General features: G+C 36.3%; 3 protein-coding genes and 3 pseudogenes across 7 annotated transcripts; 1 reads left to right on the top strand and 5 right to left on the bottom strand.

Moving 5' to 3' along the window:
* Positions 1-28,263: 28,263 nt before the first annotated feature.
* Positions 28,264-30,176, bottom strand: LOC126627926 (protein DETOXIFICATION 49-like). Its single transcript, XM_050297492.1, has one exon. It carries the CDS (start codon positions 30,041-30,043, stop codon positions 28,373-28,375), a length of 1,671 nt encoding a protein of 556 aa, XP_050153449.1. The 5' UTR covers positions 30,044-30,176; the 3' UTR covers positions 28,264-28,372.
* A 9,344-nt stretch (positions 30,177-39,520) lies between these two features.
* On the bottom strand, positions 39,521-44,342 carry LOC126629216 (serine/arginine-rich splicing factor RS41-like). 5 transcript variants are annotated; one of them, XM_050299171.1, is made up of 6 exons: positions 44,208-44,342; positions 42,737-42,845; positions 41,063-41,184; positions 40,731-40,966; positions 39,889-40,626; positions 39,521-39,792 (listed from the first exon to the last, which is right to left on the bottom strand). In XM_050299171.1, exons 2-6 carry the CDS (start codon positions 42,840-42,842, stop codon positions 39,765-39,767), a joined length of 1,230 nt encoding a protein of 409 aa, XP_050155128.1. In that variant the 5' UTR covers positions 42,843-42,845; positions 44,208-44,342; the 3' UTR covers positions 39,521-39,764. The 5 variants fall into 5 exon arrangements, with proteins under 5 accessions (XP_050155128.1, XP_050155129.1, XP_050155131.1 ...); XM_050299172.1 differs by having other exon boundaries at positions 41,072-41,184; XM_050299174.1 differs by lacking the exon at positions 44,208-44,342 and adding an exon at positions 41,401-41,728 and having other exon boundaries at positions 42,737-42,847.
* Positions 44,343-45,983: 1,641 nt separating this feature from the next.
* Positions 45,984-47,073, top strand: LOC126630296 (protein DETOXIFICATION 49-like; annotated as a pseudogene).
* A 572-nt stretch (positions 47,074-47,645) lies between these two features.
* LOC126630295 (protein DETOXIFICATION 49-like) lies at positions 47,646-48,885 on the bottom strand (annotated as a pseudogene).
* A 3,367-nt stretch (positions 48,886-52,252) lies between these two features.
* LOC126630294 (two-component response regulator ARR2-like) lies at positions 52,253-56,859 on the bottom strand. The gene is made up of 9 exons (XM_050300384.1): positions 56,712-56,859; positions 55,367-55,519; positions 54,866-55,264; positions 54,684-54,760; positions 53,116-54,249; positions 52,800-53,030; positions 52,614-52,685; positions 52,408-52,509; positions 52,253-52,300 (listed from the first exon to the last, which is right to left on the bottom strand). Exons 1-9 carry the CDS (start codon positions 56,857-56,859, stop codon positions 52,253-52,255), a joined length of 2,364 nt encoding a protein of 787 aa, XP_050156341.1.
* A 2,420-nt stretch (positions 56,860-59,279) lies between these two features.
* On the bottom strand, positions 59,280-61,075 carry LOC126630293 (uncharacterized; annotated as a pseudogene).
* Between the last annotated feature and the right edge of the window lie 3,048 nt (positions 61,076-64,123).

Genomic DNA, 64,123 nt, shown 5'->3' with positions numbered 1-64,123 from the left:
CCAAACCAGCTTTTTTTTCAAAGTTTCAGATGAAAAAAAGCTAAAAAGTGGAAGCTGCAAAAAGTGGCTTAAAAAAGTGGCTTATTTTCAAAGTTTCTCCTAATTCCTCACACTTTCAGGAGGAAGAACAACGCCACCACGTCCCGGCAACCCAGCTCTAATCCGTTGATTAAGAATTGCAAATCGACGACCCGATCATCCATTTCTTCATCGCCACCTTTCTCTTCCCCTTCATTGCTTTCTCCGTTGCCATCTCTGCCTCTAGCTCTGTCATCAGAAATGGTGTTTCTCAGCCTTGAACGTGAGGCTGACGCGCACAATTTCAGAAACCCTAGTCCTGTAAGTTCCATTAAACCCTAATTTAAAGGTGGAGTGAGATGAGGAGGAGAAAATGAGGATTGGGGCGATCCGATTGGGGCCGAAGAGGGAGCGAGCGTCGTCGTCATTGCCGGAGAAGAAATCGTCGTCTAAGGTTCCGACGTGGGTGAGGTGAAGGAATAGGCGGTGTCGGTGGCGAAGAGAGAACGGAGAAGGGGACTTGGCTGGACATCTGAGAGAGCGGTGGTTGGTATTGCCGACGCCAACTAGGTCGAGGCATGAGAGGAAGGATTTGAGAAAAAGGTCGCGGTCAACGAAGGAGGTGAGAAGGTGGGTCCCATTTTCAACGACCATGTGGAAGGAGAAGATGAGGAGGGAGAGGAAGATGAAGGTGAAAAGGTTGCCAGCGAACGACGTCGTGGCTTGTCATAGCATATCTAGTATTATACCATTTTGGTCATTTCACACAGTCACAACTGTTTTACATAAAAATTTACCAAACACTATCATATTGTTTTTTTTCTTTTCCAAAAGCACTTTTACAAAAAAGTTTACCAAACACTCTGCTATTTTATTTAACAGCTGCTTATTCTCACAGCACAGCAGAAGCAGTTTTTTTTCAAAACACAGCAATACCAAACCAACCCGAAGAAAAAACAAAAAAAACCCAACCCTTGTTGGGTGTCCCTTTTTGGACTTGGAAATGCACAGAGACCGTGTTGAGAGAGAGAGAGAGAGAGAGAGAGAGAGAGAGAGAGAGAGAGAGAGAGAGAGAGGATATTTTAGTTGGTGGGTGTCCATTTTTGGACTTAAGCGTGCATGAAGCTAACTTTAACTCACAGTCAAATTAATATATTTTTTTTAATATTTTAAAATCAACCTCGTGAACATTGTTAGCATAGCTAATTAACTGTAGTTTTGTCTATTTTAAAATTAAATTAACATGATCGTGATAGAATCTGATAGATCCATGCACTATCTCTTCGGTTTAAGATGGTGGTTTTGTCAGTAGCTGGGAACAATGACGTTTGGATAAGGTATACATGTATGTCTGCGCGGTTGATCTAGTAAAATTTAACGGAAAGTGAATGAACTTATCTTACTCAACGCAAACATATGTTGACACTTGTATGTCCCCAAATCTCCATGCAAATCCAGTTTCTCCCTCTCTTTTGTACAACTTATACATGAGTGTGACAATTAAATGGTTCGACCTTTTGTCTTTAAAATAATGAATAAAACTAAATTAGGGTTTGGTCCTTACATGTACATAACACAATACATTTATTGTACTGATTAATTGAAAAGAATTGTTATTGTCACCAATGGCGAAGTCATGATTTGCCAAGGGAAGGAACGAAATTCAAAAGAGTGCAATGTCCAATCAAAGCGGTTGCTTTCACATTGGAAAGTGCAAAGTTTTGAGTCATTATTCATAACAGAAAACAATCTCTTCACCAAAGCGGTTGTAAGCGGTAATATCAAAGTCATGTAAGAAGTTTAAATTGGTTAGGATTAGATTCTAAAAAACATTAGGCGCTAGTCAAGCAGCGGATTGAGGCCTAGCAGCTAGGCACCTAGGCGAGATTAGGCAGGAGCCTATATGGATTTAAATAATTTTTTTATTGTAAAATAAGCATTAAACAATATTTACATTATTTTTTAAAAATTAATACAATTTTTATAGATAATGTGATAGTTTAAGATAAATACGCTAGGGGTCTTAAAAAGAGGGAAAAATACACACAAGAATAATAATAAGAAATAAAAAAGAAGAAAATGAAATGAACCACAAAAAAAGGTGGGGTCAGAAGAGAAAAAAAAAAGGATGGGAAAGGACCATACTTGGGTACTCCCAATTTACTCACTTTATTATGTGGCCCAATAAGATTGTAACATTTGTCCATTTATACTTTCTCATATCAATGTAACCAAATACAAATTTTCCTTTAAACATGTGACCAAACATAACCTTTCTTCTTCCTCCCTTCCTCCCTTCCTGCCAACGCCAGAGATCTCAACCCCTAGTCCCTTTCTCCTTCGTCAAGCACACACACTCCTTCCTCCAACGTTTCCATCGATTATAGTCCAAATCGAATATGACCTTATCACCACCAGCTTATCTATGCGGCAAATCTCAATGCCCTAGTATTTTCTAGACTTATCCTATGTGACTCAATATCCAAATTCAATTGAAGATATTGTTTAATCGAGAGTGGATGGGCTGAACTAGCGCTCCTAGGCATGTTTTCCGGTGAAGGGAGGGGCGGCCGCCACTACTCGCCCTCATGTAGCTTCACCACTGATTGTCACCCCAAAAATCTCATTTCGCACTCCAAACTTTTTATAATTAGAAAGAAAAATACACATGTGAAGATGGTATGATGAAATTTTGGAATGCTAATAACAATTCTCTTAATTAAATTGACATATTGATTAGGCCAACATATGATTCTTGTAATTTGCGCAAAGTTCCATTTTAGTTATGTAGTCTATTGTAATTTAACTCATTCTTTTTAGTAATGTTTTCGTTTTACTATTTAGTTTTTGTGATAAAAAAAATGGTTCATTCCTTCACAAAAGAATTGAACAAATACAGGGCGACACATGAGTACATATTCTCTAGTAACCAATTTTTTGACCAGAAGCACACACAACACCACCGCTAAAAGCAAGGCCGCATCAAACCACCATTGAAACAAAAAAGCCACAACAAACTCATTGGAGTGACACAACCCCATTACAAAGCAGCATAACACAACACAACACAACACAAAATAAAATACAACCTAAAACAAAAAAATTACCTAATTCGAGGAAGGACTACCAATCAACTTCATCTTCATCTTGAAGACTATACTACCAGAAAGATCCATAACCTCCGCCAGAAATAAAATATTGCTCTAAAAACTAAATACCTAGGGCGACAAAATCAATTGATCCAGTCGCCTAAGGCGGCCAAAACGCCAGTTCTCATTGCTTATGGCACGCATCTGTCAGATCCAGTCACCTAAGACAGTCATCCACCAAATATGGAGCCACATAGTAGCAGAGCAACTATTCGTGGCTAGAATTTCCGTCGGGGATATCTCCTAGCCGACGAGCACACAGCTCCCCGAGAGGTTGGCGCCGGTTGATGTTTTCTGTCGGGCTTCTGCTTCACTGGCAGGCTTATCGGGCAAGGCTTGTCGGGCAAAGCTGAAAGAGAAGGACAAAGTTAACTTTGAAATGTGCCTTCGTGGGGCCTTAGGTGTAAGCCTTGAGGCTCACAATCAAGATTAACTTTTAAGTGCTCAGGCGTGCCACTGCCATCTTCAGCATGGCAGATGTAAAACGGATGTTGAGTTTTAATTGTATATATACCCGAGAGACTATGTTAGTTATGACAGGTGCCTTTGTGGGGCCTTAGGTGTAGGCCTTGAGGCTTCCAGTCAATAACTAACTCAGTACTCGAACATATAACGTTCGTTTCATTGATTGTATGCGTCTTATAACCATTATACTTCTGATTACCTGAGCCCGAAGAACAGAATGAATCCAAATAGGTGCCTTTGTAGGGCCTTAGATATAGGCCTTGAGGCTTCCCATAAGAATTCCTTCTATACTCAAACGTTCTAGCCCGAGGAATAGAATGAATCCAAATAGGTACCTTTGTAGGGCCTTAGGTGTAGACCTTGAGGCTTCCTATCAGAATTCATTCCATACTCAAACGTTCTATGGTAATCATAATATAATAGAAATAAAACTAAGGGATAGGTCGATTATTTGCGCCTCAAGTAACTTCGGACTTCTTGTTATCAAAGCTTGTCGTGGATGGGTTAAGTCCACATAAGGTTCTTTTTTATGCCTTGAGGCCAAGGACTTTTAAGTGATCAAATCTTACATGCCCGAGGGCTTAGAACTTAGATCTGGTTTGAACTGTGAAGACATATTCAAATCGGATTCAAGCACTGAAAGAGTCTTTTAATAGTCATCTTACTAGAAATAACTTGAATACAACTTGAAGTATACAACATATTGCTAGGTTAATGAATGAAAAGACAGAAACAAAGAGGGTCGGGCAAGGTTTAACCTTGTCAGGCAAGGCTGATCGTCTTGCAACTTCCTATCTTTGTGGTTTATCAAGAGGGTTGAGAGCTTTAGAAAAGGGGTAGGGAGATGAGTTTACAGAAAGAAATCGATACTACAGCAGGTTCTTGACAAGGTAGCAGAGCTATTACAAAGGGTTTATCCCGAGAGGGATGAAGGCTTGGGCTGAATACAACTTCGTTTTGAAGGCAAATCTGGCTTTGAGCAGAGTTTGTACTTGTATTTGTTTGTTTGATTGAGTGTGGTTAACTCTGATTTCTCTTTCTTCTTTTATAGACACTTTGGCTTGGCATTCTGTAGCAGTAATCTTGCCCGAATGCAGTTTGAAGGATAGTGACTCATCAGTTATTTACTTGTACTGCCACTGTAAAGTACTTTTGGGCTGATTAGCTGACTGGTCTATACCACTTGATCTTTGGGTAGGTGAGCAAGTGGTACAAATGATCTGCACAAATGCCTTTTCTGCCTTTTGGGCTTGGGCTGGACTTCAGGCTTCTCTCCTCTTTTTGGGCCAACTCCCTTTTGAGCCCAAAGTTTAAGTTTTAACCCAAACAGCAACCATGTCAGAACTCATAATGCGGTGGATTTAACCAATGTCGTTGCCCATGACAGCGTGAACCCCATATCCCAATGCTCGGGACAGCGTGGCTATCAAATTTGATCCCTAATACGGCTTTGATTGTCAGATCTTGGCCATACGAAGCGGTGCAAGTGGTAGATCCTTTACTTGGGTTTCCATGACCATCGAAATTCGTCTAGAGGTATCCCATCTGATCTAGCTGCAACAAGGAAGCTGCCGCAATGTTGAACCAACATGTCGATTCGACCCAGTAATATCTATTGAAGTCGCTCACAAAACAGTGGGGAGAAAAGAAGAAATTGGAGAAGGGTCAGGCTGGAACATTGAAGAAAAGTTGAACTGAAAAGAAAAGGAAGAGATTGGGGCAGAAGGTGGAGTGGATAGGACATCGAGGGGAACAGAGAAACACATAAGTGATGGGTGGGAAGAGGACAAAGAGGTGGAAGAAGGGAAGAAAGAAACAGAGGTATGGGGAAGTAGGAGAGATGGCAGAAGGAGAGAAAGAGGGAAGAAGCAGAGAGAGAAGCAGAGAGAGATGATCGGGTGAAAGGGCGAATGAAAGTAGGCAGAGAGGTCTGCCACCAGTCCCATCTTAGAGCAAGGGGTCGGTGGCTGAATGGAACCTAGATCTATTGTTTTTTGGCAAAAAGTTTTTTGCTCGGAATTATACAAGTATTAAGTATAGAGTTTTACATTTCCAAAGATCCCCACTAATGAAAATATACCATTAGATCTTCTAAGATTTCTTTAGGTGTTCTAACGGTATAGTTTCACTATTGGAGATCTTTACATGTCAATCCTTTTTTCTTTAGTGATTAATTTCTATCTATTACGATGGAGATAAGATTCACATTGTAATACTTAAATTAGATTTTCTTATTTTAATGTCATCTGTTGAATTCTTATCTACAATTTTATTCTTTTATCTATAAATCCAACATTTAAAAGTATAGGGATCAAAACGGAACTTCATATAATTCAAACCTTTTAAGTCTAGTCTAAGAAGAGAGTCAGGAAGCCCTAGTTCCAACTCCAATGCAAGTTGCGAGGGAATGATGGGCCGTGAGAGCTGAATTTGCCTGGGATTACATGAATGGCGACAGAGCCTCAGCCTGGATCTCGGAGCCTTGGGATCGAGTTGCTTCGCTTGCTGAGCCTACGGGATCGTTCCGTACGGTGTTCAATTGTCTCCATGAAGGGTGCCACGACCTTGTTGTCATATCACCGTAATTAAGTATAATATTCTTTTCTTTATCTTTTTTGGTGTCTCGTCTTCTCGGCACTTTATCATTTAGTCCACTCTCTGACGTCGTCAGTGATAGCTAGTGACAATTATCTTTGATTCTCTATTACTGCTCTTTTCCCCGAGCAAATCTTAAGCTCTGTACGTGCTTTACAATTCACTCCTCCATCTTTTTCCCTGTGATTATCAATCAAACATCGATAAAGATAAAGGATAAAGATGCAGGATTTGGGTTGATCTTTGTGTCTTTTGGGAGAAAGAATTCGGCTCCCAATTGTTCTCCTTAGTGGAAGCAAATCATGTGACAGATTCCTAGATTTGATGCCAACTGATCGAGAGAGAACTGATCCGTCATCTTAAAAATTTGGAGACATTAATGTTTTAATTAATTTCCCAATTCCCATGATAATGATCACCCTCATTAGTGTGTATAGAGTATATACACTCTGTGCTTCGTATGCATAGACCATAGTTGTGATTTTATGCTTGAATTGAATAGCCTCATATTTACAAACCCTAATTATTTTCAGTCTCTATTTACAAACGGATAATTCCATGAAGACTAAATTTGTAAATAAAATTTGTAAATTAAAGAACATGAAAGTTGTGATTGGATTATTACTTAAGAGTTGATAAATGTGCTCATGATCTATTACTGACATATCATTTGGTTTGCAAATTTTGTCTGCAAATTTAATCTCCCTAACATTATCCTTTACAAACCCTAGTTGTTGTAAGCATTGCAAAAGATATGTTGGAATTCTTATATATATTAATATTATTATTTTGAATATAAATTAAAGATTTATACAACAGGACACCTCATCTTCTAGTAATAATATATATATTTATTTATTTATTTATCGATCAATTAAACCCATACCAACTGCATGGAAGTAGTAATGGTAAATAATATATAATCTAAGCTAGCAGGTAGCAATGCACTTGGGTTAAAGCACTGCATGAAACCTGATAAGCTAATCCTTGGTTATTATAAATATATTGATGAACAAATCCAAATTCTGTCGTACACATCTGTCTAATTAGAAAAGCCGATGAGTGTTGCTGTTGCTAAGGTGTAAAATTAACACTAGTTATGTATTAAACAATTAAACCCATCATCTTTTTTACCTCAATCTATAAAGTAAATCATTTGTCACCTTTTCATAATTATTAATTTGATCACGAAATAAAAAATTAAGCACTGTAGCTAGCTGCTTTCTACCTTTATTAGTCATTTGTCTCAATATATGCTTTGGAGTTTCAAAGGTCCAAAGTAATTATTAAATTAGTCTTGATTAGTATGTTAATCAATTATCTCCCCAGGTTCTCCTGCGTGCTGATGTAAGTTAGTGTGTCAGCAGCTGGGTTTGCTTCACTTTACAATTTAAAATCATTCGATACGAGATATATGTTTTACTTTGTTTGATTAACATATAGGATTAGGGGACATTGAGTTGTTCATCACTACTTCATCTAACTGAGGGTCCTTTCGCTCGTAGAAAAGGATACATATAGACTTATAGATCGTATATTTTATGAGATCAATGAAGACTTTGACAACAATATTTTCGATGATACAATTTTAAAAAATATTAAAAGGTGATACAAGTCAAATTGCAATCGATATTTCTTTTCATGCACAATTGTTTTAATTAATTTATTTCTTAGTGTAAATTAAGTACATGAGGATTAATAGTGCCATACGAGTCACCATTTGATATATAATACATTTTAAACATTTTAAAAATGACATTTGGCATCAGGCAGTAACACACCCCAGTTTCCACATTTGATATTAGCCCTTGAAACTATATTTTCCTCTACTAAAACCCATCTTTTTTTGTTTTTTTGAATAAAGCCCATTGACTAGCCTCAAACTAAAGAAATTCTTTAATTAAGTTTGACTTTTTAAATTGTGTATTTTTTGAATGCCTAAACTACCCCTATTAATACTTGGATGGGGTTTTTGGATCAGTTACTTGTTTTATCTATTTAATTAATTTTATATATTTTACAAAATAATTCATGCCATTCATTGTATATTCAATGTATTAACTTTCAAATTGTTATAACGTGCCAATTGAAAAATAATAATACTAATTTCATAATTTTGTGCATTAAATATATAAGTTAATTTACCTACCAACACACGAATAAACCTAAAACAGCTTCGGCTAATACTCCAATCCCTAATACACAAAACAAAAGCGATATGTTCCGCGCAATTTTTACCTACAAAATAGTCTAATTTACCTATTCCATCAAGCCAAAATTTAAAGGGTCTAATTTACTTCCAAAATGGTCTAATGTAGGTTAATTAGTATAATATTTTATAAGTAGGTAAATTAATTTAAATGTAGGTAAATTAGTATAATATTTGTATGCAGGTAATTACATGATTCAAAATGCAAGTAAATTAGTATAATATTTTATAAGTAGGTAAATTAATTTAAATGTAGGTAAATTAGTATAATATTTGTATGTAGGTAATTACATGATTCAAAATGCAGGTAAATTAGTATAATATTTTATAAGTAGCTAAATTAATTTGTATGTAGGTAATTACATGATTAAAACAATATTATTTTTTCCGTACAAGATATGTCTTTTCTTTTTTAATTTGGTAAATTAATTTATATATGTTGCTAATATTTTTTATACAAGAAAGGTAAAATATCCATATGGATTTAATTGCTCATCATAATTAGGATGAGTAATAACATTTATTGACCAAATTAGGATTTTGTGGCATAAGTTGTAAATGTATTGTAATAGTTGGTCATATATTTATCTACATGGTAGGCTATTTGAAATTTGAATTTTATTTGAATGTTTAAATTTAGGTGGGTTTTTATTTAAAAAATAGAAATTTCAAGGGCCTTTATCTAAAGAACCCTATTTATAATTAAAATATGCATCTTTGTGAAGCCATTTAATTTGCTAGCTCCTCCACTTTCTCCTCCAAATTAGAAAACCCCATAATAGAAAAAAAGGTGGCAGAACCCACTAACTTATGATATTTATATAATTTATAAATGATTATAATGTGCACAGCTTTTCTAATACACTAAATAAAGAAAGATTTTCCAAAAAAAAAAAGAGTAGGGAATCTAAAATTAGTCTAAAGAGGGAGGGAGAAGATTTGAAGATGGCCTTTGCCTTTTCATGGCCTCCAAGAGAGCTCCAAGTTGAAGTTGACACGGACTGTGCCCATTCAGATTTATCAAGAAATACTTATACACTAAATATTTATAATTAAGATACACCATGGGACGTTAATTAATCAAGGTGAATACTCTTTCCAGGGAGCCATGCCTATATATTACCTGAAACCCGGGTTTAACTGTCGATTCCCGAAACCTTACAAGTTTGAGCTGTGCTCCGACTTCTCTGCTCTGGAGGGTGCCACCACCTTCTCTTCTGATCCCATGCATCTTCCACTCCACTCGGTCGCGTGACAACATTGACTCCTTCAAAACTGTTACATCGTTTACTTTTATTCGGAAGCTATTTTAAAGTAATCTAAAATACAGAGAATGAGTTTAGAACATGATGCAGAAGGGTCACCTTCTCATTCATTAATTTCGTCTTAGTAGTGATTGAAGTGACAAAACTTTTAGTTGTTTAGACATTAATTTAGAGCAGTTTGATAGTCATTTCTTTTTTAATTTTTAGTTTCTTTGAAAATTGAAAATTAAAAGTCAAATTTTGAAAAGTCAAGAAAGTAGTTTTCACTTTTTAAATTTAATTATGTCTCATTTGTTTGAAAACTAAGAACAAGAAGTAGTGACCAAATGAGTTTCTAGTTTAAAAAATATATGAATTACAAACGAAATGGTTATTAAAAGGTCTGACGTGACTCGAGGCTTGATCTGCCCCTTTGATTATGAAGATAGATAGAGTCATCATGAAGATAGATAGAGTCATCGTTACATGGAAATGGGCAATGTTCATATTATACAATAATAATTGGAGGAAATAATGAAGTAAGCAGTTGATTCCACAACATGCCCACAATGACCTTACAGTAGGACGTTGGGACAACTTGGCGTGGATAGATACTAAATATGGAATCCATTAAACTTTAAGCTTTATGCTAATCGCTATAGCATGCATGGTTTTTATATGTAAAATATGTCAGCTGATTAAAGATCGATAGGACTTTAGTAGTGAGAGTCTCAATCGATCTTAAAAGTTGAATATATGACATAAACTTTGAGCTTAATCAGTTAATTAATATCCCTTCGTAATGGACATCTCACATACATTATCCCTCACAAATTCACAATGGATATATATATTATCCCTTCGTAATGGACATCTTATCCCTCACAATGGAGTATTAATCAGTGATTATTACGTCAAATGAAGCCAGCTAAACTATATATATGTATATATTCAAGCTAACTGTTCACGGGATGGGATTAGCACATGCAAGTATATATGCAACTACAAGTGGTTGCATCAAGTAAAGGATTCCACGTACAACAATTCTCTTATTTTTAGTGTCATTCTAAATTGGTCTCAATTTTTTTAAGCATTTCAAACAAGCACTCAACCCATTAAAGATGTCACATCCATTAAGTCCCAATTAATTTTTCAAACGTAGATTATATTCAAAATCCACCAACTGGGTACATCATGAACAATATTAATATTAGGTGCCTCAAAAATTAAATTTTAAACATAGATTATATAATATGAACCCAATGATCAAACATATATTGAACTGAATCGAAAATGGACCAATTACATCAAGAGGACAATCTCTTAACAAAGAAGAGGGTTAAGAATTCAAATACGGTTTCAATGAGTTTGTTTCTGCTCATGTGATCTCCTCATTCACCAATTCTCGGCTCGTACAGTTTCCAGTTCTTCTTTGTGGGCGGTGAAGATGGTGGTAGCCGCATTATGGCAATCCATACCATTTTAACAACTGACCTTCTTCTCGATGTTCACAGCTTGAGTTGTAGGGTGGAGTTGGTGGTTTTGCGTTGAGTTTAGAAGTGATGGCATGATGAGGGTGATGGTAACCGTTAGTTGGTGGAAGCTATGCTTCCATGACCTTCTATTGATTTTGGAGACAAAGTAAACCTAGTTAATTAAACAGATTTTTAACTGAGGCTTAACGAATGTGACATTTTCAATAGATTGGGTGCTTGTTTGGAATACTTAAAAAGGTTGAGACCAATTTGGAATGACATTGGAGTTTTAGGTACCATCCTACTTTTTATTTTTTGGTTAAAAATGGTTTCTCTCATAAACGTCAGCTTTTATTGTTTTTATTTAAATTTCGATGATAATCTCACTGATAGGGTAAATTCAGTTCATTTGGATTTTTTTTTTTTTTTTGTAGTTGCTTTCTTATTTGCTCGATTTTCTACCAATATAACTATATATGTTGATGAGTGTACGATTGCACAATCTTAGCTTTAGAATTTGAATATTACAGAGTATTCTCTGATAATAAATCGGGAATTAATGTGGAGAATGACATGGAATTCAATTCTGAAATTTACAAGCTTTTGAGTCACACATATGATCACACTCACGATAGCTTTTTTCTACTTCGATTTGTTCATTATGGTGTATTAATTGTTAACTCAATTACTCAATAATGTGTTTATTTTAGTGTATGATTACATTTTTTTTTTTAATTAGTGGCTAAAATGAGTGTAATTTTCCATTCAGCAAAAACCTAGTCATAGTTTTCCAATCACATCACAGGCTATTAAAGCCCAAAACTGGTCAAAACCTGGTCAAAGAATTCAATTTTTACGTAGTATTTTTTTAAAGATAAAATAACAATGTCAGTTTCACTCCACCTTTGCTATGATAAAAAAAGACATTATTGTGAAAATATTGAAGAAGAAAAAAAAATGCAATAAGTTAGAGGGGACATGAAGCCATATCCTAACAAAAATTGGAAAACAATAAGAAACAAAAATCAATTAAGGCAACTCCTAATAGAAACAAAAATTTGAAAGCCCCAAAAGATTATGAGCAAAAGCCACAAGTGCACACGGCGGAAAAATCCCACCAATGAACCCCAACATGATCAACACCATAGTTTGCCAAACAATCTACAACTTGATTTCCTTCACGATAAATGTGAGAAAATCGAATATTCATGGAAGAGAGAATGGTACTACAATTTGCTCAATCACCTAAGAAGATCCATTAGAAAGGAAAAGCATTGCCAAAGAAGAATCACACTCAATCCAAAGAGAATGCCAATCCCACTCCAAAGCCGTATAAAATAGCATGAATAATAGCTTTAAGTTCCGACTTCAAGACAATAGCAATGCCAAAAGATCCTACAAAGCATCTAGGACAATGACCCAAGTGGTCACGGAAAATACCACCAAAACAAGTTATGCCTAGAGAAAAACGAGCTGCACCTTGAGTGTTAACTTTAACTTGAAAAGCACAACGAGAAAGCCAAGGATCGAACCTCATGAATTCTAGGCACTCTTGAAGGCATTCGATGCACTCCAAGCGCTCTGAGAATGCAAAGTTCATCAACTGAGTTTAACATAGAACCCATACCCAAAGATTTCACTCACAAACTTGCAAACGAATGCCACTAACCAACTTATCAATTGTAAACATTTTTCCTTCAAAATAAATTAAATTTCAAGCTTGCCAAAGTAAGTAAAAACTGCACCAATCACACCCCATCATAGTAATTGAAATTGATTACCAAAACCACGCCTCAAATGATAGAAAAAAAGGAGAAGATGTGACATCAGAGACTAAAGTAGAAACTTGAATATAAGGCTAAAATTCTACGCCAAACTGCCATAGAAAATGAGCTCTACAAAAATAAATGATGAGCAGATTCAATAGCCTTACAATACAAAGCACATCAATGCAAAAGAGAACTCCTGGTAAAGTAATAAATCATTAGTTAAAAGCTTATCATGAAGAAAACTTCATAATAAAATAGAATTACGTGATCAATATAATAGTGCACTAATTCGGCAATGCATGTAGATCTAGCAAGATGCGTGGTGATATTATACAGCATGATTAAGTAGCTAGCCAGCTTGTTTGCATTGAGTTGGGCCAGCTTGTCAGCATCATTATTCTTCATGTTTTTTTTCGAAAATAAACCTTAAACATTAGCACATGCATGCATGCATGGTCATGTACTACTCCGTTCTTGAATCATGCATGACACATGTGAGAATTATACGTAAGGAGTGAGCGGTCAACCAACTGATCATTGAGATACTGATGAATATAATCTGTTGGCATTTCTCGTACTTTATGATAAATATAATCTGTTTACTAATAATAACAGGCCAAGTGATGTCAGGATCGACGTCAGGAATTATATACGAGGTCTCTTACTATATATATATATATACACTCGACACGAATCTAGTCCTTCATCCAAACCAAACTCACATTAATAGACTAGGATTCTCTCACATTCTCTTTTCATCCTCTTCTCTCATATCTTCTTACATTCTCTATTTTGTCGTTATCTTTCTATATAAAATTAATAAAAGATGTTGACGTGGCTTAACCGTGACCGTTCAAATAGGAGGGGAGGGAAGGGGAGCGATGGCAGAGAAATGATTTCTTATGAGGAGGGGCCACACACAAGTATAGAAGGAGAAAAAACGAATATTAGTTATAAAATTATTAACGCAAAACATCATAATATGTATCCAAATAATTAAGTATTCAAATTTAACATATGCATAGATAATTTTATCTATTCATAGTAATCATAAGTATTCTCGACGAATTTTATATTTTAAAACAGTTGCATGATGTCATCTATACTATTGAAAGAATTATTAAACTCAATAGAGAGAGTTACAAAAGAATTTGCAAACCCTAAAACTCAAGTGACAGGTGGGATAGAATAGAAACAAATGTTTTATATTGAATAATAGAGTATTACAAACCTTTTTGTTCTTTATTCAATAAACTTGGGATTTGGATTGGCTAAATATATGAAATTCAATAAGAATAGGGGATAACTTTGCCCCTTCATAAGTGAAATACGATTTTTGTAATCAAAAGTAAATAACAACAACAACAACAACAATAAAGCCTTTTCCCACTAAGTGGGGTCGGCTATATGAATCCTAGAACGCCATTGCGCTCGGTTTTGTGTCATGTCCTCCGTTAGATCCAAATACTCTAAGTCTTTTCTTAGGGTCTCTTCCAAAGTTTTCCTAGGTCTTCCTCTACCCCTTCGGCCTTGAACCTCTGTCCCATAGTCACATATTCGAACCGGAGCGTCAGTAGGCCTTCTTTGCACATGTCCAAACCATAATCAAAAGTAAATGATGGGTTTTAATTTAAATGTTATTGATTTGTGATAAGGTGGTGTTATCTACAAACTTCTTTTCACCTTCCGCACAATCCTCTCAATTTTCGGTCGTCAAATCGAATGAATTAAAAAAAAATCAAATAACATAAATTAACAGGGGGTGTGTGGAAAGTAAAAAAATGGTATTGGATAGCACCACCCTTTGTGATAAATGACCATTTAAAATATATACTTAATTTTTTTTATAGGAGCTGTTGGTTGAAAAATAGATAATGATTGAATTTCTTTTAGTTGTTGAGGAGGGTTGCAAAGCAATAGAAATATGTGTAATACTAATCTTATTTTTTTATGTTAAGATAGGCCTAGGACTATTGTAGTCCTTACCTGCCTCTGCCATTGAAGAGAAGGAAAAAAAAAGAGATGAGTGAATCCTACTCTCAGGTCAATATAGAAGGAGCTGCGTGCTTGTTGCATGTCAAATTAAAAATTTAGTAATAATTATCAGGAGATCGCATGTTTGGACAGTCATAACTGTTAAGTGTAAATAATGTAAGGCTGTGACTAAAACGTCTGTCAACAGATTAGAGGAAGTGATCGTGACCTCTGTTATAACAGCTACAGTGGCTTAAATTTTAAGAAACGATTATGTTACAAGCATTCCTATATAGTTGCAGAGATCAATTGTAACAATATCTCCGTGTTTCCTCCATGAGGAATTCATTCATCTCCAACTTATAATTAACGTATTTTTATTGTGCAAATATTAAAATTCGGATTTATTCTTTTTATTTTTTTATGATTATCTAAAGATTATATATGCAGAAAAATCTTCAATTTAGATATTTTTTTTAATCATTCGTATGTATTCAACAAATGGACAATTCATCATGATGGTACTACTTGTTATCAAATTCATTGATTGGTGTGACAAGCAAGCATGGCCAAAGATGTCCAAATGAATTTTTGCATACATGTCTTTAAATGATAAGAAGAATGAACAAATCCGATTATAATATTTGTACGGTGAAAATAAGTTAATCATAAATGAAGGGCAAGTAGGTTCCCCAATGGAATGGTTACAACATAATCGTTTATTAAAAACAAATAGACACTTTAAAAAAAATAGCTAGCTAGATGCCATAGACCAGGGCGGCAGCCCGTAGCCAGTAAGCTCTCAATTTATCATTTCGGCAGGCATATATTCGTTTGGTCAATTTTATATTCTCTTAATTTTTAAATTTTTTCTTCTTCAACTATTTAAATAATAAATATCTAGAATTTTCTGTAAAATATGTGCATGTATTCACTAAGCTTCAGCCACGAGGAAATAAAAATGCCAATTAGTTTTAGTTTTTATCATCTTCTTTGGACTCAAATATTGAATCGTAGGGTTTGTTTTCCATGCATTCAACGCAGCAAAGAATGCCGGCCTTAACTAAATTGTTCGTTACAGAGTGGGAAAAGGGAAGGTATGATTGTTTAGTATAAATCCCCATGCCCCATGAAAATATATTCCGAGGTCTAACAAACCATGCAGATCATGTGCAATCATGCATTAATCTTAAATTATAGGACACTTGTTGCATTGCACGCCTTTACCAACAGGATCCTCTCCGGATCCTTTTGCTGAGGATTCTGAGGATTCATAAATCATGTCTGTTCATCGTATATCGTGCGATCAATTTTTGTCAAGTACTGTTTGTGTTTAATTTAAATAAAAATATTTAAAATGATTTTTGACCGCATGATGTACAATGAACGAACACGATTCACTGATCATCAGGATCCTCACAAAGTGGATTCGGCGAGGATCCGGATTCACGCCTTTATACACGAGGACAAATGTCCTTCGTGCCTTTTAAGAGTTGCTCCCAAGTTTGAAACTCTTTTCGCATATAAGTTCTAATCATTTTAATAATTTAAATAAGGGGTATTTTAATTTTAATTCTTCAAGAATATTGAAATTTAAATTAAACCTGGTGTTAGATTACATATTGATTATAGTCTCTTGATGTGTTCTTAATTCAAAATAATTAATGTGTATTTTATTTAATTACACACCCCGACCCGGAATGCCCACTTGGACTCCGAATCGAGTTGTGTTGGCCGACACCTGAAAGGTGACGAAGTTATAAAGTGTAGTGTAGTGGAAAAATGTGAATAAATTTAAACCTAAAAGTGTCTAATTTGAAGAGTGCACTGTGAGCGGGAATGAACCCATTTCACACGTGATGACATAGCATAAATAAAGTACAGTAAAGTGGAATGAGAATTATACCATCGAAGGTAACCACGTATACCAATATTTGCCAAGAATCATCGTTGATACGAAATCTCAGCTACTAAAACCTCGAGGGGCTAAAAACAAGGGTGAGTGGGCCTGAAAATAAATTTTTATAAAAACCTTTCTAAAAACATTGTAACCCCTCGCCGTAAAACAAATATAATTTCCAAAAAATCATACTACATATAAGTATGAAATCAAATGCATGCCAATAGTAAATCCAAAAATATGCAACATCACAATATCTCAATGGCAATATCAATATAATCATGTGCACGTAAGTCGGAGTCACCTAATGTGACCTGTACAACTGCACCTATTGCTAATCAATCTATTCTAGCACACGAGTCGAAGTCACCTAATGTGACCTATACGACAGGGCTAGATGTAATAATAGACGCTCTATTGCTATAATCACGTGAAGGCTAGCGCTATTCGTTGTCACATACGAGTTGGAATTTCCTAATGCAATTTGTACAACACGGCTAGCACCTACTTGGATCCAAGGCGAGCATGCGGTGTTGATGTGAACGACACGTGAAAGACTAGCCTGGCCTAGGCCGAGCATTAACACCTGGGTGTAGCAATGATGAGCCACTATATGAATATGAGCATGCCATAATGATGCAATAATTCCAATCAACATAATAAACTTACCTGAACTTACCTGCGCATCCCGTAGGATCATCTTGGTATTTCACAGCAATGCAACATTTCTTATAACATAATTTAATCATGGCATGAAGTTCATAAATCAATTCAAAAGCATTTGTGGAAACCATCAATCACACAAACACACACACACACACACACACACACACACTACAAAAAGGAAAAGACCTACACACACACACACACATACACTACAAAAATGAAAAGACCTACTCACCTGAGGTCTGCGTTACAACTCCATAGCACGAATATCGAGACATCACGAACTATCGGCGCCTAGAACAATTATCAAATCACGTCTCAGAATTCTTATCGATAAAACACGTAACTTACATTAAACACATCCCCAAGGACGCTCTAAAATGATTTGAAACCCATTGACCAAAAGTCAACCGTCGGTCAAAAGTCGACGGTAGGGTCCACAACCCTACGTAACTCCCCAAAAGTTTCACTAAGCTCCTAGAACAACATCCTAAAGTTTTGGAACGATCCAACAGTCGGATCTCCACCAATCACAATTTAAGTGGCGATCCACGTTTATTTTATGAACTTACAAATCCAATTCGGGAAGATCCGTAGGTCAGATTCCCGATCCGTAAGTTCCTATGGTCCTTAAATATTACGTACTATAATGTAGTAAAGTTTAGTGACGATCAAACGGTCGGATCATCAATTGCTATAATATTCGAGTGGCGGACCTTAACGAAATTATACTCAAACAATGGAATTCCATCAATCAGGTGTCAAATATTGAATCAAGGCATCCAAACTAACCTAAGATGGGCAAGTCGGGTCTCGACCCATGCGCCACTACACGTGGCGGTTTTCGGCGACCAGAAACTCATTTTTTCGACTAACTCCAAATTCTACCAAAATTTACAGGAAGATAGAGCTTAACAAGAGCAACAAGTTTTATACCTGCCACGAAATCCAAAGTGGACGGAAGATGGCCAATTTCGCCGACAAAGTCAGCGGATGCCTAAAGCTTCCCGGAGTCGATTCGTCGCCTACGATGGTCCAACGGGATCAAGGTTAGTCGGGATTTACTCCTGGGATGATGGGCTACAAAACCCAAGTGGTGGTGTCAGCCATCGCCTTTGCCGATTCACCGGAAAAATGAAATGGGTGGCCGGAGCACCATTGGTTTTGATTGGGTTTTGTGGCCTTGCACCACCATGTATAGAGGTTAATCAATGTGGTTCTTGGTTGGGTTTTGTAGAGGGGAGTGGAGCTTCAAGAGGGTGGTGGTGGCATCGAAAAATTCCACCAGAGTTGGCTAGAATCAACGACGAAAAATGGGAGGTCGCGAGAATAGGTAGACGGGAAGAATAAGGGTACACTTTCTCTTCTCCTGATTGGGTTTCTCTCTCTCCTTCTATTTTCTGATTGGTCCTCCCTTTCTTTAACTGATTGGTCCCTTATTTTCTTGCTTAAATCTGATTGGTTTTTTTCCCACAAGATGGGAGTTCAATTTATTTATAATTAAACTTTAAATAACCAATTTCAAACATCTGTAACTATACCGTTATAATCCGGACTCGCAAATGGCTTTTGCCTATGCGTTAATATCATCTAGTACTACACAAATACACTAAAATAATCATTTGTACGTCTCACTACACACTAGTCAATGAAAGTCAACGTCCTCCCTCTAAAGGCATTTTTGTCCATTCACTCTTTTTAAAAGTATTAAAATCGTAAAATTGATGACAGGTTGTTACATTTAATGTCTCCCATTAAATATTTAAATTTATTAATATACACATTTTAATTTATTTTTTGACCAAAAAATGTTTAATTTTTTAATTTTTTAATATTATTTAAACATTCTTCATACTTGAAAGACTCAATTAATGTATCTAAATGTTAGTACCAAAATGTATTATATTGAACTAATGTATTTAAATGTTAGAATCGAAATATATGTAATGAAATATATGCACCGAAATGTATTATATTAAATTAATGTACCTAAATGTGTGTACTGAAATGTATGCACCGAAATGTGTGTACCTAAATGTATGCATTGAAATGTATTATAATGAATTTAATGTACCTAAATGAAGAAGACAAAGTACATTGAAATATATTGTATAACAAAAATTAGTTTATCTAAATGTTTACAACAAAATATATTACAACAAATGAAATGAAATTTATAATTATAATGAAATAAAATTAATACATTAAAATTAGGAAGAAAAAGAGAAATAATTAAAAAATCAAAATGTAATTAATAAATAAGGTTATTAATGTATCAAGAGACTAAAATTGTATTTTGATCTTACTCATGGTTTTTGACACACCCCAACCCAGAATGTCCATCATGACTCTGAATTGAGCTGTGCTGGCCGACACCTAAAAGGTGACGAAACCAATAAGTGTAGTGATGTGGAAAATGTGAATAAATTTAAACCTAAAAGTGCCTAAATATGAGAATGCGCCATGAGCGGGAATGAACCCATTTCACACGTGATGTCAGAGCATAAGTAAAGTACAGTAGAGGGGATTGAAAAAAAAGCTCCGCTAATAAAACATGGGGGGTGAAAACAAAACAAAGGTGAGTGGCCCTGAAAATAAAATTTTAATAAAAACCTTCTAAACGTTATAACTCCTCGCTGTAACACCTGTTTAGCTTCCAGAAAATCATACTACGTATAAGTACGAAATCAACTGTATACTAACAGTAAATCCAGAAGTATACCACGACACAGTGTCTCATCAGCAATATAAATAATCAGGTGCTTAATAATCTATACTAGCACGCAAGTCGGAGTCACCTAATGTGACATGTATTACTACACCCATATCTCATCAATCAATGCTAGCACATAAGTCGGAGTCACCTATAGTGACCTGTACGACTCACCCACATCTCATCAATCGATGCTAGCACATAAGTCGGAGTCGTCTATAGTGACTTGTACGACTCATCCATAACTCATCACATATCTCTGCACATAAGTCGGAACCACTCTAGTGGTCTGTACGATAGGCTGAGTGTAAATGATTATGCTCAAGTGCTACGATCACGTGAAGGCTGTGTGAAGTACCGTAAGTCACCTACAAGTCGGAATCACCTAATGTGGTCTGTACGACAGGCTGGCACCTACCTTGAATCCAAGGTGAGCTTGTGGTGCGAGAGGTGAACGATCACGTGAAGTCTAGGCCCTATCCTCGGGCGAAAGCACTAACACCGGGGTGCAGGTTTATGAGCTCTAAATGCATCTAATATAGCATGTACGACTTATAGGCCACATGTACGACAATGTCGGAGTTGCATCTATTGCAACCTATATGACAGTGTCAGAGTTGCTTAAAACATAAATATAGTCATGCCATCACTCAATCGTTCCAAATAAAATGTAATCATAACCATGCATCCCACATTTCACAACATATACTCACTTGAACTTATCTGTGCATCCTGCATTCACCTTCGTACTTTAAATCATTCACAATAATTATGCGCAATAATATACTTATGGACATGCCCTGATGCAATCCAAAACTTAACCATATCGTAGTGCTTCCAAATATATATATATATATATATATATATATATATATATATATATATATATATAGATAATGTGGCGTAAAATGCATAAACTATAACGCCCTACTCGTGAACTATTTATTTTCGGGAAATAATTATCGGTGATAAGCTCAACTAAACACTAGTTTAACTAACTATCAATACTTACGATTCTTTGCTTCAATTTCTCGATCTTTCACACAATGATTTATGATCAACATCCAATCACTAAATCATAAGGTTAAATCTCATATTTTCACCAATTTCCTTCACATTACTCAATTTCCCAAACAAAGCTTTTGTCTCAAATATTGTATGGCTGCATCTAACGTCTTGTTAGACTGCCTACATACCCTAAACAGGGATCAAGCCATTCGTAGTTCACATTTCCAAAGTTCAAACCAAATTCAAATTGATTCATTTAATCCAACATATACTACAATCGTACTAATACTCAAACCACAACAATTAGGTCTCAAAAGCATAATTAGAATAACGAATTTCATAAAATAAAACCATGTCGGCTCACTGGCCGTGCGCTGCCGCACCAATCGCTGCGGGTGGCGGTCGGCCGCCCTAACTCGCCGGAAAACTCAACTATTTCTAAAAATTCTCAAAAATTACAGAAATGAAGATCTCAAAGAGTAGAATAAACTTTATACCTGCGGCCAAGACCAATTTAGCCGGAAAACACCTCAAACTAGCCACGAACCGGCGGAAACCCTAGAAAATGGTGCTTCAATTCGACCTTCATACTCACTCCGACGCCTCGACCATTGCTTGGGGCTTTGCTCCTGAGGTTGAAGGGAGCCTATGGGTGGTGGTAATTGGTTAGGTTAGCTTCAATATTTATGGATTTTCGCCATACACCCACATGGACCACCGTTGGTTTTTCCTCCAAAATACCACCAAATTCTTCTAATTTTGGATGGAAATGGAAGAGAGAGGGTTAGGGTGGTATTTCTAGGTAGTGGTTCAATACAATTCACTGGAAATTGGCCGGAAAATGCACGGATTTGGCCTTGATACTCGACCGGGTCACACGGGTCAAGGAGGAGACCCGATTTTCCCCTCCTTTTCACCTTCCCTCATTTCCCTCCTTTCTCTTATCTCTGGTTGGTCAGTTTCCTCTCTTCCTCTCCTTCGATCGGGTAGCAGCCCCCTTCTCTATTTTTTCCTTGTTTCCTTTCCTTTTTTTTTTCTTCTTGTTTTTCCTTTCCCCCCGCCACACACACACACACACACACACACACACCCATGGCATATAAATCATTTAATAATAATAAAAAAAACATAGTGTAAAATAATCAAAATAGTATTTCATTCCTAATACCTTCGGGTTCGTAACTCAATAAAACTTTAATCGTAACTCCAAAATCACTTTTACATGCGGCTACGCATCCGTAAGATCGAGCTCTATCCGAATATGTCAAGAAACATGACGAAATATACGAGAATCACATACGTCCTCGAAAATCACGCTTTGCCCACATGGCATTTCCGTAAATTCATGTATTAAAAATGATAAAAACCATAATTTTTAGGGATGGGCTGTCACAGTTTTAGTCTAAAAATCATATTTGTCAAGGATTAGTGCCACATCCCAAACCGACTCCGCCGTAACACGATATTGTCCACTTTGGGCCCTGGCCGCACCATCACGGTTTTGTTTCTGGGAACTCATATGAGAACTTCTCAATAGGTCACCCATCCTGGGAATGCTCTCGCCGGAACTCTCTTAACTTCGGAGTTCCAATGGAACCCGAAGCCAGTGAATTTCCAAAAGGCCTCGTGCTATAGGGAGTGAAGCATGTATATATAAGGCATATCATCCCCTCTCCGTTGGTCGATGTGGGATGTTACATTTAGAATGAAGTTTTCTATTTAAATAATCAGGTAAAATAGATTTGTCTTTGTTAACATATTAAAAAAATAAAAATAAAAAAACCTGCCCTGCCCTTGGTTTGCACTTCATGATTATTATATAGGTTTATCTCTGAGATAAAGTCTTCCGTGAGTAATGGTAGCGAGGCCACAATACTACATTGATGTAACATTGTTCAATGTGCATGCCCGCTCTCTTAGGAGAGACATCATAGATTCATAGGGATTATAGAGAAAATGGCTTAGGTAACATTAATCATTCTTCAATAAAAGAGAATCATAGTCTTTTAATTTTCTGATATATATTCATTTTAAATATGGAACCAATAAATAGGGATTTACATAGAGTGATATACAAAGAATTCAAATTACAATATATGGGAACTAAACCCTAATTACAATAGGACTACAAAAGCTTATAGTAAAAATAATTTCCTAAAACCATTCAACCAGATGTGAAACACTAAGACCTTGCAATGAGGCTGACCGATGTAGACTCGAGCAATTATTTTTTAAGGGAAGAAATTTTGTTAAAAATAAAAAATTGTATACGATAAACATAAATGTGCCTCTTAAAACAACTAAAGAGACTAAACATGTCAAGAGAATATCACAAACCTACATGAATTACAATCACATCAAAACTCAATACTATTGTTCAATCATGGATGACCCTTAGTCCTAAATACTAAATCCTAGTAACAATGACTTAAACATTGCAACCCCGAGAACTATCGTAGAGGCTCCACATGGAAAAGACTACACCAACTTATGATTTTGCAAATGTTAGTAAAGAAGATAGCCCTGTTATGAGCCCCCTCCAACAAACGTCGAGTTCTCTTCTCATAGTCCTTTGCAAGTGCACAAACCACAAACACCGCCACCTTAATTTTGAACAACAATTGCCACCCTAGAATCCGAGATTGAACAAACCACGACCATGACCACAACCACAAAATTTCTTCTCGACAAAGTAAAAGAAGTGTGCCGGGAACATAGCTTGGTACACCAGTGTTTAATACAATTGGTTAATTTTTTTTACAAATTTCTATCTAATTGTATTATTATACATAACGTACTGGACCGTGTTTTTGATACATTATAAACCTTCCACAAAAACGCACTAAAGGCTTTCCTCAACAGAGAGAGACAACGACTGCGACTAGAAACAAAGAGGGAACCAAAGAAGAATTGCCGTCAATCTCAACGCCAAAGATAGAGGTCGGAGGCTAGGGTTTTTTCTTACTTTTTTCTGGCCGCGACTCGAACAATCTTGAAACGAGTACAAATGTCACAATATCAATGAACGGAAGATTCTATCGTATAAAAATATCAAGTATCGTTACTCAAGTAGGTGTTTAGGTACAATATATAATCCTAGCCTTTGTGTTTATCTTCTCTATAGAAAGTTACATAATAACAATAATAATGTAGAATAAAGAAATTAAAACAAGGTCAACCATCTTGGTGTCTTATGCATTTGGTTGCATCTTCCAAGCACAATTATCTGCATGGAGATCTCTATTATTCTATGACCAACCTGCAGGCACTAAAATATTTGGCGGACTCAATTAACCTCAAGAATTAGTTCAACACTTCAGTCAACTACGTATTTCCAGCAGTTTTGTCCTTGTTACTTTAATTAATTTCCGGAAGTAAAGGGTACTCCAGTAATTCAAATTTCTAAGTGAAAAATTGTTTAAGCGCTGAATTACTATATGTCTCTAGTAAGGTAAGTAGCTTGTTAGGTACATGCCGGCATGGTACCTAACTACGTACCTATCTCGAAGCGAAATTGCATTCCATCTGCAACTAGGGCAAGAAATATTCATCATCTAATTTGATGCATGCATCCTAATTCCTACATTATATATGTGTGTGTGTGTGTGTGTGTGTGTATTACATTATATTTAATATAGTATGATGCTTGAAAATATTTTAAAAAATCAAAATCACAATAATACGTGTTCTCAACTAATTATATATTATATTTAATATCATATGATGCCGTTGTAGTTTTTTTTTTGTGGTTTCTGTCAATGGATTGGTCATCACAACTCTTTTTTTGTAGAATTATTTGCAATTATTATTGGTGTAAAGTTTGCATGTCAGTCGGGTTGACATTATCTTTGGTTGGAAAGTGACATTTCTAGTGTTATTTTTGCTTTTCAATTATCTGATTTTGATCATCTTTGGCCTTTTTGTACACAATGGTCTATTTGTTGGGACCGCATTCAGAAAATGACTTTCTACGCATCTCACAAATATTGCGAAGGAAATTTTGTTGTAGACAATTTTGCTAACATGGGTTTGACTTCTCCAACTTTAACTTGGCTTGATTCTCCTCCGCCGACAGCTCGTGCTGCTTTGTTTTTAAACTATGTTGGCTTGCCCGACTACTGCTTCTCAAATTAATGTGTATCTCGACATCCAGAACCTCCATCTAGATTTGAGGTTGGAACGCCAGCAATTGGTGAAGCAACTGGGTTAGGAGCAGCTATTGATTATTTGTCAGGACTTGGTATGCAAAGGATACATGATTATATGTTTCTTGCTAAATATATATACGAGAGCCTTCAATCTGTCCCCAATGTTCGTATTTATGGTCCATCCCCCTCAGAGCAAGTCTTTCGGGCGGCTCCTTTATTCTATATTCAAGTTATTTCTTATGTGATATGCCATTTTGTAAACCAATGTAAAGTCAAACTTAGTTGTCGTTATTTGCTCTTCTCCATATAGAATAAGTTCTTCTGTTGTGGGCTTACGTATAGAATAACTTGAATATGTACCTAAATAAATTTATTAAAAAAAAAAAGAAGGCAAGAATAAAAAGTCCTATGATAATTTTTTGTGAGGTGTGTGGGGGATTGGAGGTAATTAATTTAAAAAACATTAACCTTTGCTTGTTACTCATTCCTTAGCATGTGACAAAGTAATCGCGGATATATTAAGCTAATTAATGTATAAGGAATAATGGCATATGATTCCCTGCAGTTCCTAAATTCAGTTCCTCCAATATTCTGAAAAGTGATTATTTGTGATTAAAAAGGGAGAGATTTTTTTTTTTAATTTATCAAGAACACGAAGCAGTACGTCATATGTTATTATACAAGTGGAAGAATTTTTTTTTCAAGTGTTCATTCATTTGTATTATGACGTATGATTATGTGTTCGTATTATGGTCACACTGAAAAATTTCGCCAAATAAGAGGCACCAACGTGCAGTTGGAAAAGAAATTATTAGGTCACGTTAGACTCTGTGTCTTGAAATTGATTCTGAAATGAGTGGTGGTCAAATAAATTAATGATTGTGATTTAGGAGAAGGTCTTGGGTGTGACACCCGTAGATGGTGGGCAATGGGAGTGGTCTAATGGGAGTGGCGTCATTACATGAGGTAGTGGTGGGTCTCATGCAGGAGGTGGTGTGCCATGAGGAGGAGAACAAATCATCTCCCGATCTTTGCCTCCGGACCCATTAATCATGTCCTGACCATTAAATTTAATCGTGCGACCATGAAGCTAGAGGGGAAAGGGTGCAGCAGACTATGGGAGAGGAAGGAGGAGGGGATGAGGGTGGGATGACAGCATTCATGGCAGTGGGTGACTGGTGAGTGGTAAGTTTGCTATAATATAGAGTTTTTTTGGTGAGTAAAAGGTTGAGGAAGAGCCCAGCTTGGCCTTCAAACTCCTTATCCTTGTGTACTTGGTCAGTGGTGGCAATTTGCTAGAAACCACCTCAGGCGAGAATGGGAGAGAATTCGGGGATGTGTGAAAGAATGGTTAGCGTCTTTGTCTTACGTGAAAAGTAGAGAAATTTCATGTTTGTAAGATCTATTCTCAAACGACTACAGTTTGATGATCCCTAGGATCCAGATGGAATTGGTCTGGAGAGGATCCTCTTCCGTATTGGGGAGGACCGGGGGGGGGGGGGGTTTATTTGTGTCTAGGGTCCGTACCAAGACGTGATCCAGATGCAGGACCCCAGAAGTTCTCTTGATTTAGGGATCAGTTTTGCAAGTTGAGATGCCAGTTGTAGTTTTTATGTGGTTGAGCATATGCCTATATATAAAGTCATTTTTTTCTTCGTAATTATCACTAACTCAACAGGATTAGTAAGATGCTCAAAACTGCATGTTATAATTGCATGTGATTAACTCACAAATCAAATTATTAACACATCATCAAATTACGTGTGCGTGGGATTAGAAGGACCAGGTCTTGCATTTGCAGTCGGCTAACTAGTAATTTTGAGTCCAGCCAAATCAATTCACTCATTGAAATTTCTACTCCCATATACATTTGGTAAGATCATGACAAAATTGCAGCACTTTCAGTATTGATTGAGAATCTGAGACTGATAATCTGAATCAGATTCACTCGCCCCTTTTGTTAATTACTACTTTTTAATATAATCAAATGTCTCTTTAAATTTTTCTGGTTCTCAGAAATGTAGACTGCCGTGACGAGCTCATTAGCTGGTCCTTTAAAAAAAATTCTTTTTAAATATAATTGTTATTATTTGGTTTGGTATCCTTAAAGGTTAATACGTAACATGGATCTTTGAAACAATATTTAAATAGCCAACATTACCACAGATTAGTAGAATAAGGTTATTAGCGATTCTCTAGCAATTTAAACTAGAGAATATTTTTTGTTGTTAATTGTCAACATATACTTTATTGGGAGTAGTAGCTTACACTTTCGAAAAATTATTATGCACTTTTTTAACGTAAAAGATAAAGAAAGGGATGATTGTAGATGACTTTTTGTACTAATAATAATTTTTTATACTTTTAATGGTGCAATATGTAAATGTATAAAACCCCCCCTTCTCCCAACTAAGGCGTTCATGCAATCTAAAAATACATCTCAAGCTGAGACACTCCCCTTAATTCGTCGAGTAAAGTAAATAGGGAGGATATAGGTTTGCTATAAATGACTCTGTATCGAGTACAAGTAATAATATCAGCAAAAAATTGTTCTCCCGTGCTTTCAATATAAAAAGGTATAAGAAATTGTATTATGCAGTGTTTCAGCTCAGAATGTATAAGTAGGTCGTCATAGTAACACTTCTGTTTTGAATCAAACAATGAAAAATATGGATCTCTGGTAGAATAAATCTTCTTTCAATTACTTTGTATCCGATTACAAAATACAGAAATGGTCGGAAAATATTTAAAAGGGTGGGATGTTTGTTCCTGACCCTGCATTTTGCTACTTCCTATGAAATTCAGCATCAGTTGTACATGTAAAATAGTACAGTTGAATTTCAGTGGGAGTGCAAAAAAAACACTCCTGGAGATAGTCCTCCTGCTAATAGAAATATTCTCAAAAAAGAAAAAAAAAATTTTAAACGCCATGAAATCTTGTGAACCCACTACTATACAGCTAAATTAGGTGACAAAAAATAATAAAAATGTAAAAAAAAAAACGAAAAGAAAAAAAAAGGGGGATTAAACTAAACTAACCTAAACATGTGAGCTATTATTATCATTATTATTTTCGTAATTTAACTCGCCTAATAAATTTAGACAATCTTCCTTGATTTCAGCTTTGCTTGGCTTGTCCTCCTCAACACCTTCGCTGTCACCAACTGCCACCTTAGCAGCAGCAGCACCGGTCAGCTCTTTGGCTTTCCGAGCTTCAAGCTCCCAATCAGTACGACCCAAAACCGCCAACATGGTCAAAGCGCAGCTGCCCTCCGCCGCCAAGAGGCCGAACCACAGCCCCTGAAAATCAAACCCAAGAAAGAATCCCAACCCCACGGCCACCGGCATTCCGACAAGATAAAAGCACCCCAAGTTTATATTTGCTCCAACTTTCGGCCTCGCAGTGCCTCTCAGAACTCCGCACCCCGTCGTCTGCGGGCAGTTTCCGAGCTCGCAGAGCCCGATTATCGGCAATACCATCGATGTCAACGCTATAATCTCTTTATCTTGTGTGAACATGCTTGCCCAAATGTTCCTCACCATCGTTGCAAACACCAGAGCTGAAAGGCCTAGCACAAAGCTGCAGCAGAGCCCTACAATGGCTGCTAGTTTCGCCTTTTTCGGGTTGTTGGCGCCGATTTCATTGCCGACTCTCGTGGACACACTGAAGCTTAAGGAAGAAGGAAATATGTAGATTAAGGCGGTCGTTTGAATTAAAACTCCCATTGAAGCAACGGTGGCTCTCGGATTTATTAACAATCCACAGAGCAAGATCATGATCTCATACCACCACCATTCTAAACAAACAGAAATGCAGCTGGGCACTGCTAAATTTAGAAGAGTCCTCCATTCTTTGAAACACTCCATTGATATCCCTCCCCAGGTTTTTTTGTAGACCCCATAGACGATGATGTATACGATCAGGGAAGCTACGAGGTTGAAGTTAGTCCAAACCCCACTAAGAGCAACACCTTTGATTCCCAAATCGAGGTGCGAAACGAGAAAATAGTTTATGGGAATGTGGAGGATGATCGCCAGAGTTGCACACAATGAGAGAGGCAGAGTGATGGACTGACTTCTGAGGTAAATTCTCAGAGGGTGGAGAAAAGATTGAGCGAGAAGATCAGGGAGAGAACAGAGGAGGTACAACTGAGCTTCGGCAGCGATCGCTTCGTCCTGGCCACAGATGAGGAGGATTTTTTTCATGTTCAGCCAGAGAAGAGAAATGGGTAAGGATGTAAATAGTAAGAGGAGGACCGTCCTCTGCAAAGAGAGGCCGAGCAGAGCGTGTTTTCTGGCGCCAAAAGCTTGGCCGCAGATGGGTTCCATTCCCATGGCGAGGCCGGAGAGTATGGAGTAACCGGTGATGTTGGCGAAGCCCACGGCAAGGGACCCGCCCGCTAAGGCAAGCTCGCCAAGGCGGCCGAGGAAGAGCATGGAGATGATTGACCTTGAGTAAAGCAACAGGCCAGTAAGTATCATTGGGAAAGCTATGACAGCTATGGAATTGGCTTCTTTTAAAGCCAAAGAAAAATGGGATTCTTTGTGGGGATTGAACTGTAACTTCGGTACTTGTTCTGGTTGGGATGTTGTGGTTTTGGAGATCAATGGGGAAGTTAGGATTTTGGGGTCCTCCGAGTCTTTGATGGAGACAAGGTAATGGTGGTCTGAGTTGCCATTGCAGCAGAGAGTAGACGTCACTTTGCACATTGCTACTATATGTTCCTACAGGATCAACTTTGTAAGTTATTTTCTAGAGAGAGAGAGAGAGAGATGGAGGGAGAGAGGAGAGAGAGGGAGAGAGCGAGAGAGTTGAGAGAGATTGTTGGGGATTTTGAGAGGGGGAGGTGCAGGGGTTTTTATAGGGGTTTAGAAGCTTAGAATTTAGTGGGGCACTCTGTTTTTTTTTTGGGAGGGACTAGAGTGTCTTTGTGATGACCGGCCAGAAAAAACATAGTGAGCGATGGGTGTAAATCCACTTTCAAATTCTCAAGAACTAAGATTTGACATACATATTCTATTATATGTTTAAAATTTTGGTTACAAGGGGCTCAAAGCCGGAGCAAAACGCTAAACAAAGAAGTTGTCGGTATACCGTTGGTTAACTATCACAGGGTGGCCAGTGATTCAGACGAATTCTATATTTGTATTTCACATAGCATGTTCTGGTTTCAATTCTTAGCACTGACACAATAATGGTCAAAAAGTGACATAGCAAAACCACCAGCTTGTCCTTTATTTAAATGAAAGAAAAGGAAAAAAAAAATTGTTGGTTTGTTTCTTTTTCTGTATTTATCTTCAAACCTTGAATTAAAACTTTTTTGAAGGTTACGAAAGGGGTCAAAAAACAGAGACGGAGTTTTGCATATATAATTAGATAAAGATTAACAGTTGGATTAATATAATAAGAGTCAAAGTTCCTGAAGTTTTTTTTTCTTTCGGTTAAGAGGCCATTAGAGACACAGAGGTGGACAAAATTTGCTGTTGGATAGTCTCGGCCAGTTATACAGTGGATTTAATTTTTACTATAATTCCAAAAAGCCCATCAGTATGGGCCACCTTCCTATCCTGTCTTCTTTGATACAAGGAAATTGCAGAAGATTAATGGCATTAATCCAGATACTAATACCATTTGCCAGCCTAAAAATGGTTTGCTTCATAGATATTACATAAACGGCTCAAACCTTGCACTTCTGGGTTTTAACTCTTTTGTTGTTAAATCTTATCTATAGGTCCAAAGAAGCCTTTGCAACAACAAATGGAGAAACAAACTTACTTATGTTTGGAATGTTGTGCAGAAACCGTTCAAATTAATCATGGACTGTCATGTACTTTTATTGTTTTTATATGACAATGCGTGATTAATTAGAGATACCGTCTTTGTGTCATTCCGATTGCATGGAAGTCATTCCGCAACATGAATTGTGAGCAATGAGCATGCATTAGTTTATTCAAGGATGTTTCAACTGCAGGCATGCACATTAGAATACCAGAGTGGTCTCCATACGGAGCCTTTTGATTCAACAGTTCCATATTTAGGGCATTTTTTTCGAAGGCATGAGACAATTGTTGTGTTTTCAACTTCAAGCATGCACTGCACCCCATTTGGTTCAACTCCATCATAGGTCGCAACCCAGTGGGAAAAGTCAGCTATCGTTGAGATTTTATTCTTTGAATGTCGTTTTTTTTAACTGTGCTTCTCTTCTGGTAAGCCGTTGAAAGTACTTTTGCTAGAAGTCACTCAATGAAACTGAAGCTGCCAAGTGGATTGAGTCATGGTTCCACGCGCTTGGCTTAGTGGGTTGGTCTATCCTCTCTCTCTTACTGTTTTACAAAATATTCAAGAGGTTCGAATCGAGTCTTTAGGAAAAGGGCAGAATCATGAAGCCCATTGTAAGCAGAAATTTTATAAATATCTAAAAATAAGTCAATTAATATACTATTTTATGTATTATAATAAAAATCAAAAAATTACGTGTAAAGTCTAAGGACCCTTTCTGTTTCGTCGGTCAAATTATATATAGACAATTTGTTTCATGGGTCCAATTATATAGACAACGACAGACAAAAGGGTTTTAGTCATAAAAACGTGTAGAAAATTCCACACACAAACAAAAAGTAGTCTGCATGCTTTGATATTGGTTCGCTTCACAAATTATGTACTTTGACTCGATAAACCGAGTTCTTCTTTCTGTCTTTTGGACAATTCGTCTTTTTAACCTAACCAAATTGCTCATGTCCGACCTCCTTTGTGGTTATTAGGGTTTAGAATGGTTTTTTTTCTGTCATTTTCAGAGTCCAAATTTGGAGAAGGAAAATAAAGAAGACATACATGCCGACTAGATAATATATACATATGCCAAAAAAGAGTCACAATCATAGTAACCGCGTGAATACATATATGCCAAAAGAAGGAAAACACCATGTGTCCCTTTGCACTCTTAACATCTGTAAGAAAAACAATACTTTAAATAAAGGGGTTTAAGGGGTATATATCATTAATAAATAAATAAAAGTATGATATTCTACATTATGTTTGAAGATTTTCGACGTTTTCTTTTAACGTCTAAATTATTAGATAAAAAATTACACTATAATCGTCAAAGTTTACAATTCAATATTAGATAATATGTAAAGCTTGTAGCTAGTAACACGATGACGTTATTATGTAATAAGGTAGGTGTATACATAGTGAATGTTTAATAACTGTCAAGTTAGGCTGTAAAGCGGGAAGATAATCCACATTACTATTAAGCGTGAACTAGATCACATTATAAAATCATCAATTAAACCCTTTTAAGCAAAACTAACATACTTATTGACATACACACTAATAAAGATTATTTCCCGGAGTCCAACTAGAATTATTCAAAGTGTTTGTCTACTTTTTATTTATTTTTAGTTTTGTTGTCATACCATTCAGAAAAACATTTGAAAGACTGCTTTGTTCTTGACTGCAAATTAACCTACACGTGTTTTCTGTTTGAGCTTACCCTACACGAATGATCCGGATCCTCTTTTCGAAGATTCTGGAGATTTTCTAATCACGTCAGTTCATCGTATACCGTACAGTTAATTTTTGTCAAATATTGTTTATATTGAATTTTAAATTAAAAAATTATAATATTTCTAACCGCACGATGTACAATAAACAAACATGATTAAAAGATCTTCAAAATCTTTACAAAAAGGATCTGAAAAGAATCCTCATTCACTCTACGCGCATACATGCCTCCACGGTGGAACTCAATGAATCCAATTCATCAAAGCAAACTGTACGCCGTAATGATGACAGTGCATGACTGGTTAACTAAGTCCACAACCGACTAAATATCTTTGAGCTGAAAAATTGGATGCAAAGTTCTAGAACACAATGAACAAAAGTCATGAATGCCAAAATTTATTCGGCTTTGCAAAAGGAACTTGGACTATATGGTTAACATCAACATTTCTCATGAATAACAACAAAATGGAGAGTTCGATGAATGAGAAAGTTTTGTAGGTTCTTTTTAAATTGAGGCTCTTTATAAAAATTTTGTCATCTCGTATTTTTAACATAATATTTTATAGGGAATTTTAACGAAAAGCACCCGGTACTGTTCACTTTAACGAAAAACCACATTTTTACACTAAAAAGTCAATCCTAGTACTATTCACTTTACCCTTTATTTTGTCCTTATCATTAAAACTCAAAGTTTTCAAGTCTTTTTCATTAGTTTTCCTTATTTTATAATGTTGATAAGTGAATTGACATTAAATTGTGAGGTGAGGGATCTATAAAAAGTCTCACCTCTCACTTTGAGAGTGTCTTTTTAGCATTTCTCTCAATCAATCGTCACAAAATTTCTAATTAGCTCCTCTATAATTTTGTTATGACTGTGGAGCGACGATTTTTTATTTTTTGTTTTGTTTATATAGACGAATTAAGCGCATGCGTAAACACACACACACACACACACACATATATATATATATGCGCAAAAATATACATATCAATCTATGTATCTACATATATGGGTAAACTGTCATTTGACCACTTGAACTATTACTCCAATTAAAATTGACCTCCTGAACTATTTGAAATCAGTCAATTGAACCCTTGTCATCATCCACTATGTGGTCAAATTCAAAGAAAAATTAGTACTCTTTCCTTCATCAATTTTTATTTGTTAACTATAACCAACAATGAACTTATGACATTTGAAAATAAAATAACGTGTAATGACGATGTGAGATGGTCTGTTATGTAAATGTTTGGTTTTTTTAATGTTTTCTCATTATGCTATATGTTTTTTAATTATTATGTGTTCATGTATCAAAATTTTATTGGTGGTTATAGCTGATAAGTAACAATTGATGATGAAATAACTAATTTGCCCTTGAATTTGATCGAATTGATTCCGCAATATGATAGCAAGAGGTTAATTGACTGATTTTAAATAGTTCAAGATGCTAATTTACCAAAAAAAAATAATTTAGGAGGTCAATTTCAACTAGAATGATAATCATAATTTACAATATATATCAACTGAGTCGTATTTCTTTTACTTTTTTTACCATTAATTGTACCTCCAAATAGCTGCTAAGGTATCAATCAGAATCAAACAATTCGAAGACAATAATACGGATCCGTTATTGCGGAAAATAAAATTTGACAGCAACATGAAACCACCAACTTACAGAAGGCTGTAGCTCAGACCTTGATACTAATGAGTCAATGACCGACTTTGACACTAAAGAAAGCTGTAATAGTGAACTCATTCCTATGCAATCTACCGTCAATCTTCTTGAGGAATGATAGCATCTTATTTCGGCCTTCTCGACTCTTCTAACTTTTTTTTACGTTGCATAATAATTTAAACTGTTTATTTTCTAGATTAATTTTTAATAACCATTTATGCAGATTAATTTATAAAATTATTAAGTCATCTAACGGTTATTCAATAAATAAACGAATCATGTTTATAACTTTAACACTAAATTGAGACAAAATTAATTGAACAATTTTAACGATTTTCCGGTTTTGTTGGTTTTGCTTTTTTTGTTTAGATTGAACTTAAATGGTAGTGTAGAGAGTAGATGGTTATGATTATCAAGCAACATTACAGGATAAAAAGAAAAATCAAGAAGGTTGTTGCATCCCTGTCTTGTTTCTTGTAATTTCTTTTCAAAAAGGAAAAACAACTACAAAACATATTCAAACAAAAAAGGGAAAAACAACTACAAAACAAAGGAGAAGAAAGTTAAAGAAATTAACCTAGTTAATTTGGCTATTTTGGACCAATAGTATGATGACAAATAAGCTCTCGTGTAAACCGCTGGCTTAACCAAAATGTCTTAGTCGAAAGGGATAAATATATGTCTTAGTCGATCCAAAATAGATGATAAGCTTAATGAGGGGCCATGAGTCGTATCATCACAATCCAAACATACGTTCATATTCTAGCAAAGTAATTAAGGATCCAAATCCTATGAGTTTTGTACACATCGAGATTTGATTAGGATCTAATTTTATGTGTTAGCATTGATTGGTCAATGAATTAGGGATGTTGTCTAGATATAAGTTTCTTAAAGTTTCAGTCTCAAATGTTCCCTATTCCCATCAGTTCAAACTAATCAACCTCTATAATATTTGGTTTGAACTAAGAAAAAGCACTTTGAAGAGAAGCATCTTAAAATTCCTTTTTTGACTTTGGCTTCTCCCTAAAATCCATTTTTGATGCCACTTTGTTGCATATTGTCTGTTTCACCGAAAGCAATTTTCCCATTTGGTTGGTAATGTGGGAAGAGACAGAGAATAGGGTGTGAAATATTGAGTCAGTGAGGGATTAATTTGCTTGATTGGTGTTCACACATAATATGCAAAGTGTTTAGAGTGGAAATTAATTTATACGTGTCAGCACTCCATGTATAAAATATTTTAACTTATCCGAATGTTTTCCGCGTCAGAAAACGGGAGAGTCATTTGCTTCGACGTGTTTGACTGATTGATTCGATGATTTGGACAAATCTTTATCTACAAGGATGAGAACAAATTTAACAAGATATGTAAGAATAAAACTAGAAAGTTAACTAATGAGATTCCAATTCCATTTCTCATTGTGATACAAGAATTGATTTTATGTTTTTTTAAGAACTTCGGAAATCAAATGAAGTTTGTGACTCGTGATGATGCGGATCCCACTTGAGCAACAATCGTTGTTCTAAAAATTTTCGCTAGCGTTGCCTAGATGTTAAGTGGATGACTATCGCTCCGATTATCTTTAGATGTTTGAAGCTTAGACCTGCTTAAATACCCACTTAGCCAATCTAGGTGCTCTCCTATACTTGCCTTAGTTGCCTAGGCACCCATTTAAGTCGCGACTCTCACTTAGACATAAAAAAATAAATAACTTTCATTTTGCATTTTTTTATAACTTGTAAGAGACTTGTTGAATGCTTGGATGAACACTCATTATATTTTGGTTCCCCATGCTTTCTATATGTTATAATACTTTCTAATCTATATGTCATTCTATTTTTCAATTTTTGTATCCTGATGTAATTATGTATTTTTAAGTATAAATACACTTATTTGTACGTTATATAATAAGTTTACTTACATATGCCTAGTCCGCCGTTCGACTAGTGCCTAGCGATTTTTAGAACCTTGGCAGCAATGGCACAAGTATGTTAAGATTGTGAATCCTATATTTGGCTAAATGGGGAATCTTGCATGTGCTTATAAGTACTTGAGTTACTTCTCGTATTGCTAATTATTTTATAGAACCCCAATCTTCTTCATGGTATCAGATCATGTTGTCTCTCGTGTAAAGCTCAACGACCACACGTGCTCCACATCACCCAATTTGTGTTGTCCATAAGCTAGACTTGGAAATTTTTCGCACGTAGGGGGTGCTAGTCTTGTGCATGTGGTACCCATCTAGGGGTTTTACTTCTTGTTTGTTCGTACAAATTCACTCCAGATCAATTTCTTGGTCATTGGAGCTATGAACCGGATTTGCACCTATGTATTTGTTTGTGATGATAAAGAAAATACCACTCTATTGTTTCTGGTAAAAAAAAAAAGAAAACTTTTGCGACAAAAAACATTACAAGACATTTTCAAGCAATCTTACCATTTATTGCGTCCTGTAGTTATTTTTTAATTGAATTTTTAAGCTGAAAAGTAGGAAAGTACATGAAAAAAATACTAATGGAGTTAAAAACATAGTTATGCCCTCTCCGGTTAGATTTTTTGTATTGACAACAAAACTTAGTTAGAAATTAGAATAGAGTTCTACCGGCCGGAACATTTTTGGATCATCCTGCATTGCTTTTAAGAAGCCTATGGTGCTATAATAGGAAAAATTTAGGCCCGAAGCATTTTAGAGACGGAGTTTTATTGACACTAAAAAAAATCATCATGCACATCTCATCTTATGGTTCAAAGAAATATAAGGAGTGAATGATGACGTTCTTTTAAGTGTTAATTACTATCCCTTGTGTTGAAAAAAAAGAAGATTAAAGACATCCACGTCCAGTCTCCCAATAACTAACAAGTCTGATACGGCGTTTATGCATGGAGGCCTAATTTAGGTTTTTTTATTTTTGTTTTAAAACAACCGATAGCGCGTGGATGAAATTGTTAAATGTTAACGGAAAGGAGATAGGTGAAAACAAATCCCCACCAAAGTGAGTAAACATTGATGCTTTATGTCACTGTAGTAAAGTGTCATCTGTACCTAATTTTGATTTGGAAAAATATACACACTTGTATAATTGGTTAAATATAATATTAAATCACTTAGACTTATCCATGAATGAAATTAATATTCATATCTTCTTATATATAAAGCCAACACAAAAGGTGAATAGTGCTTTTGGTGTCACCAAACTTCAACAAAAATATTTGGATAAAAATGCCCCCAAGACCAAAACTTCAAAGGCATCTCAAAATAATGCATCAAATAAGGCATGGGAATTTTCGTCATTTTAACAGTGCATTTTTTAATAATTAATTTTTTTGCGCTTTTTGTTTTTGTTTTAAATTAGTACCTCACAATAGGCTAACAATAATGTGATTCAATTTTTCTATTTTTAAACACATTCAAAACATCTTACGAGGCGTGTAATGCCGGTTATAAAAAATGTCTTTCGCACGCAGATAATAATGTGATTAAATTAGTTGTCAAATGATTATTTTTTTTAACAAACAATATTATCTACACTAAGAGAGAGGGGGTGGGCTTAGCCTCACAATGAGCTAACAATAATATGATTCAATCAGTTGTTTATTAAATATTATTTTCTCTATTTTTAAACACGTTAAAAACATCTTAAGTGGCGTGTAATGCCGGTTATAAAAAAAAGTCTTTTGCACACGGATAATAATGTGATTAAATTAGTTGTCGAACGATTTTTTTTTTTTGACAAACAATATTATCTACACTAAGGAAGAGAGGATGAGCTTAGCTTCACAATGAGCTAACAATAATGTGATTGAATCAATTGCTTATTAAATATTATTTTCTCTATTCTTGATATAAATTTTATAGAGACCGATTTTATTATGTGAATTCAACTGCTTTAATTATTTTATGAGATGTTTCTTCTAGCATGATCTAAGATTATTCATTTACTTCAAATATTTGACTTTCCTTTTGTCAATTTACGCATATAAATACATTTAAAACGTGCATGAAGGCTAGTTATATATAAGGAAAACTAATGAAAATGACTTGAAAACTTTGAGTTTTATCGATAAGGACAAAATAAAGGGTAAAGTGAATAGTACCATAATTGACTTTTTAGTGTAAAAATGTAGTTTTTCATTAAAGTGAACAGTACTGAAAGTTTTTCGTTAAAATTCCCTTATATATAAAGCCAATGGCCCAATGAATAGTGTTTTTTGGTGTCACAAGCTTCACCAAAAATGCCCCTCAAACAAAAAACTTCAAAAACAACTCAAAATAATGCATCAAATGTGCCAAGGGAATTTTCATCATTTTAACAGTATTTTTTAATAATTAAATTTTTTTGTACAACTTTCTTTTTTTTTAATAACTAGTACCTCACAATGGGATAGCAATAATGTGATTCAATCAGTTGTTTATTAAATATTATTTTCTCTATTCTTAATATAACTTCAATAGATACCGATTTTATTATGTAGATTCAGCTACTTTAATTGACTTATGAGAGATTTCTTATAGCATAATCTAATATTACTCATTTACTTCAAATATTTAACTCTTTTATCAATTTACGTATATAAATATATTTAAAACGTGTAAATCACACATAACACGTCGTGATTAAAAAAATGTTTGCTGCGAGCACGTGCATGAAGGCTAATATGTGTGTATATGTGTGTGTGTATATATTAATAGAGAAGATATATGAAAGAGATGAAGGACATATAAGAGTGACTAAGATATCTAGAGATATCAACAAAGAAAGTTATACAAAACGAAAGCTAAAAATCAAAACCTATCTCAAGTTGCTTTTACTTTCTTAATTTTGATTTGATTAATTCTTCTTCCTCCTTTCCCTTATACCTCATATCCCCACCATATCTAAAACACAAACAGTACAAACCCTAAAAACCAAGTTCCCACAAGGCTGGCCGAGAAGTAGACATAAATCAACCAAATCGACAAAAATATATACACAATAACCTGCTTCAAATACGGATCAATCAAGAAATTGAAAATAACACGAAATATCAAACGGCTAAATCTGTGTTACAACTCTCCTTCAATAACAAAATAATAAGTTCCATCATTACGTTTTGAGCAGAAAGAATCTAAAAGCTACAAATAAGAACAAGTCTACAAGAAACTACAAAGTTGCATTACGATTTGATTCCGCGGTGGTTTTCAGGGGAACAACAAACTGAATAGCATCTCACGAGCAGACACCGATACAACCTACTGATCAAGTTTCAATATCATTCCTCCTCAGCTTGCGGTGAACGGCTGCAGTTAACAAAAGACCGTGTGTTAAACAACAGAAGTTAAGAGTAGCTGGTTAACAAGGTTAATAATCCAGATTAGTGGGGTTGAAATTCAAACCTGCTATATCTCTCATTCATGGGGCTTTCAGGCCCGCCATAGTTGGGGCTATCCCTAGCTTCAGGCGCAGAATTTAGGCTTGCAACACGACCATTTTCCGGGCTGGCCCTCTCTGTTTCATAAGGACTACCGCTGGGGCCACCACCATTTTCAGGACTGACCCTCTCTCTCTTATATGGACTACTGCTTGGGAGACGGCCATTTTCAGGACTATCCCTTGGACTATCCCGTTCTCTCTTATATGGACTACGTCTGGGACCATTTTCAGGACTACCCCTATCTCTCTTATATGAGCTACGACTGGGACCATGGCCATTGTCATCCCCAGGCCTCTCTCTTCCATAAGGACTACGGGTACGATCACGAACACGGTCAGCACTCACCCTCTCTTTTCTAGGACTACGACTGGAGACGCGGCCATGATCAGACCTGTCCCTCCTATATGGACTTGGGCTGCGCCCACGGCCATAGTCAGAACTAACTCTCTCCCTTCTATAAGGACTTGCTGCACGTCCATAATCAGGACTACCCCTTTCTCTCCTGTAGGGACCAGGGCTAGGGCCTCGGCCATAATCAGGGCTACCTCTCTCTCTTTTGTAGGGGCTTGGGGACCTTCTTCTATCACGGCCTCTGTCTGGAGACCTATCACGACTTCTCCGGTCAGGGCTAAATCCATCTCCTCTTTCATCGTCATCACGAACTGCATATTCCACCGATATAACTCGATCCATCAGCTTGCTGCAAAAACACATATCATCAGCCAATAGATGGACAAATATACAGAAGAATGAACAACGATATAGTAGAGAGAGAGAGAGAGAGAGAGAGAACGACATATCCACCTCATGTTTGTAGCTTCCAATGCCCTGGTAGCATCCTCTTGTGACTCATACTGAACAAATGCAAAATTTCTTCTGATCCTTACGCTGACGATTTTCCCATATGAATCAAAATGCCTCTCCAAATCTTTGGTCCTTGTGTGATAAGGATCAAAATTTATAACAAACAAGGTCTTTGAAGGTCTTGTATTAGTCGAAGATCTTCTTGATGCACCAGGTCTTCTAGCACCACGTTCTTGCTACAATACAAAACATAAAAGTGCTAAAACCAGGACAAACTTGAAAAAACAACTGACAAACAGTGACAAAATTAAATAGTGATAAAAATGGCCTACATTTGCTACCTTCGTCCATTCAACACGAAGCCTGCGTCCTTTTCGACCAAATTCTTTTCGGTCAAGTCCCCTAATGGCATATTCAGCATCTCTCTCATCCTCCATATAGATGAAAGCAAACCCTGTAAAGAAGTAAGTACAACATTCTGAACTGACAACAAATGCCATGTATTTTTGCCAAACAAAGGTAAGAATTCCCCCGTACAAGGATTCTTCAATAAGAGACGGCATTGCTCCTTTCGACAATATACAAACCACCTAAATACTATCCTAATTAAACAGTGAGGCAACCTACGGGAAATCTATAAACTAAGGGACCAATAAAAATAGTAACAGACCTTGCAATATGAACTAAGTGATGTCAAGGGACAAGAATCCAAAAATGGATGTCTCATGGTGGGTCAATGTAAAGAGAGTGCCTTCTCCATCTAATCGGCTGCCCCTGCCATGGGATGGCAGTGTTTCAATTGTGATTGAGGGCTGGGCGAAGGTCATGAGGAATGAAAGGCAATTGTGACTGTGGAAAATGTGGGATGGCGGTAGTGCAATTGCCGATCAGAGTGACTCTTCTTGAAAACAAGAAGAGGAAGCTCATCACAAGTAAGAAACAGAATTCTGAAGAGCCCATCCACTAGCCTGGAGGATTATGGTTATCCCAAGATAATCCTGCGTCAAAGAAAATGTTGAGTATGGGGGTTTATGCGCCAAAAAATACATGCTCTTTCTTAAACGTATCCGGAACCCCCACAGTAACTCAACAAGGAAGACTGCTGCCACTGAGAAATGTAGCCAGATGATTATTCGGTCAAACTGCTGATGAAACAGCACATCCGAGGTGCCACGGTTACAGATGCAGACATGCCGTGGTTGAATTTCCTTTCCGCTGTAAGACCCAGTTTTGATTCTCGCAGGGGGATATATGATTGTTACTATAAGTTTATTTCACTGCAGATTACATGCATGCACAATTTTAATCCAGTGTTTTCTTGTCTTCAACAGACCCCTCACAGAGACAATAATTTGAACAAAGTAACAAATTATAGTGATGTCCATCCCTCAAACCTCCAAAATCAAATTAGTAAACCAAGAACCTCAATGCATGATAAATCTAGACAAAGTTGCTTTTAAATAACCAACTCAAAGCTGGATGAAATAGGAATGCAAGATTGCGGAATCTAGAACATGTAAATTGAAAATTTTGAAGATGCCATATTAGATTTTTTTTTTTTTTGGTCAATAATGCTGACTATAATTCATCCTTTAATTTTGATCCCAAAAGAATTAGAAATAATTTATTTACCAAAATCACTAAAATCACTTTCACACCTCAAATCTTACCACAAATCTAATCAGTAAGTGTGGTAAAATTTTGAAACAGATATATATTGTTCGCCCATGTGAGTTTAGAAGTCAGTCCTAATTTTGGGTTTCAATTCATTAGTTCAAATGAAATAAAATGACTTATTACTCTTTCAGGATCAAAACTAGAGGATGAAATCTCATACAAGATCTGAGCTGACTATCCAGCTTCATAGTGATTTGCCATGTGAAGTAGAGGATGTTTTGAATATGTTTGAGGAGAACAGATGCATCACGTGAGGGAGAGGATTAAATGTCGGTGCCACAAGTGAAATAAGCACAATACAGAGACAGAGAACTAAAAGGTGAACTCACCAGACTTCATATCGACCCTATCAACTTTCCCATATCTACCAAACAGCCGCTCCAATTCATTCTGTCGAGCATCATATTCAAAATTCCCACAAAAAATCGGCTTCATTTCCTGGCATAAATGAAAATAAATTGTTATCAATCATGAAAACAATCTTTCACACCTTACGTGATGCGGTGGAGCAAAAGACCAGTCTATCAAAGAATATGCATATTCTGTTAAAAAAAAGAAAAGAAAAGAATATGCATATGATAATAATGAACAAGAAAACCCAACATTACTAAATTTCACATCACATAAACAAAGGGCACATAATTTCAAAGAACACCACTCAACACCAAACATTCTTTCAATTGTGAAAAAGAACGTGGTGCGTAAATGTAAGATATAAAAATGTTACGTTCATACGAAAAGATTACAAAGCACTGGTCATATCTTATACAAAAACCGCTAAATTCACAATTACATTCACCAGGTTCCAAATCACAAGAAATATCACAAATAATTAAAAAAAAAATTACAAAGCACTGGTCATATCTTATACAAGAACCGCTAAATTCACAATTACATTCACCAAGTTCCAAATCACAAGAAATATCACAAATAATTTTTTAAAAAAAATTACAAAGCACTGGTCATATCTTATACAAAAACCGCTAAATTCACAATTACATTCACCAAGTTCCAAATCACAAGAAATATCACAAATAATAAATAAATAAAAAAAATTACAAAGCACTGGTCATATCTTATACAAGAACCGCTAAATTCACAATTACATTCACCAAGTTCCAAATCACAAGAAATATCACAAATAATTTTTAAAAAAAATTACAAAACACTGGTTATATCTTATACAGGAACCGCTAAATACACAATTACATTCACCAAGTTCCAAAATCACAAGAAATATCACAAATATTTTTTTTTTTTTAATTACAAAGCACTAGTCATATCTTACACAAGAACCGCTATACCAAATCACAAGAAATATCACAAATAATAATAAATAAATAAATAATCAATGCCTACAAACAAATTCACTGATATTCCCTGTGTACTTTAGCTATGCGTAACCTAATTTAGCTAAAGAAAAAAAAAATTCAGCTAAGAATTGCACTAAACAAGATCTCGGTCTCAAAATTAACCAAAGAAAATTATGTAAGAACACACAAATCCAAATTAATAACCAAAAAAAGATAACCAATTGGATAATTAACCCTAAAAAATCCACAAATTTCAATAAATTAAGCAAAGAAACAAAAAATACAAACACCTAAGTCGCAGAGCAATCAGATCTACAACTACAGAATCCCTATAAGTCAGATCTCCATTTATTTTCCAGAAACGGCACGAAAGATAACAAATTGAACTGCAGAAAAAAGATTTTGGTTTCTTTACGAATTTTCTCGGGAACCAAACGGAAAATTGAGACACGTACAATTAAGATTCAGGTTTCAGAGAGCTTCGTACCTTCTCTTCGGAAGCAATGGAGCTTCAGACTCGAACCGTAGCAAGCGAGCGACGTGAAGGAAGTAGGTGATACTTTCTTCGATTTGACCGAACGGAGAGCCCTCGTGAGTGGAATAAATAAATAAAGAGTAGAGAAAAAGAAAACAACGTTTTTGATATTTGTGAAAAGGGCCCTGTACTTTATATTATTTGTAAACTTGGCCCTTTCACACGTACATGCACAACTATTTAATATCAGGGGCAAAAATGATATTTTACAATCCACTTGAGTTATATTGGGATTCCAAATTATCTCTGCAGATTCAAATTATCGCAAAAATGATATTATTTCACTTTTGGGCCTTTGGGCTTCGATTGATTAAGTTGGGAGGTTTCGATTTCGAAACTCCGAACTGATAAGTCTGTTTGAAATTTTTCCTAACTTTTTCGGACCCAAAATGAGTAAATAACCATACCAGTTATCATTTTTAAAAAAAAATAAATAAAAATTGGTTGTGATTTGACTCATTGTAATTTAATTGTCAGGAGTAATATACATGAGGCTAAATTGGAGTATCTTAACAGCAGGCATATGCATATCGCGTGCTAATTAAATTGCGACAATTAATAAACTAATGTCGAATTGTAACAATTGATAACACACTAACCAAAATGGAACTTCAGTCCATTGGTATTAGCCAATTTTGACATCATATACTTTATGTTACTATGTAATATATGCAAATGTAAGTTATATCAATTCATTACAGCAATGTGTTCATCCTCTTTTAATCAACTTCGAATCCTTCTCCATCTAAATTAGAGTAATTCAAAGTATCCTCTTGTAATAAAAGTACGTTTCGAGGTAGTGAATTTGGTTATTCATGCATCCGAACTAATCTTACAACGTCCACTACACAAAATGGAAAACGATACAATGCAATTTGTAGCTAATTTGCATTGGACTTAACCGACATGAATATCAATATTTTGGTAACCTTTTTATTCTTTTGCAAACAATAAGGAATCAAATAAACCAAGGACTGAACTTCTTGCATTTGATGCACTTGATTTACTTGTCCTCCTCCACCTTCTCCGCCAGAGTTGATGAAGGCGGCCTCAGCTCGTGTTTTAGTTAATAGGCATTTTGCGTTGTGAATTTCTTGTTGCAATTGGAAATTAATCTTAACACAAGCGTGCACGTAATCTTATATACTACGGCCCCGTTTGGGATTGAGGTGATTTTAAAAAAAGCCACTGTGAAAAAAAGCTGAGGGTCATTTTTGTGTTTGGTAAACTGAAAAAAAAAATGCTTATTTTGGAAGCTGCTGTGAGAATAAGCTGAAAATCAAAGGAAAAGCTGAAGCTGCTATTTGCTGCTTTGAAAAAAAGCCAGTTTTTTCAAAGCACACGGAGTTACAGTGCTCCTTTAATGAAAAGACACTATCATCCTGCTTTTTTTTTTTCCAAAAGCACTTTCACAAAAAAGTTTACCAAACACTCTACTGGCTTTATTTCACAGCCGCTTATTCTCACAGCACAGCCGCTTATTCTCACAGCAGCTTTTTTTCAAAGCACAGCAATACCAAACCAGCCCTACGTTCAGCTTCATACCACAAAGTCTCTGCTGCGTCAGCTCTCATATGGTATGCTGACGAATCATAAGAGGAAAAACCAAAGTTAAAACATCAGAGTTTTTACCATTTCGGATATGGTAAGTAAGTTTCTCCATTTGGTGTTGCATACGCGGATGAACAATGACGTTTTCTTTGGAGCTATCCATTACATTAACTACTATCCAACAACAAATTTTGTCCTCTCTGCTGCAATGGCAGTTCAGACCACCATTGCCTTATCTCCATCAAAGACTCGGAGGACCCCAAAACCCTAACTTCCCCATTGATCTCCAAAACCATAACATCCCAACCAGAACAAGTACCAAAGTTACAGTTCAATCCCCACAAAGAATCCCATTTTTCATTGGCTTTGAAAGAAGCCAATTCCATAGCTGTCGTAGCTTTCCCAATGATACTTACCGGGCCTGTTGTTTTACTCAAGGTCAGTCATCTCCATGCTCTTTCTCGGCCGCCATGGCGAGCTCGCCTTAGCGGGCAGGTCCCTTGCCGTTGGCTACGCCAACATAACCGGTTACTCCATACTCTCCGGCCTCGCCATAGGAATGGAACTCATCTGCGGCCAAGCTTTTAGCGCCAGAAAACACACTCTGCTCGGCCTCTCTTTGCAGAGGACGGTCCTCATCTTACTATTCACATCCTTACCCATTTCTCTTCTCTGGCTGAACATGAAGAAAATCATCTTCATCTGCGGCCAGGATGAAACGATCGCTGCCGAAGCTCAGTTGTACCTCCTCTATTCTCTCCCTGATCTTCTCGCTCAATCTTTTCTCCACCCTTTGAGAATTTACCTCAGAAGTCAATCCATCACTCTGCCTATCCCCTACATTCCCATAAACTATTTTCTCGTTTCGCACCTCGATTTGGCAATCAAAGGTTTTGCTTTTAGTGGGTTTGGTCTAACTTCAACCTCGTAGCTTTCCTGATCTTATACATCATCTTCTCTGGGGTCTACAGAAAAACCTGGGGAGGGATGTCAATGGAATGTTTCAGAGAAAGAATGACGCTTCTAAATTTAGCAGTGCCCAGCTACATTTCTGTGTGTTTAGAATGGTGGTGGTATGAGATCATGATCTTGCTTTGTGGATTGTTAATAAATCCGAGAGCCACCGTTGCTTCAATGGGAGTTTTAAATCAAACCGCCGCTTTAATCTGCATATTTCCTTCTTCCTTAAGCTTCAGTGTTTCCACGGGAGTCGGCAATGAAATCGGCGCCAGCAACCCGAAAAGGGAGTGGTGTCTCAAGTAACAGATTTTAGGAATGGTTTGGGAGTGAGGTGCTTAAAAAAAAGCACCTATGAAAAAAAGCTGTGAGGGTTTTGGTGTTTGGTAAACTGAAAAAGAAGGGCTTATTTTGGAAGCTGCTGTGAGAATAAGCTGAAATTAAAGGAAAAAGCTGAAGCTGCTATTTGCAGCTTTGGAAAACTGGCTTTTTTTTTCAAAGCACACGGAGCTACAGTGCTCTTTTAATGAAAAGACCCATTATCAGACTGTTTTTTTTTTCCAAAAGCACTTTTACAAAAAAGTTTACCAAACACTCTACTGATTTATTTCACAACCGCTTATTCTCACAACAGCTTTTTTTCAAAGCACAGCAATACCAAACCAGCCCTTAGTCCTCTGATTCAAAGACATTGCCTTTGAATTCGAGGTCAATGAAGACAAGCCAAGCAAAGCTGAAATCAAGGAAGATTGTTTATGTTTATCCAGTTCAAGTGCCCGACGCAACTCCGAATCAAATAAACCCCACTGCTGCGGACCAAGGCCTGGACACTGCTGTAAACAAAGTTTCCGACCCTTCTACGGACCAGGTGCCAAACCCTAACTCTTCTGGCCCATACCATGTTGAAGAAAACGCACCTCATGAACAATCTTGGAGCCAGGCATGCATACTCATTTCATATTTTAAGCACATACATGCGTGCGCATGAACACACAAAGGATTCGATCATGATACTAATTATATTGTAGCTTTGTGCAGCAGCAGGGAGGTGATCAACAAGCCCTCAACCCCGAATTCAGAGGCAACGTCTTTGAATCATAGGACTAAAACCTATTATTTGAGACACCACTCCCTTTTCGGGTTGTTCCCGCCGATTTCATTGCAGACTCTCGTGGACACACTGAAGCTTAAGGACGAAGGAAATATGTAGATTAAAGCGGTGGTTTGGATTAAAACTCCCATTGAATCAACGGTGGCTCTCGGATTTATTAACAATCCACAGAGCAAGATCATGATCTCATACCACCACCATTATCTGAAACACTTCACTGAAATCCCTCCCCAGGTTTTTTTGTGGACCCAGAGACGATAATGTTATGATCAGGGAAGCCACGAGGTTGTAGTTAGACCACACCTCACTAAGAGCAACACCTTTGATTCCCAAATCGAAGTGCGAAACGAGAAAATAGTTGATGGGAATGTAGAGGATATGATCGCAAGAGCTGCACACAAGGTGAGAGGCAGAGTGATGGATTGACTTCTGAGGTAAATTCTCAGAGGGTGGAGAAAAGATTGAGCGAGAAGATCAGGGAGAGAACAGATGGAGCTTCACGATCGCTTCGTCCTGGCCACAGATGAGAAGGATTTTCTTCATGTTCCGCCAGAGAAGAGAAATTGGTGAGGATGTAAATAGTCGGAGGAGGACCGTCCTTTGCAAAGAAAGGCCGAGCAGAGTGTGTTTTTTGGCGCCAAAAGCTTGGTTGCAGATGGGTTCCATTCCCATGGCGAGGCCAAGGAGGATGGAGTAACCGGTGATGTTGGCGAAGCCTATGGCGGGGGACTTGCCCGCTAAGGCGAGCTCGTCAAGGCGGCCAATGAAGAGCATGGAGATGATTGAACTTGAGTACAGCAACAGACCGGTAAGTATCATTGGGCAATTGGCATCTTTTAAAGCCAAAGAAAAATGGGATTTTTTGTGGGGATTGAACTGTAATTTCCGTACTTGGTTGGGATGTTATGCTCTTAGAGATCAATGGGGAAGTTAGGGTTTTGGGAACCTCCGAGTCTTTGATGGAGACGAGGCAATGGTGGTCGAATTGCCATTGCAGCGGAGAGGCAATGTATTTGGTTATTCATGAATCTGAACTAATCTTACAACATCCAGTACGATACAATGCAGATTGTAGCTAATTTGCATTGGAATGTATATTTTGTTAACCCTTTTATTCTTTTACAAACAGTAAAGAATCAACTAAACCAAGGAGCTTTGGAGGAAGAACCAAATTGGGTTGCCTCAACATGGGTTTGGTCCGGAAAGAAATTTAAGTTGGACTGAACTTCTTGCATTTGATTCACTTGATTTTTTTGTCCTCCTCCTCCGCGAGAATTGGTGAGGGCGATCTCAGCTCGTGTTTTAGCTAATTGGCATTCTGCGTTGTAAATTTCTTGATGCAGTTGAAAAATAGTCTTGACACAATCGCAAACTGAATCTTGTATTCTACATTCAGCTTCATAGCATAAAGCATCTGCTGCTTCAGCTCTCAGATGGTTTGGTAGTTGCTGATGAATTGTAAGAGGAAAATATTCGTACTCTCTAAAAAACAAATCCAAGTGCGACAATTTATGTTGCCACGCACTTGAATCCATTATAACACAATAAAGAAGAAATCTTACGAGTTTGAGAAATATTCTCATTTATTATGTTTCTAGAGTAGGATTATGTACCTGGAGCATTTTGGAAACATTGCTGGCACCATAGATCCTATGAACAGAAGCAAATCTTTGAGGATTATTTGGAGGAAAATACGAAGAGAAGATGCAATCGGAAGGACATCTTCTTCTCAGATACTTGCAAGCTGCACAACGATCAGAAATCATGATTCAAAATTTAGAGACGGATCAAAATCTCATCCTAATAGATTTTTTTTCAATCTTTTCGGAGGAAGAAAATCTTAAAAAAGATTGTTGTGAGTTAGCTTTTAAAAAGGTAAAGATACGCACGCTATTTGTATTGAGGGAAATTGGCGTAGCTTTAGAAAGATTTTTCCAACGGCTACTTTTTTTTTTGGCAAATTGAGGATGATTGAGGAAATTTGATTAGGATGATAATCCTAGACTTTTAATTAGCATTTGGTTTCTCCTTTAAGATATTTTTGCTGATCACAACATTTTCTTCCAATACTAGAAAAGTCAGATTGGCTCTAAACCCCATTTGTCATATTAGGTAGCCAACCATGGAAGAGTTGACCAAATTTTGTCCAACTTTTAGACCATAATTTTTACCATAAGTTTGATGAGACTAGGCTAATATGGGCCTTACTCAATTTAATTTGTTTGCTCTATAAGCCTTGCCACCATATAGCCCAATTCTTCTCAATCTCGTAAGTGGAATTGTTTGTGAAAGAGGCGGGCTAATGTATAATCAAAGATGATAGAATTAAAAGTACACCATAAAGTAGCACACAAATATCCTATTGATTTTCCTTATTAACACTAAGATTTGTCAATTGTAGTAGCATATGAAAATAAGGGTCTTTCCCGCAGAAGATTGTTTTATCTAACTACTTAAAATGTCACATAAACTGGGCTGTTGTCCCTACTGGCCAGCCACCGAAAAATAATTATTAGACCAACTTACACTTATCTAAATTCTACGAAATTTTATATGAAGACACTAGACACACAAAGCTACGCTCACACAAAGTTTTGAGATTTTTAGAGTTGATTTGCTATTTAAATTAAATCGAACAAAAACAGGACAAGAACAAATTTTAAATAGTTCACAAATTAAGAAAAATGAGTTAGGGGAATTGCTATCCACCACCAAATAATCATGCAAACATGTTATGTTTCATTCAAATTCCTTTTATTTCAGGATGAAGATGCTCAAGTTGGCTCAATGTTAGAACTCAACCTATTACTCTTTCTTATGTAGTATGTTAAGAGAATGACGTTTCAACTTAACTTAGTCCCTAGCATGCAATCTAGAATGGCGTGTTCATAGATTTAACAAGTAGAAATCATTAAGAACGAAAAGAGTTTGAGTCATCACAAGGCATTGTAAATACTGGCGTTGTCTTACTTATCCTATAAATTGGTTCACATGTTAATCGCAATTAACAAGTACTCTAAAACATATGTAGGTCCTCATTCGACAAGGCAGGAACACACATATTCATAGCGTTAGAATCCTAGATATGCTTACTACGTACGCATCCATAGAAAACAAATAAAAAATTCATCAATGAGACAAGTAGTAAACCAATTTTCATCCATTCATAAAAGTAATTCAAATGAAATGTCATAACAAACTTGCAATCATATTCGGGGCTTCAAAATAGCCCCTAACTACTAAAAATTTAGTTACACACAATCCTTAAGTTAAAACAAAAGATAGACGTGAATGTGAGAAGATAGAACCGAAAGAAATCGACCGAGGCCTCATCCTCCCTTTCCTTCCTTCCCCAACGCTGCTTTTAAACCAATTCTTGCTGCATCCTTTTCTTCTCCTTAACTCACCCACTAATAGCCATTTAGTGATGACAATAAGTGAGAGAAAATGGTAAAACAATTGTAACTCTTTGGGTAGCCTTTATGCCAATTACTCCCACTTAATTCTCATCTTTTTTTTTCCATTTCCTCTTATATTTGAATAAGTATCAGCTGACTTATTCTTGGCTGCATCAGTTTTGGCTGTTAGATTTATTAGGTTTATTGCTTTCATTGCAGTCTTGTCAGTTACAAACTGTTTAGCCTCTTGGGAACCTTTCAGTGTTAAAACAGCCATAACTTCTTCTAGACAAATGATATTATAACAATCCGCGAAATGCTCCAGAAAATAGACATCCGTAGCTTTCCAAGCATATAAGGCTCATTCTCTAATTCATTCTGAGCTGTTTGCAACTTGCTTCCAAAGTCAGCTGATCTGCACAGGCAGTTTTGATGAATTTGTTACTTAAAATCTCACTTGTGCTATTTTTCTTTTATTTGCTTGACAAATCCCTCAAAACACAAAAACAAAGTAAATAGCTAAAAAATATAAGGAACTAACTAAGAAAAGACAAGTGAATTTGATGTAAAATATATATAAATATGAGGTTATCAAAAGAGATCATATATTTTTATTTCACTTGTTACGAGACTGATAGAAAAATAAGGAAACATTCCGGTCACCTTGAAGTTTTTCTTTGAATGAGAGTAAACATGTCAAATGTCTTAAAAAGTAAAGCATACTAGGTCTTTATTTTATTTTCAAAATACAACTTAGCTACATAGCCAAAGTTCAACTTTGCAAGATAGCCAAAGTTCACTTGTCTAGCAAACTACATAATTATTACATAGCCAAAGTTCAACTTATTTAGCAAACACTATAACTATTACATTGAAGCAAGCCAGACCTATTATCTAAATCCAATCAAAATAAGTAAATAAATTTCTCCGGGACTGGATTTGGATCAATTTTGCTCGCTTTTAACTCCCTTTAATACAGCCTACAGACCATCACCCAGTAGGGCATTCAGGAAATCATGGTCACAATCCTGCAAAGAACACAAGTGAAATAACCAAAATGTTCATTAGCAAAACTTATCAGAGATACTATGTCAAATCGTATAAGTGGTAGCTATAAATTGAATTCTTGACTTGCCGGAAAAGGGAGTGGTGTCTCAAATAACATGTTATAGTCCTCTGGGTCAAAGACGTTGCCTCTGAATTCGGGGTTGAGGACTTGTTGATCACCTCCCTGCTGCTGCACACAGACACAATATGTATTTAGTATCATGATCAAATCCATTGTGTTTTCATGCGCACGCGTTTGTGTATGTGCTTAAAGTATGAAATGAGTATGCATGCCTGGCTCCAAGATTGTTCATTAGGTGTGTTTTCTTGAACATGGTATGGGCCAGAAGAGTTAGGGTTTGGAACCTGGTCCACAGAAGGGTTGAAATGAGTAAGCAATATAATTAGTACCATGATCAAGTAAATGTGAGCGTGCACACGTGAGTATGTGATAAAATATGAAATGAAGTAGGCCCATACCTGGCTCCAAGATTGTTCATTAGGTGCATTTTCTTTGACACTGTACGTGCCAGAAGAGTTAGAGTTTGGAACCTGGTCTGCAGAAGGGTCGGAAACTTTGTTTACAGCAGTGTCCAGACCTTGGTCTGCAGCAGTAGGGTTCATTTGATTCGGAGTAGCGTCTGGCACTTCATCTGGATACAAGAAACTAGAGAAGTCGGGAGGAAGTTGATCTTGATCTCCACCTTGTTGCTGCACACATTGAAGCAGACAATTTGGTGAGAAAAACAGTAGAAAAGAAAAGAAAGATCTTTAGGGTTTAGGGTTTTATATGTGCCTGAGAAGAAGAAGGCTGATAGTTGTTCTGCTGGTCCATGAAAAGATTACTAATCATCAAATCATCAAGAGTTTTGTCCAGTTCTTGTTCAGGAGACATACTATTCTTGTTGACCAATATAGGAGCAGTAGTACTATTATTATCGTTATTCTCAGCTGGGGGTGGCAACACAGAAACATTGTGCTGCTGATCTTCTTTGTTCTTATTGAAAACTTTTAGAAACTGATATGCACTAGAAGTAGTAGTGCTAGTCTCAAACCCAGCAGAAGACGACGATGACAAAGAACCTCCTAAGGTAGCCATTGGTGCAGTAGTACCACTCAGACTCACGTTTCGAACCCCATTGGTCAAGGCATTGATAGTGTCATTGTTGAAGTTAAACCCATTTGATGAAAGTCCACCAGTCCCATTGAGATTATTGAGTTTTCCCAATATCTCAGATCTGCAATTAGGGTGGGTTCCAGAAAAGTTACCAATCAGCTGCTGATTAATAAAATTGTTCTGAATTCCAGATGTGCCAAAGTTGTAGCTGAATGGGTTGTTATTGGTGAAAATTCCCTGCTGCCTTGCTTGTGGGAACATTTGGATCAAATTACTTGCAAGAATATTATTGGTGGTAAGTCCAGTAATATTGGCAGCATTAGAAGACATGCCTCCACTTGATCCAAGATTGTTCATCAGTTGTTGCATTCCAAAATCCCCTCGGCGGCGACTTACTTGAGAAAGCAGCTGATGATTCACATTTCCAAGCCATGGTTGGTGGCGGAGAAGATTAGCTTGAGTAATATGGTTCAGCAGACGAGACTGCCCCGAACCGATAAGTTGAGTCATGGATCTCATGGTGTTGCTGCTTCTTGAAGATCGCTGATAATTAGGGCATTGGATCAAGCCAAGGAGATTAATGGTATTTTCATCAATCCCAGCTGAGGATGGTTGAAATGCAGAGGCATTGATTGGAGATGCTCCCGTTTGCTGTTGTAATTTCAGGTACTGCGAGTATTGGTCTCCTGCTTCCGTACTGTTGAAGACCGGTCCTGGATGGCCAACTGCAAAGCTTGACCTGAACACCCTCTCAGACAAGCACTTGGAAAGTCTAGCTTTCTCTGCAACTCGTTTCAGAAAGATGCGATACTTCTGCAAATTCACAGATGCACATACCATCATTAACAATGTGGCCATCAAGGTATAATCTTTCTAGCTTATATACGCACAATGTTTTGTGATAAATATTAAAATACTTGTTACCATGCAACAAGTGTAAAACCTTGTTTTATTTATTTCGCAAGAATTGAAGGTTTTATTTATTTCGCAAGAATTGAACATCTTCACGCACACACAAGTTTTCTTTCTTTCATTAGTTTTTCTACAACTGATAGAAACGGAAACCACACATAAGTGAGTTAATTATTAGGCCAAGTGGTCATGGTAGTGCACGCCCCTTTATACTCAAATTCGAAAACCACACATATATATCTTCTTGTAAAATAAATAAAAAAGGAAACCACATAAAAATAGATTTAAAAAAAAATCAAATATATATTCCAATAACATTCAAACAAATAAATAACCTGCAAATGACTGGCTACATTTGCCCTGGTTAAGCCTGGCACATTCATGAACTCGAGAATATTCTTTGGCACTGCCCCTGCATGAACCCAATTACAATAGTCAGTAAACGCAAAGGTATGTATATTAACACACACTCAGAAATTAGGAAAGAAAATATGAGATGATTGAAAATGTCACGTACTGTCAAAGCCGATGTGTCTAATGGCCAACAGAAACTGATAGTGAAGTGAGTTTATCCAAACCACTTTTGGCTTCTTTGGTGCAACCATGCGTTCTTCATTATCGTCTTCCCTACCTCTCTTTTTTGCCTTCTTCGTCTTTGCCTCGGCCTTTTTTTTATGTTGTTCCTCATTAGTATCCGAAGATATCTCAGAGTTACTTCCATCGTCGACCTCACCAGGTGCTTCTTTTGGAGCACATTCTATTTCCCCTATGACAACAGATTTACCTTTCTTAGCTGCCACAGCATACTGCCACACATTTTTAATGTCATCTTTGCTCACAGGCTTTACTATATAGTAAGCAACTCCACCCTCTAAACTCTTTAGTATCACACTCTCGTTGTCATCTGCGGACATCACTGCATTAAGAAATGAATTAAACAAAATGAGTTGGACATGTATTGAGTAAAAACGAAACTACATTTATGAGATTAATTTGTTTACTTAAGAATGACACTCACTAATAACTGGTAGCTTGAACTCGTCACGAACATGCTTTTGCAATTCAAATCCATCCATCTCAGGCATATGGAGGTCGGTGACAACAAGATCAAATGCGCCTTTCTGCTCTCGAAGGGTAGCCAAAGCATCTATAGGATTCTTAACAGGGACAACTAAATAGAGTGTAGCAAGAAATAAAAAAAAAATTAGTGTTGACTGTATACAGCAACATGAATCAATGAAATCTTGCAAAATTATTCAACGTAGCAGTGAAGCGATCTAAGGATCGTTTTTTGAACCCTCATAAGCAAGCATGCATGCGATTTACCTTAAGGGACCTGGATCCTCTCCGAGGCAAACCCTTGGTTCCTACTGAGCGACAAACACAGACCGTTGGATTTCGATCTAACCGCTACAAACATGGAGTCCCTCTTAAAATTATAATAATTGTAGCTGTTGGATCGAAATTCAACAGCCCGTGTTTGTCGCTCAACAGGATCCCGAGGGTTTGCCTCGGAGAGGATCCAGTTCCTACCTTAAGGAATGGATCTCTTAAGGGTTTTTTTTTTTTTTTTGCTTATTATAAAAAACAAAATAATTCTTTATTATACTCTTATTGCAATTTGCAAGGAAGCCAACAATTGAGTACCATTTCTTTAAAAAAAAAAAAAAAAAACAATCGAGTACCCTTTTTACTAACTTAAAAAGTTACACACATAAGAACCCTAATTGAAAAACAAATATATATAGTTTTCCTATCAACCATTCTTACAAAAATATTAAGACGGCGAAAAGTCGGAAGAAAAAAAAAATCTCCTGGATCATTGAATGAAAATTATACAAAATCTTTTTCTTTTTCTTTTTAAAGAGCACATGCAGCAAAAAATCTGATCAATTTTACATTGTTTAAGATGAGATCTAGCTAGATCTAGTGTCTATAGAAAAAAGGTTCGGTCAAAAAATATTTTCAACATAATTTTTCTCAGAAAACATAACACATAAGAAAAGGCATGCAAAGTCTTAGAAAAAAGAGTTGACCACTTGAAGATCTAGGTAACTTATGAAACTAAACAAATTACAAATGATAGGACAAAACAAAAAAAAAAATCAATTATTCTAAGAAATATTTAAATCATTTTTTATTCTTTTTAAAAAGAATAATCTTAGACGAACTTTTCAAACATAAATTATGTACAGTACAAAGGGCGCCAATTCATGACAAAATAATAGTGGCCACCTAAACATAAACACAAGTTCTAAAAGGACGGCGCATGAAATCGTATTCAAAACTTTGTTTTTTGGTTTTTGGGTTACATATTTGATTTTAAAATTAGTATATGTAGTTGTAATCTTCAATCTATATACCTTTATAGTTCCATGTTTTGAGCATTGCTGAAACAATAGTTAGAGTGGTGGCATCGTCGTCTACAACCAAGATGTTGATCGTATCTGCGAAAGAGACTTTGGAATTGGAAGAAGATTGCCTAAACTCAGCACTATCTGTAGCATCCATTGCTTGAATGAAGCCTATCTTGCACCACATTATTGAGCAGTGAGGGGTTTATATAAGGGTCAGTTTATATAATACAAGGGCTGGTTAAGTCAGCCGTGACAACAAATGAAGGTGCAACAAGTGTAAAAAAACTGCTTAATTTAAAGAGAGATGTTTATCTTTATCTGAATTACCTCTATGTATTTTCCAGACAAACGCACGCAGTTCACATTGTAAGTTACAAAAGATGTACATGTATTGCCCACTTTAACATTTCACACTAATTAATGGTAAAATCTAGTATGAAATAAAATATTTATTTTACTTTACCAAACATAGGAGGTTCTTACATATACTTCTTTGTGAAGAAGATTTCACAATCTTTCATTTAATTGCCTGCCATGGAAATGTATTTTTTTTCCAATTTTGGAGTATAATTCCAATTTTTCAACCTGATTGCTTATCATTTTATTTGCAGTCCAAAATTCAAATTTTGGTTTGTTTTTGAGAGAGTGTTGTTTAGTTAATGAATTTACGATAACTCGTACACTTCAACAAAAAAAGATAATTTCAACACAGTTAATTAGCATTTTTGTTAGTTCAATTTATATAAGTATGAATTATCCATTTTATAGTCAGCCAAGTTACTTCTCACATATTGAATCAAGGTGTTACTAGTGTTATTAAGTTAAACAATCTTCATTCGAAAATTTAAGAATGAATACATTAACGTGCAAAAGAATGGTAAAATATTAGGAGTTTGTATTGAACGTCTACTAGTTGTAGCTTAACTAAGTGATCTATTATCCATTGTATGTATAAAGAAATAATAAAATATCTTGAAATTAACGATTTAACAGTCTCTAACGACCTAACGGTTAACGACTTAAACGTTCCCGCTTAGCCGCCTATAACGACTCACGGACAATCATTTGCATAACAAAATAATAGAATATATTGAAATTAACGGTTTTAACGGTCTAACGACCCAACGGTTAATGACGTAATGGTTTAAGACCTCTCACTTACAAAAGAAGAGGAATACAACTAGACTGTAGTACTAAGTGACATTTTTATCACATGTTTCTAACTGAACAAATTAACTACTATATATGGTATAATATTTACTTCTTTAAATTAACCGAAAAACTAAAATAAGAAAATCAAATTCAAAATTATGGTTTTTCTGGTTGTTAAAATTCAGAATATTATAGAGCAAAAGTGAAAAATTGCGAGGTCCGTTATAGCAAAAGCATTCGTAGCAAGAAAAGCGGTCAAATTTCACTTCTTTGAGGGTTTCGGGCTTTTAAATGTAAAAGCTGGTAAAATTTGTTTGATATTATCTTGTTACACTTTACAGCCTCAACGTCTCAAAAATTTTGATTTCAAATTGGAGGGAACCTGAGTACCTCTGCCAATTGGTAGTCTATTAGGGCTGGCTTTGGTTCACAATAACTTACCATAAACTAAAGCTAAAATGTATATTAATACGAAATCTCAGACATGAAACTAGGATAAGGCAAATGGCTCGTGGTATTTGAAAACCATTGTCTTAGTATCAGTCCATTTTTTATTAAACAAGTAATATGACAATATTGACTCTTTTTTTTTTTTTTGTCAAACGATAAATTTTATTAAATTAAATGTTAGATTAGCTACTAATAGGATTTGAACTTAAGCCGTTATGCAAGAGCTCAACATCTTTACACCACTGTCGTAAAGGCCCGCTTGCGCCTCTTTATTTTACTTCAAATTAATATATTAGCATTGGTTATTCATGTACACATAGACAGCTATGTCATACAAGGATGTTCATGCATATCAAACGCAGGTGAAGCGTTTTTCTTTGTTTGAAATCCAACGGAAAGAAGAAATGAAATCCAGGGTCATTGATTGCATTCTTAAACTTTCACCACCTTTAGATTATGATTGGCTAAATTGGCATAATATCGTTTAATGACTTCCTTATCGCGTAATCAATCATATCCATGCAATACAACCATTTTTTGGACAATACCAATGGCCAATCCCATGGTTTGCTTACAATATTGACGTCATTGTTGACACATGTTATAATAAAAGTGATTCTTCCTATTAATTGTATGTGGGATCCACTTTTATTAGAGAGTGCATCAGCAATAACGTCAATTCTAGAAGTCATCATAGGAGGGAAGCCATGCATATATGCCAAGTCGAATCACTCTTTCACCCCAGAGTAGGAAGGCCTTAAGCATGGAGGTTTAATAGAAATGCAACAAGTTTCCTATAATAAATTACTTGGTTTTCTAATTCAGTTTTTGTTTATATCCTTGTTGTATTAAGGTCCCCTGCCACCTCCAAAATGCAACATAATATTTACCTTCATCTTCAAGCAGTAAATAAATCAATCCTACTATTTCTAATTTGTTTGAGGTGATTATGAATTGCAATATACAAAAATAAAAATGCTTTTACAACAACAATCTTCAGTTCTCTTTTCTTATCAGTTCTTAAAAGGTTATAAGAAAATGGAAAATACTTGATTCCTAATATGTAAGGATTCATTCCTCCGTTGTTTTTACAAACCAATCAAATTTTGACACGTTTGCACACTGGGATTTCAAATCAAAATGGACTCTTTAACCACCCCCCCCCCCCCCCTTCTTCTTTTATGAACTGCTCATATAATGCGCACAAGAGGGTAGCAATAATAGTGACTAATCAAGTCTTGGACCAACTTCACAATCCAACCATTACAAGAAGCATCAGTAGCACTTGTAGGCCTCTGCCCTACAAGGTCCCTAAACCTTAATTAGGTCTCCCAGGTCAGCTAGTAATGCATATATCACACCATTCATGCGTCCCTTTCCAATAACCCCAACCACTCTCTTACACTTATTAACAGCTTTGCTCCTCTTTAAGACCATGCACACAACAATAACAACAAAGTCTTTTCCTACTAAGTGATATCGGCAATATGAATCCTAGAATGCCATTGCGCTCGGTTCTGTGTCATGTCATCCGTTAGATCCAAGTACTAGTCTTTTCTTAGAGTCTCTTCCAAAATTTTCCTAGGTCTTCCTCTACTCCTTCGGCCTTAAACCTCTGTCCCGTAGTTGCAACAACACGAAAACAAGTCACTTGGTAATTTTCATTCTGCATTGTATTATAGACTGTTCATAACTTGGTTGAATTAAGATACCTACGGTGTCTCGCTCGTATATAAGAGGTTGTAAGAGCGAAGGATATGAAAAGCTTAGCTGCTCATAAAGCTGAGATGTCAGATGTGCTATCATTTGTACTTGATTCCTACAATGTAATCAAATATATGTTTTGTTTGATCAAGTTAACTATGATCTAATAAGTATTGAAAAGTTGTATAGTTAACTTTTATGTTGTAATATTAATCCTGTTAATCAAACTTTACTTTACCATCTCTAATTCATCATTAAGACTCTTTTCTGACATATCAGAGTGTGATGTTATCCCTCGAACAACTGAGCTAAGTAAGCTCAGTTTCTCATCCCAATTCAGAGAATTCCAAGCCCTTTCAAGCTGCAAACACAGTACATAAATTACCAAAATTTTATATCAGGAATCTTTCTACGGTGTGATTAATCACTTGCAGTCAAATTTAGCGACCACATATCGAAAATCATATTAATCACATATCAGTAATTTTGACCCTGTAAGTACGCATGCAGTGTAAAGAATATTGATAATAACGATAACATGTCCGTACTTAAAAAAATGCAGTTAACAACGTAGTAGAAATACTTTTATATATAGTCCTGTATTGCAGTAGGGTTTAGATTTGTTCATACAGTAATTTCAATTGGCCGATCCCCCACCAACTTCTTCAGAGGCTTTTCGAGCAGCTCGGAACTGCAAACCATTAATGGTCACATGGACATGGTCACACACGTGATTTCATTTCAAGCAGTACATTTTACCATCAATTAAATTTAATTGTAATCAACTACCTCATCACCGAAAGGACGATTGGTGTCGGATGAAATCTTTGATGAGAAAATCACCAAAAGTAGACGTAACGCTAGAGCAGTTTGACCCCCTAAGACATAAAATTATATCAGTAGTTTCATCTGCACATAAAACCATAAATTGATGAACAAGAAATTGGTTTTTACCCAAGTTTGTGCTCGTCCAATGGCCCCGAAAAATCCAGTTCCACTCAGAGAGAACACATTTGACCTTAATTGTTCGCCTCCTGTCTCACTATCCCTGGAGGCATCAGCATGCATAATCCCAGCCCTGAAATTAGTTCTGCAAAAATTTAAGTTAAGAGGTGGAGTATGGATATATGGATAATTGAATGTAGATGAAAAAATAGTAGGTTTTTTTAAATTTTTTTATATTTATTTTTTACAAGAAACGATAGTGTGTATTTCATTGAACTACAAAAACAATTACAAAGGTTGACAATTGGGTACATAAGCTCCAGTGACCAAGAAATTGATCTAGAGTAAATATGCGTAGTAAAACAAACAATAGTAAACCCCTATACGGCTACCACAAACACTTCGTCATCAATACAAATATGTTACAAAAACACGATAGCCGCAACAGACTTATACTAGCGATTGCATAGGTCATCGCATAAATGTGAGGCCACATAAAATCATTGCAATAGAGCGACACCAAATAAAGTCATCGTTGAAAGACGAGACCACGAACTCAACGCATAAAGTGAAGACAACATCCAACCATCACAAACACGCCACCACAACATTCATAGGGCGAGGCAACAGAATCAAACATTACAAAATCAAACACTACTTCGAGAAAGGACCATCGGTCAGCTCATCTCAACGAGCAAGTCACGAACCAAAACCACACCTTAGACAGCGACGCCATCAGATTTGAACGCCTAGGTAGCAGGTTCGCCAGATCTGAACGTGCAAGGATACGCAGCCACCAAATAAGTCGAGATGAGCTTCACTGCCATGAAAAACAAGCTAATGGAAGTGAAACCAACCACCAGCAACCATGAAACCTTACCAAACCACAAACCAACCCCAAATCGAGGAACCTTGAAACAAAGATGGCTCAGATCTAGGTAGAAGCACACAGCCAATGACGAGTTACTCACAAAATGGTGGGAAAAAGCTACGGAGGAGAGGCACTATAGAAGCTAAGAGAGGGTAAGGGAGGTGGGGGAGAGAAAAGGGAAACGCGAGAAAAGGGGGTGGCGTTGGGAATGGGGAGGGATTGAAGGGAATAAAAGAGGTGAATGGGTTGGCAGATGGTCGCGGGGGGGGGGGGGGAGGCCGAAAGGAAGGTGGGGAGTGGTTGCCGCCGACCCTAAGCCGGAGCAAGGGGCTGATGACTAAGATTGCAGAAACCTAGGGGTTTGTTTTGGGAAGGGTGGGTTGGGAATAGCTGAGAAGGAAAAAATAATAGTTAATTGTACCAATAATTTATGAACTATATTGCACATAATCTCATATTGAAACTAAGGGACACAAATGTAACTCGAGGAATAACTCAAGAACATCACTACAATTAGTCTACAAAATAACAATTGATATTACACTAAAGTATAATAGTTGATAAAAAAAAAAGGGTTTTAACTGTAGCAATAATCCCTAAACTACATAACTCAAGCACATAATCTCATATTGAAGCATGTTGGATAATTATCAACAATCAATGACAAATTTATATATGCTAATTGTTTATACCATATTTAGGGCCTCGCATTTAGACTTCGTATAAATATTCGGGGGACTTAAATGTAATTATGTAATAAAGAAAGGAGCAAATATGTAATTAGGGGAGGAGCCCTTATTCTATAAAAGGACCTCCTCACCCACACAAACGGGGAGGTCTCTCCTCATCCCTCTCAAAGCCTCCTCACATCCCCTAAGCTCTAAGCTCTCTCTCCCTCTTCAACAGAGAAATATAATACAATCAGTGTGGACGTAGCCCAAACCTTGGGGTGAACCACGATAACTCTTGTGTCATTTACATTACTTGCAGATTCACGGTCAGATTTACGTTGTTCCAAGACCTCCGGTTTTGTGCATCAACACTAATAAATAATAAATGCGAACAGATAACTTAACAGAATTTGAACTCAATGAATTAATATTTAAGCAGACAAAACTGAAGATCGAGGCTTGCGTACCGCAATGTCCTTGAAACAAAAATTTCGCTCTTACTCAGTGTTTTTAGTTTTATGGACGTCTGCCTTACCAGGATTCAACGATCTAAGTTCGGATTCCAGCACTGAAAAATTAATTTCTGGCGAATTTCTTTGTGGTTCTCTCAGTAAGAAGGTTTGGGATTATAGAATAAGTATTTGATATTTCTATGTTCTAAATGTCATACAGATAGATGTATATATAGAAGTTTTATACCTGTTCGCAACAAGTATGAGAATGGGGCGCGACTGTTGGGAGACATTTTTCTCAAATGGGTGCTTTGCTCTGCGTTCTTTCATCACTTCAGACTTCATCTGAAAAGATGAGTCTGTTGATAAAAAATAATTAATTAATTAAAGAATTTAATTTTTAGAGCCCTAAAGGCTCAAGGTCCATCTTTTGATAATTAATTATATATTAATTATCAATTAATTCGTAAACCCCAAAGCCCAACCCCAAGGTTGAGCCCAATTTCATTCTCCATGGTACATCACTCCAATCACTATCTATAAAGGACAAAGCCATCTAAAGTGAGGGAACCTTTTGGTAGTGACCAATGTGGGACAATGAAATTTGTGCTTAAAATTTCAAACAATACCCCACATTTGAGTTGAAATTTCATTCAAACTCCAACAATACCCCACATTTGAATGCAAATGTAAATGAAAATGTATGATTAGGCTGCCTAAAATTGCGGGAGAATAGACATGATATGCATCGGGTACAGTGTCTTTTGGACTTGAACTTATCATAGTGAAAACATATCGGGTTTACTTGGTGACGCAGTGGATATGGAAGATCTTGAACTGTTCACCGTAGTAGTAAACCGAGACAATATGCTACACACATATCATGTCTGCCACACGTCAATTCATACGGTTTTGTTCATTTTGGCCCTAAACAGATCCCGTATTTCTTATGAGCTTTAGAGAATTTAGCCATTTTAATTCTCATAAATGCGGCCTCGTTTACTCCTATATAGGTGATATTAATTAAGAGTAGTTTGCCATATTCCTTTTGATAACAAGATATTAATGTCATTAAACGTATAAAACATAACCCCTCGAACTACAACAGACAACACACATTTTATCATAAGATTGGGTAAGTTGTGTGTTCAACTTTTGAATAAAACTCAACCA

The sequence above is a fragment of the Malus sylvestris genome, chromosome 7, assembly GCF_916048215.2.
Source record: "Malus sylvestris chromosome 7, drMalSylv7.2, whole genome shotgun sequence".
Classification (NCBI taxonomy): Eukaryota; Viridiplantae; Streptophyta; class Magnoliopsida; order Rosales; family Rosaceae; genus Malus; species Malus sylvestris.
Note: the sequence above shows the minus strand (reverse complement) of the source record. Positions and strands in the feature narration are given on the sequence as shown.

Coding starts and splice junctions, on each gene's coding strand:
- LOC126627926 (XM_050297492.1), bottom strand. CDS start 30,043: ATGTGCAAAGTGACGTCTACTCTCTGCTGCAATGGCAACTCAGACCAC.
- LOC126629216 (XM_050299171.1), bottom strand. CDS start 42,842: ATGAAGCCGATTTTTTGTGGGAATTTTGAATATGATGCTCGACAGAAT. Junction 40,627..40,730: donor TTGGAAGCTACAAACATGAG/GTGGATATGTCG, acceptor GTGTTTTTGCAG/CAAGCTGATGGATCGAGTTA. Junction 39,793..39,888: donor ATGAATGAGAGATATAGCAG/GTTTGAATTTCA, acceptor TGTTAACTGCAG/CCGTTCACCGCAAGCTGAGG.
- LOC126630294 (XM_050300384.1), bottom strand. CDS start 56,859: ATGGATGCTACAGATAGTGCTGAGTTTAGGCAATCTTCTTCCAATTCC. Junction 55,520..56,711: donor CAAAACATGGAACTATAAAG/GTATATAGATTG, acceptor CACTCTATTTAG/TTGTCCCTGTTAAGAATCCT. Junction 52,686..52,799: donor ATGAACAATCTTGGAGCCAG/GTATGGGCCTAC, acceptor TCTGTGGACCAG/GTTCCAAACCCTAACTCTTC.